Source organism: Xyrauchen texanus, chromosome 22, assembly GCF_025860055.1.
Source record: "Xyrauchen texanus isolate HMW12.3.18 chromosome 22, RBS_HiC_50CHRs, whole genome shotgun sequence".
Taxonomy (NCBI): domain Eukaryota; kingdom Metazoa; phylum Chordata; class Actinopteri; order Cypriniformes; family Catostomidae; genus Xyrauchen; species Xyrauchen texanus.
In genome coordinates, this window is record NC_068297.1 from 41834770 (window position 1) to 41906858 (window position 72089).

Genomic DNA, 72089 nt, shown 5'->3' on the forward strand with positions numbered 1-72089 from the left:
TTCTCTGCAGCATCAACACTTTTAGTAACCTCATATGCTCTCTCCTGGCTCGCACAAAGGCCTAGAACTCATATAAGTATTTTGATATCTAAGAATGATTATTATACCATCTAAAAATGATTATTCTACAATATATTCCCCCCTCTGGGACTAAAAGTCCCACATACTAAGTCCCTCAAACCACAGTATAGCCACATAAGCCAGCCAATTTAATACAACCGTAGCCAAAATAGGCTACGCACTAAGTTATCAATACCGTGCTGATGGGGCCACACTCTGCAGGATTGTGAACCAAACCTCTCCCTCCACAATCAGCTAGAAGGAAGTAAAAGATTCCAATCCTCTTATCTATTGTCAATAATGGGGAGCAGAAACAAATCATATTATATGTAATAAGCATGTGCATGCAACTTGAAAGCCTTGCGTTGTGTAGAGTACAATTGATTATTCATAAAGAAAAACATATAAAAGATATATAAGATAAGATATATAAGATACAATATATTCCTCCCTCAACACGAGCTACATCCTTCGTTGCCAGAGGAACTCACAGACAATTCCGGTAGCCTGGAGCGCTATCTGGTGGTGTGTTGGAGCAGACAGCGGGTTTTTAAACCACCAGTTGAGTCTATTTGCTCTTGCAGCCAAGCACTGAGGTGCTCGTCGCTCCTTTCTTCACATGTTGCTGTTGTATGTCTTCTCTTGGCAATTACTTCACAACTATATTTTCTTGAACATAATCATCACCAATACTACTTCTACTTGATTAAATATATCGTAATATAAACTTTGTTAATTATTATAAGTAATGGGTTATATTGAAAGTAATAGGGGAACATGTCAAAAATAACAAACAAAACACCCTCTAACTCCTTTCTTGAGTTGCTACCTATTTCGTTATGTAAAATGAAAGTACAATAGTCATGCTATCTCCCTTACTATCAAAAACATGAGAAAAGTGTAAAATAAAATTTCCCTTAAAAATAAAATTCCCCCAGTGTTGTTTCTTGATTGCTTCTCAGTAAATCTCATCAAGTTCATCCAATCCTGGCCCAATGGTACAGTATCTAGGTTCTATCCCCGTTTGTGTTGAAATCATTGATACAGTCACCATTTGCTTAGCCACTGTTCTAGCCATTATTGATCTTAGAACTGGTATGACACAGCAAAACAACAATGCAAATAGGGTCAGTCCTATAACGATCATTATACCTAGTTTCATTAAGCCCAACTTCCATGATCCAAAAAGATCATCGAACCATTGGCCAAACATCTGATCTCTTCCTGCATTAGATTTAACTTCCTTTCTGAGGTCATGCAGTTTTTTCATTGCCTGTGTAAAAGCTCCTTCTGGGGATGTATTATTTGGTATGTATGTACAGCAATCTGCTCGAACATAACACATACTCCTCCTTTATCTGCCAATAACCAATTTAGTGCTTGACGATTTTGCCATGCCATTTTACTAGTTGCCGCTAATTGGGTTCCTAATGCCTCCAATGCCTCATCAGTATGATTTATAAACCTCTGTTGGTTATAGTAAATATAATTAATCCACTCTACATTTTTGCTGGCTGTTACCCATACAAATATTGACTCAAAGCCTGATTTAATTTCATTCCGAGCTTTAAATTGTTGTGGTATTCCCCTTGGTTGACCAATTGCATCCAAATAAACATCCGGATCTGGGGAGTACGCTCTTTTCACCCTTGCTTGTTGTTTTACAAAAGGATTTGGTGCAGTTTGGATTTCAGAGAGATCCCACTCTACCATAGTTACCTCTTGTAGTAACCTTACTCTAGTGCACAGCCCTTTCCAGTTTTTAGGTAGAGAGGTTTTCAATTGACCTCCCCCACATAACCAAAAGTAGTCCGCTATGGTTTCTGTTTGTTCCTGATGAATCTTTACCGAAGGAGATACTAAGGTTTGATTTTCACATCCTGTAAGGCAATGACCCGCTACTACACCTAAACATCCTGGGGTTATATTTGCAGTAAAGTTCTGTCCTAATGTTGCTGTTGCATAACGTGGTCCCCCAAATCTGATTACATTATTGTTGGAAAACATTTCTTCGTCTAAATGCCATATTACTGCGCAATTGCCCTTAAACTGTCCTACATTATTTATTCCCTTGGTCCTGTTAAAGCATTCATATTCCAGTTGTTGATTAATCGTAAATGAGGATGGACTTTCTTTATTCTTATTATCCACGCGTACATCTAATTTCCTACATTCATCTCCCCACCTTATCAGCTTACTATACTTTTCATATTCTGGGTGACCTAGGAAAGCCAAACATTCCGCTGGGCAGAACACTGTTCTTCCTTTAGTTCCACAATTTCTGGCATAATACTTGGCGCAGTGTCTGTAATCATACTGATTCGGAACTACTGTCAACTTCTTCAATGGTGAGGGTGAGCACATTACACAATTTGTCATGTCTGCCTGCTTAACTGTATATTTTGCCCATCTATACCAGTCGTTTTGATTTGCATGCTGTAATAGTTCTTCTACTCCTGCTGTCTCTATAGGCTCCCAATCATACATCAAATCTAATGGTTTTGTCTTATTTTGGTTAACTATGCTTCTGTCCTTTTTTGGTTCACCTTCGTTCAATGCTCCAGATGCTCTCTTCTGTCTAATTTTTTGTTCTATAACATCTTGTCCTTGCTTATTCTGGGAAGAAAGACATAAGTTCTGAGGTGTCAATTGTAGGGAAGTCATCATACCATGGTCGCTCTGACGGTCCTTCACCGGGTGAGTCTGGGTCTTCTTGCCCTGCTTCCCTAGGCCCTGTATCGGGGGAAATACCTGTCCCAAATACATCATCAATATCATTATCCACAGTACCTCCTTCATCCCCCAACCTGTCCTCTGCCTCCGACAATATGTCCTCCCACGGATGCCTCTGTTGGTCTGCTTCATATCCTTCAGCTGTTTCCGTATTTGGTGCAGCAAGGTAATCACTTTCCTCTTGTCTTTCTCTTTCACCTTCTTGTTCCTGTCCTTCTGCGACATGTACTTCCGTTTCTCTTTCTGTGCTGTCCCGCTCCACTGTGGCACGTTCTTCAGATTCTTCCTCTGCCTCAGTGTGCTCTTCCCCTACGTTCGTTTGTTGTCCTTCTTCCTCTTCTTCGTTGTCTCTATCTGGTACTTGTAGGTCTTCAACCTCGTGAGCTTGATCCTCTCTTTGTTGCTCCTCTTCTTCTTCGGTTTCCGGTTCCTGATTTTGTGGTAGGTTTCTCCTACGTACTTTAGTGCAGTGATTTAAATGATACCATGTGTTACTTCCTCTCACCTTTACTGCTGTTGGGGTTGCCTGCACCACTTCATAAGGTCCTTCCCGTCTTGGCTCATTCCACCTTCTTCTAAACACTCTCAGGTACACAAGATCTCCGGGGGCAATTGAACAAGGTGCATTCTCTTCCTGCCTAGGATTTCTTCTCTGTTCCTGCAAACAGATTTTTCCATGTATTGTCGTCAATTGTCTCATATATGCTTTCAATTCCATTTCTAGTTGTTCCAATGATGGACCCTCATAAGGTCCTCTCAGATAAGGCACTGGCATAGGCCTTCCCATCAGCATTTCATGCGGGGTTAGATTAGTAATCCTATTTGTTTGCATGCGATATTTCATTAATGCCAACGGAAGTGCATCAACCCAATTAAGTCTTGTTTCTTGACAGATTTTCACAATCTTTGCCTTGAGATTCCCATTTACCCTCTCTACCATCCCCTGAGACTGCGGATGGTAGACACACCCTAGTCGTTGTTTTATTCTCAGCTGCTGTATGACTGTTTTTACTGCCCTCTGAATGAATGCCGAGCCATTATCTGAGCTAATTTGCGACGGTATTCCAAACCTTGGGATAACTTCTCTTGTTAGGAATTTAATCACTGTTTGTGCTCCCTGGTCGGCCGAGGGAACTGCTTCTACCCATCTACTGAATCTGTCTATTATTACTAACATATATCTTTTGCCTCTGACTGGTTTTATCATATCTACATAGTCCATCACTAGATGTTTGAACGGGCCCTCCGGTGCTGGAATATGACCTAATGGAGCGGTTGTGCCTTTCCTGACATTGTGTTTTTCACAAATTTCACAGCCTGCCAAAAACTCATCTACTGAGGCCTGCAAGTATGGTGACCAGTAGCCCTGCTGTTTTATCTTCCTCACTACCTCGCCTCTTGCACAGTGGTCAAATCCGTGCGCATCAGAAATTAACATATTTAGAAGTGCTACTGGAGCCAATATCTGCCCCTCATGTGACCTCCATATTCCATTAACGTCCCTTGTCGCCCCCCTCTGCTGCCATTGTGCTAATTCAGGTGGGCCAGCTTGAAGCTGCATCCGTGCTATATCTGCCAAACTTGGCTGGACCTGTAATATCACTTGTGGTGCCATTATTGCTACTTTGCATCCTGAAGCTTCTCGGGCATGTTCGTCCGCAGCATTATTTCCTCTAATAACAAAGTCATTGCCTTTTTTGTGTGCCTGGCATTTGACTATAGCCAGCCTTTTGGACTCATCATTGCTGAAATTAATCTGATTATCTGGTCTTTATGCTGAATTGGTGTTCCATCACTCTTTTGAACCCTCTCTGTTTCCACACTGCACCAAACAAATGACACACTCCATGCGCATATGCAGAGTCTGTATATATATTTACTTTTTGATCTTTTGCGAGTAGACAGGCTTTGGTCAATGCTTTTAATTCTGCCAATTGTGCTGAGCATGGCTGTTCACAATGCTGAACCACAATTGGCACAAAAGAATCTCCCTGCTTTTTTACCACAGCAAACCCAGCATGATTTCCCAAATGGTCCTTAAAACAAGATCCATCAACAAAATATTCTATTTCTGCCTCAACCATTGGTATTGATTCCAGGTCAGGCCTTAACCGTGTGAATGCTAACGAATTTATCACACAATCGTGTGGTATTCCTTCATCCTCCAAGGGAATATAGTTTGCTGGATTCACAGTGGTACATCTCTTTATAGTTACATCTGGGTATGTCAGCATTATGCTAAACATCTTGCCTGTGTTAGTACAAATTTCCCATTCTCTATTAGCTCTATTATCTTATGGTGAGTGTAGATCACCACTGGATATCCCATAGTTATTGTGGAGGCTTTGTCATACGCAAAATAAACTGCCGCTAATCCCTGATAGCATGGCGGGTATCCTTGTGCTACACTGTCCAATTTTGTGCTATAATACGCTATGGGTTGTTTTTTCCTTCCACTACACAGTTCCTGCATCAGCACTGCTGATGCATAACCACTTTTCTATTTGCCACATACAAATGAAACGGCTTAGTGTAGTCTGGGCTTGCTAGTGCAGGTGCTGTTTGCAGTTCCTTTTTCAGTGATTCAAAAGCTACCAGTGCATCTGCACCCCAGGTTAGCTTACTTCTAAGATTTTGCTGTCCTGTTTGCTTCATTAGCTCTCGCAGGGGGTTTGTTTTCATAGCATAGTCTTCTATCCAATCTGAACTAAATCCTGTCATCCCTAAAAAGGTCATCATTTGCCCCACTGTTTGTGGTTGCGGCGCTTTACTTATACCCTCCAACTGATTTGGCGATATTGCTTTAGTCTGATGTGCAATAATTCGTCCTAGATACTCCACTTGGGGTAAACAGTACTGTAACTTCTCTTTTGATACCTTATGACCCCCCTCAGCCAATTTAGTAAGGACCTTAATAGTATCCTGATGACATTGCTCTAGTGTTGGTGAGCAGATCAGTAAGTCATCCACATACTGGATCAATGTGCTGTCTATTCTTAGATCCTCTAAGTCTGTTTTTAATACTTGATTAAACACATGAGGTGAGTGCTTGAATCCTTGTGGTAGTCGTGTGTACGTGAATTGTTTACCTTGATAGGTGAATGCAAAGAGCTGTCTGCTTTCCTCTGCTAAAGGAATACTGAAAAAGGCAGAACACAAGTCAATCACAGTGAAATAATTAGCAGCAGGGGGAACATTAGTCAGCAGAGTGTGCGGATTGGGTACTTCCGCAGGCCAATCCTCTACTACTTCATTAACTGCCCTTAAATCATGTACTAATCGCCACTTTGCTTTATTCGCCTTTGCTACTGGAAGTATAGGTGTATTACAACAACTTGATGTTTCTATTAGTACTCCTGCTTTAAGTAGCCCTTCAATAGTATTTTTAATCCCCAATATTGCCTCTGGTTTAAGTTGATACTGCTGTTTTCGTGGAGGTCGGGTTCCTGGTTTTACTTTTATCTGGATTGGATTTGCTGATAGTACTAACCCCACATCTGTGTCATGGCGTGACCATAGTTTTACTGGCACTACTTTTTCCATTTCTGCCATTAGCTCTACCATTTTTGAGTCTAATTTTTCAGTAGGTGAAATAACTACTACCTTAGGTGTTCCTATCATTTGGGTAGCACATATGATCTTTAGAAATGTTCTGTCTGGTGATTCCATGATTAGAGGATTCTCTGTCCCTTTCCATTGTACCTTCTCTGCCCTTTTCATCATTTGTCCTAAGTCTTTTGTTCCCTTCCTTTGCTCACATAGATTGTCACATGTGGAACAGATTCTGGTATCTGAAACCATTTGTTTATAAAGTCATTATTCTCTATCTTTAGTGCTGCTCCCTCCTGTCCAACTACTATGTATTCTGATATCAAGGCGATTTCTTGTTGTTTTGTTCCATTCAGCCACTTTTCCTCCAATTCTGGGTTTCTTGTTTCATCATACATTAATGTACAATGATGCTCTGCTCCAGGCACATTTGGATCTCCTAACTGTGCCTTAATATATTTTCCCCATTTGTCTATTGTGTTGTTCACTTCTTTTCCTAGATCTCCTAGCCAATATACGTTTGCTTGTGGACGTTCAGGGTCAGGCTGTTTTGTCATTGTCATTTGTTTCACTCCTCTGTCATCAATGTAGATTCCTTCTGGAGTGCACCATATCTGCAAGTTCATTTTACATATAGCGTCTCTTCCCAATAAGTTCACTGGTGTATTTTCTGATATCAAGATTGGAATGTTTACTGCTTTTCCTTTTACTTCTATGTTTACTGGAGCCGTCATTGGAATTAACTGCGTTTGTCCCGAGAATCCTACTGTCTTAACATATTTTCCAGACCGGGGGAGGTGAGAGGCATAACTTGGACTTATACACGTAAAAGTGGCTCCAGTATCTAACATAACCGGTGTTACTTTGCCCTCTATCTTAACTTTCATTATTGGTTCTTGATCAGCATCAGTTGATATCATTGGAAGCTGACCCCTCCCCGTAGGATTCTCTGGGCATCCCTAGTAACCTTGTGGTGGTCCGCGCCATGGATTGACGGGACCTGGGGCCTGCTGCTGCTGCTGCTGCTGCTGCTGTGGGTCTTGTTGCCAGTTGTTGGTGTCTGCCTGGTGCGTTTGTGGCCAGGGGTTCAAAGGACATTCGCTTTTCGGTGTCCCACTTGGTTACACCCCAACATGCATTTGTTGGGCCATTATTATAATTCTGTCTTCCTCGTCCTCTTCCTCTTCCCCTTGATACTGTCGATTCCATCGTCTATTCATTTGATCGGGAAATGATATATCACAGTCGGCATGGGCTGTTGCATCACCTGATTCTGCATGGGTATCTGGTTTGGTACCACAGTCGGCATGGGCTGTTGTATCACCTGACTTTGCATGGGTATCTGGTTTTGAGCACCTGGTACAGGAGCCATTGGTGCTACCTGGATTGTTGATACGGGTTGATACATGAGCGCAGGTGGTACGCCGGGTACCATAGGTGTGACTGTTTCACTTGAGGCCATCTGAGCCTGTGCACCGATCGGAGTTTGCAATACTGTATTTACTGGCGCCATTACAGAGGTTGGTGCATCTTTTCCTTTACTGCTGCTTGAATTCTTTTCTTGTTTCCTGTTAGTTCCTCCAGTTGCAACTGTTCCAGCTTCTTACGTATGTCCCTCTCTTGTTGCTTTAGCTTTTCTTCATTTCGTCTGTGTTGTTCCACTGCATGTACCACATGGGCACAGAACTCTTTCTGTGTCTTGGTAGTTAACCCCACCACGTCTTCCAGCTTTTCCTTTACTGGTGTAGGCATAGCCTCTATTATGGCCGTTCGGAACACAGCTGTCATCCAGGGATCCTTTTCTGGATCTTTTTTCATTTCCAGCTTCCATCTCTTTAGCTCTCGTTCGATATAGGCTTTCGGGTTTTCAGTTGTTCCTAGTGGCTCTCCTTTTATTGATTTTGGGTCTAGGTTGGTGGGAAATTCTTCTCTTAGGGCTTTCCAGATGGTATTTCGGCATCTGCTGAATGGTATCTCATCATACTCTGTGGTATCTGCTGCATTTCCCACTTTGGCTTTTTCGAGTATTTCCGCCATTTTGCCTCCTCCAATGCATCTTGCAAGAAGTGCTTTAATGTCTCCCAGGGCCAGTTGAGTTCCTACTGCTCGCTCCTCAACATCTCTAATCCACCTTCCTGCTCCTTCATATATGTCAGGGAGGGCTGCCAGTAATCCTTCAAGATCATGGTTGGCCCATGGCACATAGCAGTCATACTGTCCCTTCATCATAATAGGACACTGTGATGATATCGTCCTATTATGTCGTCTGACTGGTCTTTTCACTTCCTCTTCATCTGGCCATTCTTCATCATCCTCTCCATCAGACTCCACATCAGTTCTGACCATTCTTCCTGTCATTCTCTGCCATGTTTGCTTAGTCTTTTCTGGCATGTCTTCAAGATAGAGTTGTCCTGTAACCTGTTTCATCTTTCCTTTTGTCCGGTGTCCCAGGGTGTTTATGTCTGGGCGACATGCTCTCTTCTTCTTGTTGACCTTCTCATGTTTTCCAACATCTCTTTTTCCTTTCTCATGGAGTCCGATAGTTCCTGTGACCTGGCTCTGATGCTGGTCACATCTTTTCTCATTTTCTGCTGCTTTTTCACACTTTCTTTCACTCTTGATGATATTGTCATGCCGTCATCTGTCTCTGTTAGATCGTCATCTTCAGATGTGCTTTCTTGCTCTTGTTGTTTTCTTTGTTCTTTGTTCTGTTGCTCCGCATACCCTTTTATTCCTTCTATTATTGCTTCCTGGCATTGTTTGTTTAATTCTTCCTTTATTCTTTGTTGACTTAACAGCTCTTGGCGCATTTCTTGATCTGATCCTTCTGGCCCTTCCCACCTTTGACTTGGACTCCATAGACCCTTTGTGCTGTTTTGTTCTGATCCCACTGCTTCCCCATAATCGTGGCTCATAGTTCTTCTCAGTTTAATATCTGGGTATAGATTTGCTGGCTTTTCTTCTTGCTCTATTGACACTTTCTCAGTGACTTCTATTTCTCCAGCCATGTGTACTTCCCCCTTAAACTCCATCATAGGCATTTGCAAATTCCCTTTCGTTTCCATTGTTGGTGCATAGGGTGGGGGTCTTTCTCCTTTTTCTTCATTCACCTTTTTTCCTTCCCTTTCTTGTTTTATTATTTCTATCCCCCTGGTCTTGAACATATGGAGCATTGTTAGTTCCCTATCTCGTTTCATTATCCTCTTCTGGCTCTTATCTTTTGGTTTATGATTTTTTATCAATGCTTCCATTTCTCTACATATCCCTACATCAAATGTTCCCTCTGCTGGCCACTTTGTGTTCAGCCCCTTTGTTCTTCCTTCCCATTTCCTAGACATCTCTTTTATCACCTCTCTATATGTTGGGAACTCCATGCATATCTGATCTATTGGTGTCAGTGCCATTTTACTATCCCTCTATGTTTTCAATAATTCAGTACCTCTTTAACCCCAGAGTGTTCTATTCTGCTATGCTAATCTTCACCAGGCTGGTCAGACGAGGACCACTAAAAGTATCCGACCCCTGACTTCCCCTGGGCTTTTTCTGGGTTGAGGAATTTCCTTCTTCCTAGATATTTTAATACTGCTACTTTTTGTTTGTGTTCTGCTTGGTTGCTTTGTTGGTTTCTCTTCTGGTCCCAGTCCACACAGACTATTATGTATCCAAACAATGTCACTCCTCAGGGTTATCAAATCACTGCTCCAGGTTTTTTCCACAACACTCTTGACCTGTTGCAATTACTTCTCCTGCCCAGTGCATGAAAGTAAAACATGAGGTTAATTTATTTGACTTTTTATCTATTATCATTTTGGCTCTTTTTCCTTCTTTCCTTTTTACACCCTTTCTAATCCACTGCCAGCCCTCCGTACTGTTATTATCAGGCGGGAGGAGACCCAAGAAATCTTATCCTATTTCTCTTAAGCGTGTTCAAAAGCCCTCCCTTTACTACTCTTCTTGTTTTTGTTCTAGCAGCCCCTCCCCTCACTGCTCTCTTGTTCTTGCTCTAGCAGCCCCTCCCCTCTCTCCCCTCCAACACTCAGTCCCCAGCATGCTGTGAGAGAGAGAGAGAGAGAGACAATCAACCATTATACTCATTTATCTTAGTCTTACCTGCTACTCTATTGATTTTATTTATACTATTTATATATTCCCCTTTTGCTTATCATCTCTTCTTCTTATAGTTATTTATTATCTCTTATTTCTTTACTTTACACTCTTTTATCATTCTCTTTATTTTTATTTCTATTAATTCATATTTTTTTTTTTTTTTCTTATTATTTGCTTATGTTCCTTCTTTTATTATTTGTATGGTTTTACTTTATTTCTTTTCAAAACCAACTATTTGTTTGTTTATGCTTTATTTTCTCATTACAATCTCTTTGCACATTACAAGATTTTAGAGATGATTACACATTACTTATTTTATGCATGCACTTGGATACAAGTTTGATCTGGTTAACATACTTATACATTGCTTCATTCTTATACACATAGCATAGTTATAAGTGTCTAAACTAATACATTAATTCTTCTAACTATTTAATCTTTCTCATGCATTATACTTTCGTGTGTGGTTACATATTTATCTAAACATAAACATTACATCATTAAGGATTACATTACTGTAAATGTCTTTATTAATGATACACTCTAAGTTTTGCATTCTATCTTATTTCAGGCATATCTATATTTTTCTATCCAAGCCTGCCCCTATTGGTTATCTTGCTGTCTCTCATATATGTCCAGCCAAGTCTGCTTTATTTCTGCTGGGGATCCAGGCAAACTCTTACCTCAAACATTCCTATTGTACCTTCAATTACAGTTGCTGGTACAATCTCCCCTTCATTATTTTCCTTGAATATTACTTTACTTTCCCTGTATACATTTCTGACTCTGTTGAATATCTCTAAGCTTACATTTTTCAAAATTGTGACACCTTGTCCCACTGGCCTCTCTAGCGTTTCCCAATAATGAGCCACTTCAGTGCTGAGATAAGGGATTTGCACTTGTTTAACTGACCTTCTTACTTCTAGCCCAAAGGTGTCCAGCTGTTCCCCATATCCTGCCTGGCAAAGTCTTTCTATGCCTGTTAAAAAGGTTCCAAGGTACAAGTTCTCCATTGTGACTTCCAACCAATCTACAAAAGGCCATTCTTGTTCTAATTCTGGTAAATTTACTATCCTAATCAAACCTCTCAACAGTGCCTTCTTTTTATCTAGTGTCAATTGTCTTTTCTGTCCCATGTAATCTACATACTCTGTTTCCCTCCAAAAATGATCACGTATGCCCTTTGACTCTATCAATGTCTTTTCCAATTTTCGTTCCCACTCTTCAGGTCCCCGTCGGTCCTCGCATCTCACAAATTTCATGGGTCTCTGCATTTTCTCTTTAGTTTTGTTCACTGTAAATGGAAAACATTTTCCTTCTTTTTATTCCCCAATTAATCTATTTCTTTTTCTATCCCAATCTCCCCCTCCCCTCACTCACAGTGCCGGCCATTCAGCCACCCAGTGAGTGAAGGCAGGTCCGGGAGACAGAGGATCAGGTGTTTTCACATCTTTTTCTACAATTATTTTCTTCATTTTAGTTTCCCAATTTACCCTTACTTTTAATTCATGTTACTTGCTTGGTGCACCTGATTCTCTGCATTATTCTGCGCTTGCACACAACACATCATCAGCACTGTGACCATGCATTTGAAAAAACACATAGACAATGCGGTTAGTAGTATGAAAGCACATGCACCAACAACATAGTTAGTCATGCACATTATTCATTATCTCAAACATGCACATAATTCAACAATTCCCCGTTTTCTGCACAGTCCGGGTTCCACCAAACACTGCAATAAATAACTTAATCTAACACCTGGAGGAATTTTGCGCGAATTTTCACTTCTCCACCCGTGTTAGGATTTTCACCTGTACAGGATTTTCAGCCACTCTTCTGGCAAAACCTTGAATAAATGCACCTAACCGGGAATTTTCACGCGCCGTCGCTTCTCGACTCACCCCCAGGCTTTTTCTACCTTCTTTAATATACTAACTTAAACAACCCCACCCCCATTTTTGAAATCTGGAACTCTCTCTTTTTAGCCAATTAGTTCGAATTATCCTATGTTCGGACTGGCAAAAGTCTTAGGGAAGCCACTTACTGGGACCCGCTACCACAGATCACACAAAAACACCTTAAGCAAAGATGCTTACCTCAGTTTCTGGCGCCGGTGTTTCTGTGCGATCCGTGCAAGCCGTCCCACCAGCGACCTCTGCCCCCTTGACCTCAATGCCAGCCCCACAAGTTGGGCGCCAAAGATATGTCGTGGAATATTGCGACGAGTTTCTCTAAGTTGAAGAAAACTTTCAGAGTCTTGAGTTCCAGATGCCAAAGTTGTAGTTTATTGATCACCAACAAACAAGAGACCAATCAGCTGAATGTTCTGACTCTATCCTCCTGAGTTCTCAGTTATATACCTTTTGTTATCTTCTTGCCCATTATCTCTGACCAATAGAATAATTGCTCTTGTCTCTTTCCTTCGCCACCAATATGTTCTATTTTCCTTACTAATTAAATATTGGTGGAAAATCCCTCATCTAATTATTTTTTAAAAACATACATCAACTGGTAACTCCACTTATTTTTGACATAAGTCATAGTTCATGATAAAAGTTCATCAATTTTAGAAACACCTGTGTATGATACAAACAGCCATGTCCCCATCACATACCTTTTACCTTTGCCCTACATTTCAGTGTACCCTCATAATGAGGCGGCCTTGTTTGTTCATACACAGTATCATTTGATTAATGGAAGAAAATACAAGCTCCAAAGATATTTAACTCATCAAGGTAAAACACCATGCCAGAAACATATCATATAAGAGATATCTAACTTATTAAAAGTGTTTTTGTAAGAAGTGCATCCTGTATTTTAATGAGATACACCATATATTTTAGAGATACATGTCAGCATAAAGGAAATACACCAAAGATATATGTCAGAATACTACTAATTAACAGAAACAGCAAAACACCAGCTGCAAGAATACAAGACACCATTCATATAATAACTGATTAAAGAAGTACATCCTGTATTTCAAGGTTGTATACCATTCTGTGTGTTCTCTGCAGCATCAACACTTTTAGTAACCTCATATGCTCTCTCCTGGCTCGCACAAAGGCCTAGAACTCATATAAGTATTTTGATATCTAAGAATGATTATTATACCATCTAAAAATGATTATTCTACAATAGTCACAAGTCCTGAAAATTGTGACTTGAGTCAGACTCGAGTCAAGTCATGTGACTCGAGTCCCCCACCTCTGGTAAATAGTATTAGGCTATAGGTAATGGACTTCTTAGAATTAAGGGAAAAAAATATCAGCTGACAATCGCAGCCAATGAGCATTAAGTTGTGTCGTCAGCAAGTCGTTTTCCATCATGCTTTTGATCAGCGCAGTCGGTGGAGAGCAACTGCGCGCGACTGCAGAATCCGACACGTGCGCCTTGCGCTCGTGAGTGTTTTTTGACATACGTCAGCATGACATCAGAGCAAGGCGGACTGCTCTCAGACACATTTCTAACCGGCATGCATTACGCGCTGATCACCGGTGATCGGTTCTGCGCAGATTTTGCTCATCTCAAACAAGCCTTTTGAATTTGGCGGGGATTAGGCATGGCTACGCTAGCTGTGGTGTAATGACGTTAGCTACGCAAATGTCCAGGAATATCTCGATTTTAATTTGGTCCATGTCTGATACGTAACGGAGATGATTACGGGCATAACATATTTACGTCAAAAGGCACAGCAGATTTGTGCTTTTTGCCGTACGTGTTAAAGAATACAGGATCGAAGTGCGCATGCGCAACATGGGTTTTCCGCTTGTCGTCTGCAATGAATGGACCGTAAAAGCACTGCTTATTCTACCATTTGTTTTTAGTTGATTATGCGTAACTGCTACATTTGTCATCATAACGTCTAAACAATTGGAATAACATACATATTGCATATATAAATCACAAGAATAAAAAGTAAAAATATAAATACAAGTTTATTATTTAATAAACATTTTATTTTTGAATTTTGGCAGGGTAGGCAGTGCCTAGTTTGCCTACCCAGACCGCACGTCAGTGATTGCCTGTGTGCCAATAATTACCCCTCTGCGTGCCAATGGTTGCATGCATGCCATAGGTGTCTGTTTCTGACCCCTGCAGCCTTTTAAACTACTCCTGACTGTCCATGCAGTCTGTTACACAACACACACCCCATGTTAATGGTACAGCCCACAGTGCAAATTGCAAGATGCAAAAACTGACAAATAGAAAATTGGTGATAAGTCATATATTTGTAGCCGGTGGGTTGAAAATAATCATCACAGGATGCAAAAATATCATTTGGGGTTTTATTGTGATGGCTGTTTGTTTTAAAATAAATAAATAAAAACAGTGGTCGATGTATTGTATTAAAAAAAAAAAGAATAAAGGAAATACAGAAAATTAAATACGGGAAAGAAATAAGGCAGAGGCCAGTCCTCGCATGTATGCAAAATGTGGTAGAAATCCACACATGCAATCCAAATTGTCCCAGATGACTTAATACATATTTTTACTTCTTTAACAGCTTCTCTAAAGAACGCAATACCTGGGCTTGTTAATTCCTGAGAGCAGTCTTCAGGACTGATTGAATCAGCATTGCATGCTGATTTTGGCTCATAAAATGGGTTTGAGTGTATGCCAGCATTGGCTCTTTTAGTTCCTCTTGGTGCTGGTACAGGTTTTTTTCATCTCTGGTTCAGAAACTCTAAAAGTCATGTCAGTGTCAGGTTCAACCCTCTCTGGACCAGACACTCTAGGAGCTGTGTCATTGCTAGACTCAACTCTCTCTGGTACCAAACCTTGTTATTCAATGGTCCCTGAAATTAGTATCACATATCACAGTTTTCACACAGGTTCACATATAAGGGCTTCAATGGCTGACACAGGGTTTTCAGGGTTCACATTCTCTGTCTGTTCAGACTAGGACAAATCAGGATGCACAACCTCAACCTGCTCAGATTCTCCCATTGATTGTGGTGTTGTGGGAGAATGGGTTTCAGTCACCTTTGGCTCAGGAACAGAGTTAACACAAGGACACAAGTCAGCTCTATTGACTCTCTGTATAGGACCACCCTCAAGGGGCTCCATTGTATGTGTGGTACCCTGCACATCCATGACCCTGTATACTGTAGAACTCCATGAATCCTATATTTAGTTTCTACCTAAATATCTGTGATGCAAATATTCCTGCTGAGACACATCAATAACAGGACAATACACCTTGTCATTCAAAGGGGCAAGTCTCTCAGCAGCCATGTGTTCAGCATATTCCCATTCAGTTTTTCATGAGCGTCTCTCAATCTGTCTTGGTGAATCACTAACAAGTGGTGTTTCTATGGTCAGTGTATATTCAGGGGTCAGCCCAGACCACTACATAAGGCCATCTTTGATGAAATACAGAAATATAAACACTTTATAGTAAAAGTTTAAAATGTTACATCCGTGAGGAGTCATTTATATATAATTAATATTTAAATATTACTGAAACTAAAAATAAAATGTCCTACCAATTCTCAGCCTCAGATATGCTGCTTAATGTTCAGAAATGGTGTACTTTTAATACTATGTCTTTTAAAACATTGTTTAAAAAACACTGGTTTGTCCATTTTATTTTTCTGCAGTTTAACACACATTATGTACAATTGACAGCTTTATGACTTATTATTGATTTGTCTGGTGTTTTTAGATGATAACAGATTGTAAATATGCTAAAATAATTCCTTCTAGAAAAAAATCACCTGCTAGATTTGGCAAAGTTTGCGATGTACATGGCATTGTGTCTTAATAAAAGAGATTCACAAAAAAACACAAATGTCCTGGCTTGTGATTTTAAAGTTTGCATATTCTCAAAGCACACATGTATACAGTATGTTACTCTGTGTTTTAAGAGTTATATATCTGAATATTTGGAACTGACCAGAGCAATATTGATAATAACAGCTAATATTGTGCATTAAAACATTTGCTTTAACAGAAGACATAAACAACAAAATAAATACAGCTTCATTCATTCACAAGCTTCTGGGAGGTTAGCTGTAGTTCATATACTGTATATGCCTCTGGTTTACTGTCTTGAAACTAAAGCTGCTATGAATCAACATTAACCTGCCTGAGCACAAACAGTCTACATGAGTCAGATGAATCTTTGGGCTAGGGCTGCAGCTACCTGAACCATGGGGAGGATTTTACTGTTTCTTCCTGCTTTTTCTCATCAGATGAATTGTGTGATGTGTGTTCTTTTAACACAAAAATGTTGGATATAATTTCAGATCGCCTTATTTCTCCAATACACTCCACACTTAGTCTCTCACTCAAACACATGAAAGCAATGGATTCACATGGCAGTGTCCCTTTCACAGTTTGGAACAGCGTACTAGCATACTATTCTCACTAGTTCGCCTGTATATATATTGCAGAAACAGTAAGAGAAGAGGAAGAGTTGTGTGCTATTGCGAACACAGACACTGAGTTTGCGCACCGTAAATGTTCTACTTGTATTAAAAAAGGGGAGGGACGATACCACAGCTCCTAACAACCATAGGGAAAATATAGACACACGGTACAAGAAATAGTTTGTGGCTGAAGAAAATTATTTCGGGCTATGGCTGCGAAAGCCCTATCTTTGCCTCTGTCACTAACCAATCATGTTTTCTTTCCACAGTTTGCTCTTGACCTAGCAGTGCATCTACTGAAATATGCGAGTTGACTCCAGACAGCAATTACTGTGGTGAGAATCCAGTGGTTGCATGTGGTGTTACATTATTACAAATCAGGAAGGTGTTCTGGCCAACATCGTTTCTTTTCAGGTGGAAATGTATGTAATAGATCATTTAACGTTCTGTTAAAGCACTCGCTTTGAGCATTACCCTGAGGCTGATAGGGTGTGGTGCTGGTTTTCTTTACACCATACATTCTACACTGCTCAGCAATGGCATCGCTTTCAAAATTTCTGCCCTGATCAGAATGCCATCATTCAGGTACGCCATATTCCATAAACTCCTCTTTCAGAAGGGTCTTGGCAATGGTCTCAGCCCTGGTTGTGTGAACTTTTTGAACACAGGCATTTATCAGAATTAACACATTCTCACAGCCATCGGAGGCAGGTTCAAGCACAGTAAAATCTACTGCCACTACTTCAAGGCTCCTTGAAGCCAGAAATGGCTTTATAGGAGGATGTGTCCTTGGCTGTGGCATCTTGATTAAGAGGCACCCTTGACACATTTTGATCCACTGCTCCACATCATTATACATGCCAACCCAGAAACATCATTGCCTCAACAGGTGTGCACTCAATGCCCTGATGCCCCATACTGTCATGAACACTTTCAAGGACCTGTTCTTTTAGACTTAAGGGTAAGATCAGCTGTTGACATTCACCACGATGTTGTTCATGAAGCAAGCCATCAAGCTCTCTAACACACTTCCACTGCTTTATCACTGTTGTACAGATTTTGATCTCTCAAGAGTGGTGGGCTTTTTTAACATTCCCTAAAGGTTCAAAAAGAACTGAGAGTGGGATATTTCAAGTGAAAATCCTTCAGTTCAGCTGTTGTATAACCTGGCACAGTTTGTCATACTTCCTTGAGGGTTACTACCTTTCTCTACTTCACACTCTAAAGCACAAATCTTTCTAACCCTACAGAACTTTTCAGCAGCCACCACTGAGTTAGGCTCTAAGGATGTTCCTTTTGTTGTTCACTGTCCTTTTCTGCATATCGCGGTGCCGGTTCCTAAAGCATCTGTCATCCCAGAGCTAGTGCCAGAAGACACGTCCATCACAGAGCCAGTACCTGAAACCTCGTCCATCCCAGAGCCAGTGTTTGAGTCCTGGGCCACCTTGACCTCTGAGCCCTGTGAGTCCCCAGCCACCTTGACCTCTGAGCCTCAAGTAGCTGTGCCCATTGAGCCTCCAGCAGCACCACACCCAGAGTCTCCTGCGAATCTGCTCCCTGAGTCTCCTCCTCCAGCAGCTCTGCCCTGGTCGCGTGGTCCATCCTGGTCTAGATCCTCCGCCAGCTCTACCCTGGTCTCCTGATTCACACCAGTCACCGGTCCCTCTGCCCTGGTTGCCTCTTCATCCCTGGTCTCCGGGCATTCAGCCTGCTCCACCTTGGTCTCTGGCCCCCCGTGGTCTGCAGTCCCATCTGGACCCCCTGAACTGCAATCCCATCTGGTCCTCCGTGGTCTGCAGCCCCAACTGGTTCCCAAAGCCCCCCCCCCCCAACAAAGCTCCCTATTAACTCTTGTTTTGTTGTTGTTTGTTCATTGTTGGGCGTCGGGAGCCGGCCGTGGGGGCCATGTATTTTATTTTGAAATAAGTTTACTTGCTGGTCGGGTCATGTGTTTTGTCATGTGATTTCCTGGTCTTGTCATGTGTGTCATTGGTTGTCTTGTTATCATGTTACCCCATGTCTGTATATTTAAACCCTCATGTTTGCAATTGTCCTTGGTTAGATATTGTTTGTGTAATGTTCATTGTAAAGTTGAAGTCACGTCAAGTCTAGTCCAGTTTAGTCTTGTCGTAGTTTATGTTTATTTAGGATATTTACCGTTTTGGATATTTTCATGTCACTTCATGTAAATAAACTGCTCTTGGGTTCTCTTAAAATCACCGTCTTTGTCTACTGCCTGTCTCCAGCTTTTCTGCATCATTACAACTACTTCCAGTCTCTGCAAGTGCTCAGGAACAGCAGGCGAGTACACAAGTATGTCATCAAGGTACACTAGCATGATCTGAAATTAGTTCACTGTAAAGGGATCAGTGGAAAGGAGGTGGCGAAAACCGGCTTGACGATATAAATAATGGTTTAATGATTAACTTAAAAGACAACATAAACACACACATGGCGGACTTGTCCGTTAACGATCTCTGCAGTCGACCTTTATCCCTCACGGAGGCTTAATTAGCCTAATACGGGACCGGGTGTGTAGGATCACGACCTGGCCCCGCCCTCCGCCTTGCCACATTCACCTATGGAAGCCTGCATAAGACATTGAAACATTGAAGGTCTATTGCAAACCCCAAAGGGCAACCGACAATACTCAATGATCCCAAATGGAGTCGTAAATGCAGTCTTATGCATTATAAATCAATGAAATAAAATAACTGCTCCTTGTAGTGCATAAAAGCTTTTATCTATCCTAGGCATGGGAAGCGCTTCTTGCATGGTCTTTGAGTTCAGCTGCCTGTAATCGACACAAGGCCTGAGACTGCCATCAGTTTTCCTAACTAGCATGACAGGTGATGTATAAGCACTGGTGCTTTCTTGGATCACTCCTTTTTTAATGAGCTTGGTGATATGTTCTCTTAGTTCCCTATACTGAGAAGGTGGGATAAGGCTTGGCCATGATACATCATCCACCACATGAATCTCATGTGTTATTTTGATAGTAAAACCGAGGTCTTCATCCTCTAGAGCAAAAACTTCAGACTTCAACAAATCACCCAGCTCTGCCTGCTGTTTAGGACTATCACCAATGTGACAACTCAAAACACTTGGTTGACATTCTGTAAACCATCATAAACATACTCTTTGCTCCCTTCACTATTACTATTATAACTGATGAAGCAGGCATGTGTACCATGAATTTTCCAGCTACTCTGACTACACTTTGCTTCTATAGACTGCTGGAACTCTGCATCTGCTGAAATGCCTCCCTCCAATGAGACTGCACATCTCCACCTAGGGTTGTATCAAACTCTGCATGAAGCAGTTGTCTACATCTGATAATTATGTTTATGCCAATGAGGGCTGATACAGAAGAAGAGGTTTGTGAGTCTCTGACTACTAGAAACCCACACTCTGGTAGGGTAATACCCGTAGTTTCAACCTCCAACTCAAGAAAACCTAGGTAAGGTATGTCTAAACCATTGGCAGCTGTAATCTTCAGCCAACATGCTGTGGACAGCATATCTTAATCCTCCCCAGACAAGAGTTCTCTGAAGAAACTCTCATAAATATTACTGTCTTCACTTCCTTTGTCAAGTAATTAACAGGCCATTACTAATCTTAAGATTAGCGACAGGATATTTTCAGTAGGCGGTCATGACAAGTAGTGATATTGGCTGAGCCAATGGACTGTCTTTGCACTGCCTGGCTCACAGCAAGCAATGATGCAAGGTTTCCCTGCTGCCCTGATGATGTAGCATTCTCTGTGACAGCCTGTTTGTTTTATTTCACACACCTGTTAGCTATGTATTCTACACCAGTACACCGGAAACATATTGGCTGGCCATCAAATGCATCTTGGCTTTACTATGAGCCGTAGGTTCTGAATTAGTGCACTGTAAAGTGAGTTTCTCGACAGCTTCAAGACTAACAGGTTTTTCCCTTTGCTGAAATCACCACTGGATGGTTGAATGTGATGCTCTCTTGGCACAAATACGTAACACCTGGTTGGGTCGCTACTCAAATTGGCAATAGTCTTGTTATGCTTTCGGTTGAGTTCTTGAATCTGTACCTGAACATCATGAATGTTCAGGTACACATCACAATGTTCATCGTCAGTGTTTTGTAATACTAAACTATCAACACCAGATTGTGACATTTTGAAATGTTCAAAATGCCTCAAATTAGTTCAGTTCAGCTTGTGGGCAAAACAAAAAGTCTTATGTTGCCGTATGAATTGTTGTATAATATACTTTTTTTCTTGCTTGTAAAAATCAAACAGTACCATCGTGGAATCAGGTGCACTCTCTCTCATCCAAAAAAATTAACTGTAAAGCATTACAATCAAACAGTACCATCGTGGAATCAGGTGCACTCTCTCTCATCCAAAAAAATTAACTGTAAAGCATTACACTGACCTGTATATGCAATTTTTGCATTTGTTTGAACTTTTTTCAAAACCACTCCTCCACCCTCTAACGGATGACAGCCGTGCCTCCCCAGGCAGATCGGAGGCAGTCTTCCAGTCCCTGGCAGACGGAACTCCCTGCCGCATTCTCGGGGAACCCCTGGCAGCGGTTCTCCCGCTCCAGGCGGTCGGCAGCAAGCCCCTCCCCACTCGCGGTTGGTGGTCTCAGACCCCGCAGCATTTCAGCAGCTGGTAGGGGACTCCTCCGCACCTAGCTGCAGCCCTGACAGGCGATCGGTTAGGAGCCCCTTATCCCCTCGCGATCGGCAGCCGTTCCTCTACTTCCAGGCATCCAGGCTCCTCCGTCACCCGGCAGACGGCCGCAACTGCTCTGTTGGGGTGGATGGTAGTGGCGAGAACTCTACTATGACGCATCCCTCCTCCCTCCCGGGTTCTGGAACCAGTGTAAAGGGATATAAGGGAAAGGAGGAGGCGAGAACCGGCTTGACAACATAAATAATATTTTAATGAAAAACGTACACACACATGATGGTCAGCTGCCCGTAAACAATCTCTCTCCATTGCACTACCATCTGCAGTCGGCCTTTATCCCTCTCAGAGGCTTAATTAGCCTGATAAGGGACCGGGTGTGTATAATCACAACCCGGCCCCGCCCTCCGCCCTGTTACAATCTTCATTTGTGTCTGTAGAAGAAAAAGTCATACACATCTGGGATAGCATAAAGGTAAGTAAATTATGAGAACATTTCTGGGTGAACCATACATTTAATTCCTTTCTAAATAAATACATAATTAATCTGAGACTGTCTGCTCTTAGCTCATGCTGTGCACCAACAAGTTTTTTTTTCATTATCAATACGAAGCTCCAGGACCTATCCATGTCATGCAATGGATGTGTTGAAGTGCATTTATGAAGGTATCTATGTCTAGTGAAGATGCCACTTCAATGTGTATAGCTTGTATGGCCAGACAGGTGAAAATCATGCCAAACCTCTTTACTACACTCCAAGGTCTGCCATCTGCACCCTGGAAGTGTATTCAACCGTCGTCAGGTGACACACTTGGACAGCTCTCTCCTTATAGCTGTACTTGCACCAATGATCCAATATTTCTGGTGCAATTTGGACAATATATGATTGCAACTACTATGTCCCACTTTTTGGTGTCGTAGGAGGATGTCTGAGATGTGGAAGTTCTTGGCCAAAATGAGTGGATGTTTGGATTCTTCAGGCATAGATGCCTTACGTAGTCGACCACCAACTTTTAAGACACCACCATCAAGAATTGGACAAAGCCCATAAATGTGGCTACTCCCCTTAACACTTTCACCCTTTTTCAACTTAGAGAGCTCATCTGGAAACATCTTTCATTGACACAATCTGATTTTTCCAGCTCAGTCTTCTCTAGCTCTTCCACTGAGAGATAACTGTGGTAGGTTTGACCTTTGAAAATCCTAATTTCTTTTCCCAATGAATTTATTTGCTGTTGTTCATTCAAGTCAGAGTGAGCAAGAGCTATGCTCAACTGTTTCCTCTTCAGACTACGAGACAGGAGCAGGATTTTGAACCTCAAGATCCAAGCCACAGCTCTTTTAAAATTAATCCAAGAAGAGAAAGTTGAATCATGCTTGTAACTACATTAACCTCTTCTTTGGGCTGCACAAGATTCACCGCAATAATATTTTTGACCTCAGGGTCATCTGATGTAAGTTCTTCAGTTCCATGGGGATTGACAGGCCACTCACTTTCAGAGTGTAGAAGAAAGGGAGGACCTGGCACACCTGGTCACATGCCCCCCCAGATTTCCAGACTCTTGCCAGGTTTTATATATATATATATATATATATATATATATATATATATATATATATATATATATATATATATATATATATATATATATACATACACACACACATTTTGTTTTTTTTTTTATGTTTTTCGTAAGTGGGTAGCAAATATGTACTTTATTTTAAAATGTCAAAGATATTAGCATAAACACAACTTTATATTTGTTCTCGCGAGAACGACTGTTCACTTAATGAGACAACTGTCCAGTCTGCACGAGGCATTCAAAAATATTTTAAAATGGCAAAAAGACAGCTAAGTTTGGAGTTTTTCTACAACAAAAAATCTAAACCACCAACGCCAGAGACATCAACAGACACAGAGCCTGACTCTTCTGTAGTTTTGAATGTTAGAAGCAACGAGAGTGACGATACCATTTCAAATGCTCAGGTTAGTTCGGGTGCAACTGTCGAGTCTGTGGATAAAAGAGACCCTTGCCTTGGACTGGATGCAGCTTTGGAATATATTGAAGAAGGCCCGTATCAGCCAGTAATTAATTTTTCAGCCAGTGCCTGCGGGATCAAAAACAGAAAATTCAGGCAAATGTGGTACAATGAGTATAAATGGCTTGAATACAGCGTACGTGATGACAGAGCTTTCTGCTTTTGCTGTCGAGCATTTGGCAATGGGCCAAACAGTGAACTGGCATTTCGAGTTACTGGTTTTAAAACATGGAAGAAAGCAAATGAAAGATTTCGGGAGCATTCAAAGTGTGAAGCTCATCTAGAGGCCGTAGCTAAATGGAAGGGTAGGCTGCAGTCCTGTAAAACAGGGAGAGTTGCGTCCCAGCTTGATAGTCAAAAGAAAAAATCAGTGGCGGACAACAGAGCATATTTAGGAACTGTAATAGAGAGTACTTTATTTTGCGCTCGCCAGGGTATACCTTTGAGGGGACACGAAGAGGGAATGGATTCCACAAATCAAGGCAATTTGCGGGAATTGATGAAACTGCGTAGTACAGACAATGAACTGATTCAACGATTTATGGTTAACCGAGAGAAATACTTCACCTACCTACACAGCTCGTGTCAGAATGAAATAATCAAAATCATGGCTTCACAAGTAATAGATTCTATTGTAAATGAAGTAAAAAAAGCTGAAGTGTTTTCCATCATTGCAGATGAAACAATGGATCTGTCAAGACACGAGCAAGTTGCTCTCATAGTGTGCTACGTAAACCAGTCATTTGAAATACAGGAGCGGTTTATTGGCTTCTACAGGACGCTGCAGACGGACGGGGCTTCACTTGCCACACTGATCAAGAGTACATTATCAGCCTTGGGACTTGATATTTCAGCTCTAAGAGGTCAATGTTATGATGGAGCCGCCAACATGAGAGGACCCTACAAAGGTGTGGCCACACGGATACTTAACGAAAATCCTCTAGCTCACTATGTTCACTGTTATGCTCATATATTAAATCTCTGCGTGGTGGACATGGCTTCCTGCATTCCAGTTGTCCGAAATGCTTTCGGAATTCTCCAGGCTCTACGAAATTGAATTGAAGTAAGCTCAAAGAGACATGCTGTGTTTGAAAAATTTACGTCACAAAAAACGTATTCTGCGGGGCCAACTACACTTAAGTCACTCAGCAACACTCGTTGGAACTGCCGAGTCGAGGCTATCAGAGCTGTGTTGGAAAATTTTTATGAAATGGTTCAAGCTCTGACCGAAATTTCACATGGGGGTTCAAAAGCTGGAACTGAAGCTTATGCACTTCTCAGAAATGTGCAAGACTTCAACTTACTGTACTGCATGTTTTTTATGCGGAGAGTGCTAATGCAAACAAACCACCTGTTTCTTCAATCACAACACTTTACATATCAAACAGCAATGGCGATGGTTAAATCCATAGTGTCAGTACTAAAGGAAATGAGAAGTGATGATTTTGCATCCCAAACCTTTAATCACGTCAATGAACTGTGCCAGAAAAACGTTTTTGTTTTTCTGGCCCTTGTGTGCCATGCAAACGGGTTATTCCCACAAAACTGGGAGGAGGGGTAAAGTCCTCTTTTGAAAAGCCCGAGGACTACTACAGAGTTGAAATACTGTACAGCACTCTGAATACCCTTATTGAGGAAGTAGAGGACCGCTTTTCCGAGAATGACCTGTCCATTTTCAAGTCCCTTGCAGACGTTCTCTCTTCTGAGAGCCCATCAGATGAAAGTGTTGGCGCTGTTTCCACCACATATAGTATTGATCAAGAAGATCTGAACTCTGAAATCAACTTGTTTTCCCAAATGTTCAGAGATGGCATTGCTGAGAAGAGTAATGAGGAAGAGGAGTGCACCCAGCTGGAAAAAAGACAGCGATTCTTTCTTGAAATGGCACTGCGTGACACTCTTCCAAATCTGTCCAAACTCTACGTGCTTTACTTAACTATCCCAGTGACTACAGCATCGGCTGAGAGAAGCTTTTCTTCTTTGCGGCAACTGAAAACTTACCTGAGGACAACAATGACAGATGCTCGTGTTTCTAACCTGGCAATATTACAGATTGAAAAAGGACACACCGTTAACATACTGGACGTTGTAACAAGGTTTGCAAGCAGAAAGGACCGACGCCTACAATTCTTTTGACAAGTTAAGGTTTTTAAAGCATGTACATTTGTTATTTTTTAGCTAATGGTAAGCTGTCACAAAAATAGGATTAGGTCATAAGTTTGTTAAAGCATTTTGCAAGGTGGCGTGGGTATATTTATTATGAATGGAAAGTTAGCATGCCACAACCCAGGAAGTAGCTCTTGTTTTCTTTCTGATTAAGAACACCTGCTAGTTGTCTCATTACTGTGGTGCAGACGTCACTGTGTTTTTTATGAAAACTTGCTATGTGGTTTACAAATACCCCAGAGATTTGGGTTAATTAAAACAAATTTTTCTACTGACCCTGAACAATGCATACCACCATGAACTTTAAATTGTGCCCCCCCACTAACAGTTACGCGTCGCCACTGTCTGCTGGGTTGTTTGCTGTATCTGCGTACCTGCATTGTGATGCTTGTGAAGCCTTAAGAATTTCTGAAACACTGTTGGCCACAAAGGTTCAGAATCTGGAGGTCTGGTTCTTGATGTACTTAAGCACAGAAACACAATGCACCTCTTTCTTCCACAGTCAAACTTGCCATGGTGGCAGCAATGAACTCTATTTGAGGGATGGTAAAAGACTTCAAAAGAGCCACCCTCAATTTTCCCATAACAACACCACTGTGTTCTTTAGAGTGTGTATTGCATAAGAGCAAGTATGTCATGGCTCCATAGCCATCTTCACTCATGTCTGAAACGTTTTCCAACTGTGTCATAAAATCTCCAAAGTCCAAAGGTTTCAAACATCTTGTAAGCTCAAATCTTCCCAGAAGGCAAAGTTCTTGCAGCCAGCTGGTCCATTCATGAACAAATTATTCTGGTATGATGTCATCCAGAATCATTCAGATGTCATCAGCCTAGATCTCTCCTGCACAGATCTTGTAGGATTTTATTGGTAGACGTCATAGATGGAACTTCAGTACTGCACATCCATCTCGTTGATGAGACAACACCTTGGAACATATATCATTGACAATTTTGACAATGTCATACATAACTTCAGCAAGCCCTGTAAATTTGGCACATAGCTGTTCATGATTTAAATGTAGTGGTATCTTAGCACTTTCCCCCCACAATCACTGACTTTCTGAGACACCTATGTAGCAATGCCAGTTTTCCTCCCCACAATTGTTGGGGCTCCAGCAGTTGTAATGGCAAAATAAACAGCCAATTTTGTCCTCTCCTTTCATAGTACCAGAACTGCCAGCCAGTACTTGTTAACTTAAATTTTCACTTTCTCCACGTAAAAATACCAACAGTTCACTATCAAAAGCTACACTTTGATGTTGCGATGATATAGCGCTTGGGAACGTCTTTAGGAGTGACCAGCTGTGAATATGTGTGCAACCTTCGGTTCATGAGGGGGACGTTGAATCTCTCTGAGCATTCCTCACATGATAATTAAGCAGTTGAGGAATTACTCAAGGTGGTTACTCGTGCGGTTGCCAGACTACAGTTAGACTGGCCACACAAAAAAGAGACCCCCAAATGCTCTAAACTAGAGGACATATTTCTGTCTGGTGGCCAAGGGAAGGGAACGCAAAGTCAGTCCCTTTCCTTCTTTGAAGACCTCCATGATGAGCTTTCTCGTTCATGGAGGAAACCTTATACTTCCGTACCTTTCCGCCTTCAAGATACACCTATACAGGTGCTGGTCATATAATTAGAATATCATCAAAAAGTTGATTTATTTCAGTAATTCCATTCAAAAACTGGGTGAAACTTGGATATTATATTCATTCATTACACACAGACTGATATATTTCAAATGTTTATTTCATTTAATTGTGATGATTAAAACTGACAACTAATGAAAATCCCAAATTCAGTATCTCAGAAAATTAGAATATTACTTAAGGCCAATACAAAAAAAGGATTTTTAGAAATGTTGGCCAACTGAAAAGTATGAACATGAAAAGTATGAGCATGTACTGCACTCAATACTTAGTTGGGGCTCCTTTTGCCTGAATTACTGCAGCAATGCGGCGTGGCATGGAGTCGATCAGTCTGTGGCACTGCTCGGGTGTTATGAGAGCCCAGGTTGCTCTGATAGTTGCCTTCAGCTCTTCTGCATTGTTGGGTCTGGCGTATCGCATCTTCCTCTTCACAATACCCCATAGATTTTCTATAGGGTTAAGGTCAGGCGAGTTTGCTGGCCAATTACGAACAGGGATACCATGGTCCTTAAACCAGGTACTGGTAGCTTTGGCACTGTGTGCAGGTGCCAAGTCCTGTTGGAAAATGAAATCTGCATCTCCATAAAGTTGGTCAGCAGCAGGAAGCATGAAGTGCTCTAAAACGTCCTGGTAGACGGCTGCGTTGACCTTGGACCTCAGAAAACACAGTGAACCAACACCAGCAGATGACATGGCACCCCAAACCATCACTGACTGTGGAAACTTCACACTGGACTTCAAACAACGTGGATTCTGTGCCTCTCGTCTCTTCCTCCAGACTGTGGGACCTTGATTTCCAAAGGAAATGCAAAATGTACTTTCATCAGAGAACATAACTTTGGACCACTCAGCAGCAGTCCAGTCCTTTTTGTCTTTAGACCAGGCGAGACGCTTCTGACGCTGTGTCTTGTTCAAGAGTGGCTTGACACATGGTGTCAAGCCACAAGTGCGTGGTGGTTCTTGAAGCACTGACTCCAGCTGCAGTCCACTCTTTGTGAATCTCCCTCACATTTTTTAATGGGTTTTGTTTCACAATCCTCTCCAGGGTGCGGTTATCCCTATTGCTTGTACACTTTTTTCTACCACATCTTTTCCTTCCCTTCGCCTCTATTAATGTGCTTGGACACAGAGCTCTGTGAACAGCCAGCCTCATTAGCAATGACATTTTGTGTCTGTGGCAGCGGGGGCGTGGTCAAGCGCCCGTCCGGGAGAGGAAAGCGGTAAGGGCGCTTACACCTGAGCTAAATTATGCCTAACACCTGTCTCTAATTCCAGTGAGCACGAGGAGAGCGGCATAAAAGCAGACACCGAGCCTTCAGTCAGGGAGAGACGACAAGCCAACTCAGTGCGCTTGCATGATATTGTGTATTGTAAAGAGAATTAAAAGCTTACCTTGTGCTGAACACCTGTTCCCTGTCCTCCTTCTTGTGGGAAGCATTACAGTGTCTTACCCTCCTTGTCAGCAGTCTTCCCCATGATTGTGTAGCCTACAGAACTAGACTGAGAGACCATTTAAAGGCCTTTGCAGGTGTTTTGAGTTAATTAGCTGATTAGAGTGTGTGATCTGTGTGGAATGAATGTATACATTATCCAAGTTTCACTTCTTGAATGGAATTACTGAAATAAATCAACTTTTTGATGATATTCTAATTATATGACCAGCACCTGTATTTGACCATCGTGGGTGCTGAGGCATTGGGGTATTCGATGAGCATCGTCTTTAAAAAGACCAACTCTCCCCACAAAGCCGTGCAGGACCACCTCTATGCTTGTTGGGAAAGCTTATCAGGCAGCAGGTCAGGCTGGTGCTGCCCTACACAACAGGGCAGTGTTAAAGATGTACCAGGCTGTCCTGTTGAAGGACATGAGTGCAGGTAGTACGGTCGACGAAGAGGCATTTTCAGAGTTTAGTCGAGCCATGGATCTGTCTCTCCGTGCGACCAAACAGATGGCTCGCGCCATTGGTTGGTCGATGGCTACTTGGTCAGCACAGAGAGACATTTATGGTTGAACCTTTCGGTCATCAGAGATAAGGACAAAGTGTTCCTTCTTGATGCCCCAGTTTCACCTTCTGGCCTGTACAGTGACTTAATGAACACAGTCATTACCAGGTTTCAGGAGGTGAAGAGTCATGAGCCCCAGTCCTTCCAGAAGGGAGGCTCAGAAACAAAGTGTGACGGATCACGCACCCCCTCGTAAGGACTGGGGACCGGCTCGTCGCCCTCAGCAGCCTCAAAAGCCAGACCTCAGGACCATTATCTCCAGAAAGAGAAAGTCCTGACGGCCTTGTGCCCAGCCTTGTGGGGTAGCCCCCCTCGGGTCGTGGTGTGTGAAATACCCACCTGCACCTTCCCGATACCCCACGAAACCTCTCCATTTTTGCCACCTCTGGTGTTTTGGGAGTTAGCGGTTTCCAGCTAAATGTTGGGTGTTCCGTTGCTTCCTGCTGTAGTCCAGGACGCGGAACACTCGACATCCCCTCAACAGGAAGTGTCAAAATTGATACCCATCTCAGAGAACCTGGCTACAGAATTCAATTAATTCACTGTCCTCTGCGTTTCAACGGTGTTGTCCCCACTACCGTGAAACCGGAACAAGCACATCTACCATTGAAAGAACTGCAAAGTCTCTTGGTCAAAGGGGCCATAGAACATGTTCCCCTTTCAGAGAGAGAGTCAGGTTACTACAGCAGATACTTCCTGGTTCCCAAGAAGGATGGGGGATTGCGTCCGATTTAAACCTTTGAGGCTTGAATCGCTCAGTCAAGGTGCTCAAGTTCAAGATGTTAACCGTCAAGACGATCGTGTCTCAAATCCAACATCATGATTGGTTAGTCACGATCGATCTCATGGACACATATTTTCAAATAGATATACTGCCACAACACAGGAAGTTCCTGAGGTTCGCTTTCGGGGGCAAAGCGTTCCAATATCGGGTTCTTCCATTCGGCCTAGCCTTATCAACCTGCACATTCACAAAGTGCATTCACGAAATGCATGGAGGCAGCACTGGCTCCTCTGCGACTTCAGGGCATCCACATTTTGATTTATATAGACGACTGACTGATACTAGCACAGTCACAATAACTGGCATTACAGCACAGGAATATCTGGTTTCCTGGATTTGAGACTCAATGACAAGAAAAGCGTTCTCTCTCCCACTCAGAGAAATACGTATCTGCCGATCGTATGGTATTCGATCATGATGCGGGCACAAATGTCTCCTGCTCGAATCAAGACCCTTCAGAATACCCTGAGCAAAGTCAGGCTAGGCCAAGGTTGCACTGTTCATCAGTATCAACGAATACTAGGTCTCATGGCATCTGCGTCCTCTGTGATTCCTTTGGGCCTTCTGCACATGAGACCTTTCAGTTGTGGCTCAAAGCCAGGGGATTTCATCCAAGGGCCAGTCCCCTAAGGCAGATAAGGGTGTGGTTCTATGTGGTTCAGACTCCGGTTCCTCACCTTGGGTCCCACTCTAGGTGCATCTTGCCGTCACAATTTTCTAACGACAGACGCCTCCCTGTCGGGCTGGGGAGTGGTCTTAAGTGGTCGTCCAGCTCAAGGGGAATGGGAGGGTCATCAGCTCGATTGGCATATCAACTGCCTCGAGTTGATGGCTGTATTTCTGGCCCTGCAGTACTTCCTCCAGTATCTGAGAGGCTGCCATGTCCTGGTGCGGGTGGACAACACAGTGGCAGTCTCTTGTATAAACCATCAAGGAGGTTTACGGTCATGCCAGCTAAACAGACTGGCATGGCATATTCTCCTTTGGGCCCAGGGCAAGCTCCTGTCAATCAGAGCAGTTTATATCCCTAGATGCCTGAATGTGGGAGCGGATTTTCTGTCCAGACAGAAAATACAGACGGGGGAGTGGAAACTCCACCCCAAGGTAGTGAGACAAATCTGGTTGAGATTTTACAGAGCAGAAGTGGACCTCTTCACCTCCCAACAGACAGCGCAATGTCCCCTCTACTTCTCTCTGAGTCACCCAGCCCCCCCTGGGTCTGGACGCGATGGCGCATACATGGCCCAAAATGTGCCTGTATGCGTTTCCTCCAGTTTCTCTACTCCCGGTAGTTTCGGCCAGAGTTCGACAGCAAGGGTCCTGCCTCTTACCGATAGCGGCGTGTTGGCCAAACAGGGTATGGTTCTTGGAGATAATGTCTCTCCTCGATGGCTCACCTTGTGTGATTCCGGAGAGGAGGGACCTTCTGTCTCAGGTGCAGGGGATGATATTTCATGCCCGGCCCGAGCTGTGGATCCTTCATGTTTGGCCCCTGAAGGGTACCAACTGAGGGACACTGGTCTTTCACCTGAAGTTATCGAGACCATTCTAAATGCTAGGGCTCCCTCTACTAGAAGTTATGCCAATAAATGGGTGTCTTTGAAAGATGGTGCACTGCACATAATGCAGATCCAGTTAACTGCCAGATTGCTTCAGTTCTGGACTTTCTGCAAGAAAAATTAGGCACTGATATTCTCAGGGTTTATGTGGCCGCTCTTACGGCTTGCCACACCCTGATTGATGGGATACCATTGGAGAAACATCTTCTGCTCGCTCGCTTTGTTTGTGGGGCCATGTGGTCAAGACCTCCTGTTAGGACCAGGATCCCTTCATGGGACTTAGCAATAGTCCTTGAGGGTCTGGTTGAGACCCCCTTTGAACTTCTAGAGTAAGCATCTGATAAGATTCTGACTCTCAAGATGGTTTTCTCAAGGCGATTACTTCTTTAAAAAGAAGTGGGGATTTGCAGGCTCTGTATGTCTTGCCATCCTGCTTATATTTTGCCCCAGGAATGGCTAAAGCAATATTGCATCCTCATCCTGACTACCTCCCTACGGTTCCTTTCTCGGCCATACATCCGGTCACTCTTGAAACCTTCTGTTCCCTGCCGTTTACAACGCTGGATCAGGAGAAATTTCACAGACTGTGTCCAGTACGTGCCCTTCAGGCTTATGTCCACCGCAGTAGCTAGTGGTGTAAGTCAGGGCAACTATTCATTTGCCATGGGGGCCGCAACAGGGGGGCGGCCACCACCAAGCAGACAATGTCGCATTGGCTGAGGGACGCTAATGCCCTGGCCTACAAGGCACTAGGTCAAGCTTAGCCAGTAGGTATCAGGGCTCACTCTACCAGAGGGATCACCTCCTCTAAAGCCTTGGCTAGAGGTGTCCCTCTGCAGCATGTTTGTGATGCGGCAGGCTGGTCCTCTCCGCACACATGCATAAGATTTTATAGTTTGGATGTTCACGCCACTCTGGGCTCCTTGAGTCAACATCACAAGCTCATGTCTGAGACCTCTCGCGCTCTTGTGAGCACAACTACACAACCGTCATCAGACCAGCATCAAAGTGTAGCTTTTTGATAGGGAACATCTCGGGTTACTTAAATGTAACCCCTGTTCCCAGATAAAAGCAGAACGAGATGCTGCGCTTCATTGCAGCACTGGGATGCCCCCTGTGACGTATCTATTTATAGCCCTGCTACAGGTGTATCCAATGATGTCATCAGCAGAGGCTATAAATTCTAGTCAATTTCATTGACGTGTTGCAGACATATTCACAGGTGGTCACTCCTAAAGACGTTCCCAAATCGCTAAATCAGCGCAGAATATCGTTCCACTTTTATCAGGGAACAGGGGTTACAGTTAAGTAACCCGAGACATTATGTATTTATATTTTGTCAGCCACTATAAAGCCTTCAGTAAAGGGGTGACATAAATGGAGATAGAAAAATTATTAAAATGATGTAACTTGCATGTAACATTTGCATGTATATGCATTAAGTAAATAAATAAAATATAGTTATATAAAACTTAACAACTAACTAACAACTAATAACAACTTAAAATAACTCAAATTTTTGTTGTTGAAGGGGTACCCAGTTAATTCACTGCACACCACTTATGCTCATTTATTCATACATGTCTGTTCTCTGTGCAGGTCAATTATTATAACATAATCAATTTGGATACAATTAAACTTTAAATGCACATGCATGACAACAGATATAAAACACAATAGTGTGTGTTCACCTTGGTTGCTTTGACAGAATCAGAATATTTGTGTATTCTTCATAAGTTAAAAGCAGCTCTTACATTCATACAGCGAGATATCATGGATATTTTGTAATATTATGACCAAATCAGACTAGAAAACAACACAAAAGCATTTGTAACTTCTGAATGAGATGTTTATGGTTATGTACCGGTGGGCGTGTGTGTACTCACCGGTCACACATCAGACTCGCCGGCAATACGGAGAAGAATCGTGAATAAAATATATTTAAATGTCAGCAACAGTCAAATTTAGTGATATGTCCAGCCAGGTCTCCTAAGCAACCAAACTGGCCCGGTTGCTAGGGAGGGTAAAGTCACATGGGGTAACCTCCTCTTGGTCGTGATTAGTGGTTCTCGCTCTCAATGGGGCGTGAGGTGAGTTGTGTGTGGATCGTGGAGAGTAGCATGAGCCTCCACATGCTGTGAGTCTCTGCGGTGTCATGCACAACGAGTCACATGCTAAATGTGCGGATTGACAGTCTCAGAAGAGGAGACAACTGAGACTTGTTCTCCACCACCCGGATTGAGGTGAGTAACCGCACCACTGTGAGGACCCAACAAGTATTGGGAATTGACATTCCAAATTGGGGAAAAAAGGACTTGGCATGATGGATCTAAAGCGATTTTTTAACTTTTTCTTGATATCGTTTCACGGGTGTTTTTCCATTCACCGTCAATGCTTCCTCCTGGTGATGGTCAAAAATATGGCTGCGTCAAAGAAAAATGTATGTCAATGAAACAGGTCAATATGCCTGATTGTACAATGCATTTGTCTATTTCTACTGTTAATGCCTATTTTATTGAGACAACTTAGTTGCTGCTGTTGTGGATGTGTTGTGTGTTGGTCATCCTGTTGTGTCATCTGGTGATGTTTGGTATGGCAGGCACACTTTGTACTAAAAACCAACCGACAGTCCTCTTTCAGCTTAATTATATGACTCTGTTGCACTTACTGCTCTCATCTGGCATTGGGAAACATTTTTCTTACCATCGTTCAGGAGAAAACAGCGCACAATATCTAATGAATCTATACTAGTTCTCATGACATCTTTATTTTCATCTTTATGGTTTATCATAAATCACAGGTTAAGTGCTATTTTCAAAACCGTATCCCTTTTTGTTCTTCTTTTTTTTTTTTACAAAGTAAAGTCTGTCTTAATAAAATCATGCCATGTGATAATTTGGGACTCGTTCTGCATCTTTTTAAGTCACTAAAATATTTATCTGAACATAATGTGACTTCATTTCCATGTGCTCATTACTTTTAAATGATATTGTCCATGTTATACTACTAGATAATTGTTTACAAATTCACATTATTACAGTAATAAAATATTTAAAAAACAAATATTTGAACAATAAAATCTTTCATTCAACAATCTTGTAAACCTAGTGTTTCAGATGTATTGATGCTCAACTTGATGGAGATTAATGAATGTGTCCAATAAAATGCATATAATGTAATTTCACGTAATATGAATCATTATCATTGACTCTCACTTTCAGCTCATGATTTTGCTTCTGTTTGAAAATTTAACAGATTAAAATGACAGACTGTATGCGCAGACTGTGGAGTAGCCTATCATTTTAAATGTGATACTTACACACACTGAGAAATGGCTTTTTGATTATCAAAATACATGCTTTAATTTATGAAATGTGCATTTGTCTCAGAAGTGACATGATAGGTGTCCCTCTGATAACCTGTGAAAGCCGAATTTAAATGTAACTTTGTAATAGGCATTTGGAATTGAGAACTGTGTCGTTTTGGAAAGGTCAAGTATTTACAATTGTATTGTGTATTTTGACCAATTTATCCATCTTACCCATTAAACGTATCCTTAATATAGAAAGTATTGTAATTTTTAAGTACATATTTACACACAAACGTGCACTACATACACATATGTAGTCATGTTACTATTTTGTTTTAATTATATAGTTGTTATTGTTTCTTATTTGTTGTTTTGTTTGTGCTCAAAATGAATTGCCCCCTTGAGGAATAATAAAGTTGTATGGAATTAAATTAAATGAAATTAAGCTATGGCCAATTGTGCAGTCCACCAATAAAGTTAGAGGGACATCATTAGGAACGTCTAGGTTACGTATGTACGGGAACGAGACATTGTGTCGAAGAAGCGACACTAGGGGTCTCTCTTGAGCGCCGAATATGCCTCTGATCTATGAAAAAAGGCCAATGAGAATAGGCAGACAGTATTTGTATACCCCACCCCCAAACATACGGGTATAAAAGTGGAGAAATACATCAAGTTCGTTCTGGAGTTTTCTGAGGAGCCGGAAATGGTCCAGCCACCACAGTGGCTCGGCTCAGCGACTTGGCCAGGAGGACACAATGTCTCGTTCTCTCCATCAGGGAATGGAGGTTACATATGTAACCTAGAAGATCCCCGTCTTCCACTCACTTCGAAGTTGTGTCGAACAAGCGACACTAGGGGACCAATTCAAATCACGCCATGCGCTGAGCCGTGTACGTGTACTGCTGACACAAGAGAGGACAAGTATTTCAAGTGCAAAGGTGACCAGTTGTGTCAGACTGCAAGTACCCTACCCCAATGCCCCATAAAAGTCTTCGGAATCCTTCTGGTTACTCTAAACCGGGGAACAAGGCGACGCTTGCCAACCTGGGAACGGGCCGAACCTAGCCAGGCCTCTTTTCTCTCTTGAGCGCGATCTATCACTATTGTTAATTGCATTTCAGGGGCCAGAGCATCTGACATCAAATCAAATTTACAAGTGCTGGCTAATGCTAAACGTAGATTTTCTAAAATTGTTATCCATGTCGGCACTAATGATGTCCGGCTTCGCCAGTCGGAGATCACTAAAGATAATGTTAAAGAGGTGTGCAAATTTGCAAAAACGATGTCAGACACTGTAATATGCTCTGGTCGCCTCCCTGCTCGTCGTGGTGACGAGGTTTATAGTAGATTAGTGTCACTGAGTGGCTGGATGTCTGAGTGGTGTCTGCAGAATAAAATAGGATATATAGACAATTGGAAAAGTTTTTGGGGTAGACCTGACCTGCTAAAGAGAGACGGACTCCATCCCTCCAGGGAAGGTGCCGCTCTCCTCTCTAGTAATTTGGCTCATAGACTTAATAATGATATTAATTGACTAAATGGGGCCCAGGTCAGGAAGCAGACAAACTGGTTAATCCGAACGTCTGCTAGCTGCCTTGAGACGTCACACAGGTCACATAAACTACAACACATAGAGACTGTATCACCTAGATATCTCATAGAGACTGTGTCTGTTCCACGAACTACAAAACACAATACCCTCACTAAATCATTTAGAAAAAATTTGATTAAGGTCAAACTTGAACAAAACAAACAAATTAAAAATGTACATCATATAAAAATAGGGCTACTAAACATTAGATCTCTTTCTACCAAAGCACTAATTGTCAATGAAATGATTACAGATCATAGATTGGATGCGCTCTGTTTGACTGAAACCTGGCTTAAACCGGATGCATATATTAGTTTAAATGAATCTACTCCCCCAGGTTATTGTTATAAACATGAGCCTCGTCTGAAGGGTCGAGGAGGAGGTGTTGCTACAATTTACAGTGAAGTTTTTGGTGTTACTCAGAGGACAGGATATAAATGTAAGTCTTTTGAACTAATAATGCTTAAGGTGACACCGTCAAATATAAATAAAAATTCTCTGTCGTCCTTTACCCTTGCTACAGTGTATAGATCACCCGGGCCTTATTCAGATTTCCTTAGTGAATTTGCAATTTTTTTATCAGATCTTGTAGTTACTGTAGATAGAGCCTTAATTGTTGGTGACTTCAACATTCACATAGATAATGAAAATGATACATTGGGATTAGCATTTATCGATATTCTCAACTCTCTTGGAGTCAGACAAAATGTAACAGGACCAACTCATTGCCATAATCATACGCTAGATATAATTCTTTCATATGGAGTTGATGTTGATAATATAGAAATTCTGCAGCAGAGCGATGACATCTCGGATCATTACCTCGTCTCTTGCATGCTGCAATCAGCTAATGTTACTCAATCTACACCACGCTATCATTCAGGTAGAACTATTCTTTCGACCACTAAAGATAGCTTCACTAATACTCTTCCAGATCTATCTCATATACTCAATAAACCCCAAAGCCCAGAAGAACTTGATGAAATAACAAAAAATTTAAATGCAGTCTTCTCTAGCACCCTTGATGTTGTCGCCCCACTTCTATTAAAGAAAATTAAAGAAATAAGCCCTGCACCATGGTACAATAATCACACTCATGCTCTCAAGAGAGCAGCTCGGAAAATGGAGCACATGTGGAAAAATACAAAATTAGAAGCTGCCAGGTCAGCATATTTTAGTAAACTCATAGAAAATAACCACAACAATCCTAGATGTTTATTCAGTACTGTGGCTTAATTGGTTAGGAATAAAGCCTCAACCGAACCAGATATTACGTCACAGCTCAAGAGTAATGACTTCATGAATTTCTTCACAGATAAAATTGAAATAATCAGAAATAAAATTGGAATTATGCAATCATCTGTCATAGCACCTCAGAAAACAGTGTCGAATAATTTCCCTCATGTGCAACTTCAATCTTTCGCTATCATAGGTCATGAAGAGCTAACAAAACTTATCGAAACATCAAAAGCCACAACTTGTTTGTTAGATCCTATACCAACTAAGCTCTTAAAAGAGGTATCTCCTTTAATATCAGAACCTCTTCTTAATATCATTAACTCCTGGCTATGCTTAGGACATGTCCCAAGAAACTTTAAAATGGCAATTATCAAACCACTAATTAAGAAGCCACAACTTAATCCTGGAGAACTTGCTAATTATAGACCGATTTCAAATCTCCTGTTTATGTCAGAAATACTAGAAAAGGTAGTATCCTCCCAAATATGTTCATTTCTACAGAGAAATAGTATATATGAAGAATTTCAATCAGGATTTAGGCCTCATCACAGTACAGAGACTGCACTTATCAGAGTTACAAATGACTTGCTCTTATCATCTGATCGCGGCTGCATTTCTCTTCTAGTGCTTTTAGATCTTAGTGCTGCATTCGACATGATAGATCACAACATTCTCTTGAATAGGCTAGAGAATTATGTTGGAATTTGTGGAGTGGCATTAGCATGGTTTAGGTCATATTTAGCAGACCGCTACCACTTTGTCTATGTAAATGAGGAATTGTCAAACCAAACAAAAGTAAAATATGGAGTGCCACAGGGATCAGTTTTAGGGCCTCTGCTTTTCTCCATGTATATGCTTCCCCTGCGAGATATTATCAGAAATCGTGGAATAAGTTTCCACTGCTATGCTGACGATACACAACTTTATATTTCTTCAAAACCTGATGAGATTTCACAATTCTCAAAATTAGCAGAGTGTATTAATGAAATAAAAGATTGGATTGCCAGAAATTTCCTTCTACTCAATTCTGACAAAACAGAGGTTCTAATTATTGGACCAAAAAACTCTAAAAATAAGCCACTAAAATATCATTTAACTCTAGATGGATGTACTGTTACATCATCTTCAACAGCGAAGAACTTAGGTGTTATATTTGATACCAACCTGTCCTTTGAAAATCAAATTACAAATGTTTGTAGAACAGCATTCTTCCACCTAAGAAATATTGCTAAATTAAGGCATATGCTCTCGGTTGCTGATGCCGAAAAACGAATTCATGCGTTCATGACCTCAAGACTAGATTACTGGGAGGATGTCCAGCAAGATCAATAAATAAACTTCAATTGGTTCAAAATGCAGCAGCCAGAGTGCTGACGAGAACCAAGAAATATGATCATATTAGCCCCATTTTATCATCGTTACATTGGCTACCTGTTCAATTCCATATTGATTTTAAAATTCCGTTAACTACGTACAAAGCTTTGAATGGTCTAGCTCCGCAGTACTTAAGTGATCTTCTACCACGCTATATTCCAACACGTTCATTAAGATCGCAAAATTCTGGCCTATTAATAGTTCCTAGAATATCAAAATCCACTAAAGGAGGAAGATCCATTTCATATTTGGCTCCTAAACTATGGAATAGTCTCCCAAACACTGTTCGAGATGCAGACACACTCTCTCAGTTTAAGTCTAGACTAAAGACTCATCTATTTAGCCAGGCATACACCTAATTTATCCTCCAACCCACAATTAGGCTGCTTTAGTTGGGTCTGCCAGAACCAGAAACCAGAAACATTGAGCATGATCTCTAACTCTGCAATAAATTAAATGGCATCTACGCTTACATCTTTTTATTTGTTTCCCTGTCTCAACCTCGGGACTCCTATCCTGAGGTCACCAGAACAGGCTGGATCCAGCACCATTCCTGCTTCATGTTGGACTCCACTGCTACATGTCGCAGAATGATGATGACTAAATGCAGCCGGTGCCAGCCAAACATCACTTCAATCTATTATGACGGACTTCAGAGGATGAAATGATGCCAACTCCAACGTGCATCACCTCAGTCTATTTATGGACTACGATCTTGAAATGAAATGCTTAGACTAACTATTGCCAACAAAAGCCTTCATCAGCCAATTAACAAGGACAACTGCATCTATGTGAACTTCTGCAATTAATCAAGATGGACTTCAAAGACTTTGGTCATTAATCTTACAGTTCAAACACAATCGATGTTTAATCACTGACCCTTAACACTTAGTTTAATAATTTTAAACCATGATTTTACCTATACATAATTAATATTTACATTACATTCATAATGTTAGCCAGAGGGAACTGGCCCCCACAGTGAGTCTGGTTTCTCCCAAGGTTATTTTTCTCCATTAATCTACATCTTATGGAGTTTTGTGTTCCTTGCCACAGTCGCCTACAGCTTGCTCACTGGGGTTATTAATACAATTATCGTTTAATTATTTTTAAACACTATTAAAAATCGTATTTTATCTAAATTACACAATGATGATTAATTGACTTTATAGACATTACAGTTTTATCGTCTGTTAATGCTGATATTCTGTAAAGCTGCTTTGAAACGATGTGTGTTGTGAAAGGCGCTATACAAATAAAATTGAATTGAATTGAATTGAATTTTCTCTCTATGTTTCTCGCATAGAGCCAAACGGCTGGGGCCCTTACACGCATTGTAGGAAGGGGGTCTTACCCAGTTTCCTATTCTTTCAGGGGGAAAAGACCATGCGGAGACCACACCTGCCCGGGGATTCTCTACATATGTCTGCCAGGGAGGTGCCTCTGGCCAAAGCCCATGAGGACGCAACACTCCTTGTTGTGTGCTCGGATCCGCGGGGGGGGTGGGGGGGGCACGGCCTGGGTGTGATAGGCCAATGAAATGGCGTCCACCACCCAGTGGGAAAGCCTCTGTTTGGAGACAGCGTTCCCTTTCCGCTACGTCTAAAGCTCTGCATGCAGTCCAAGTAGGTACACAAAGCAAGTACCGGACACAGCAATGAAGGGGCTGGGTCTGCCTCCTCCTGGGGCAGCGCTTGCAGTATCACTACTGAAGGGCATGGTAGGAACCTTGGGCATATAGCCTGGTCGCGGTCTTAGGATCACATGTGTGTCTGCCAGACCGAACTCCAGGCAAATGTCGCTGACAGAGAACGCTTGCAGGTCCCCGACCCTCTTGAAGGAGGTGAGCGCAATCAGCAGGGCAGTCTTTAGAGAGAGGGCCCTGAGTCCAACTGATTCTAGCGGCTCAAAGGGGGGTCTCTGAAAGCCCGTAAGGACCACTGAGAGATCCCAGGAGGGGATCAGACTTGGCCGGGAAGGATTAAACCTCCGGGCGCATCTTAGGATCCTGATGATTAAGTTATGCTTGCCCAAAGACTTGCCGTGAACTGCGTTGTGGTGGGCCGCGATAGCGGCAACATACACCTTCAAGGGGACAGCCTCCCCTCCAACCTCTCCTGCAGGAATAAGAGCACTGACCTAACTGCGCACCTCTGTGGGTCTTCAGCCCAGGAAGAACACCAATTCGTGAACAAGCACCACTTCAGGGCATAAAGTTACCTGGTAGAGGGGGCTCTGGTTTGGCTGATCGTGTCTACGATGGCAGGTGATAGACCAGCTAGATCTTCAGGAGGTTCCAGAGGTCTGGGTGCGGGTGCCAGAGTGTGCCCCGTCCCTGGGAAAGAAGGTCTTTCCTGAGGGGAATTCTCCAGGGAGGGCCTTCGCGAGGAGTACGAGGTCCAAGAACCAGGCCCTGGTGGGCCAGTAGGGAGCCACTAGGGTGACTTGTTGCTCGTCCTCTGTGACCGCACGTCCGCTACCACATTGAGGTCGCCGGGGATGCCATTGGCCTTTTTTCATAGATCAGAGGCATATTTGGCACTCAAAAGAGACCCCTGGTGTCGCTTCTTTGACACAACGTCGAAGTGAGCGACAGACGGGGAACGCCCATTACCGTCTTCACAGTACTGGGACTAGCGACATCAAGTGAAAATGTCCCTGGTGGTGTGAATGGGCTTTAGAGTATCACGTCATTCCTCTCGTGTCTCCTGTAGTGAAATCAGTTGTGAGTCGAATCTCAGGTGTGCTGTGTGTGAGGGGCATTATTTCAATAATGTGTAAATGTCTTTTAAAGTTTCATATCTGTAATTATACAGGTAACTATAGGCTTATTTAATTCATCATTTTATGTTTCTATATTCATAATTTCACATTTTAAAACTTTCATTTAATACATTTATTTATACTTAAGTAATTTCTGTGTAAATGCATTTCAGTATCCTCAGTGGGACCATGTGTGTAAATTCACCACTCCATCGAATTTATCATCACTGCCCGAAGAAAAACTATTTTCTTTTTACCACAGATGGAGTGTGCCAAATGACCTCATCATACTGTTTGAATTGTGTATTAAAATTACCAAAGAAAAGATGTTTAATCAGGCTATGTGTTTAACAAGTATCTCCATTGGCCTTGACAAGTGTTCTTCAAAACTGTGTATGTCCCGCCCTTATGTTTTGAAGAGCATTACCTAATTTACCTCAGTTGTCCGGCTGAAATGTAGAGAAGAGATTGGCAACATCATGCTGGCACTGTGATTTCCCTGACAACCCAAGTCATTCATGCATGCACAAAGTTATGTGGCTTTAAAAAGTAGCTTATACCAGCCATATTCACTTGCCAGATTTGCATCTTTGAGAAACCAAGAGTGAAAGCTAATTATCACGTTGGACTCAGAAAATGGGCAGTCCCACTTTGTTGGGACAATCTGGCACTTCAGGATCACAACCTGTAAGTATGCTTGATTATTTGTGTATTTATTTGCTACAGAGAGTTCAAATGCAGAGTTTTGTGTTGTAGCTATTGTGTACACCCAGTGTACAGCTGTAGGCTTCTGCTAACCTGCTAGCTAATGTTATTGTGTTGAAATAGTTTGTTAATCAGCTGCGGGCCCACTTTTACCTACAATTGTGTAGAATTATGCAGATTTGTTTGTCATTCTTTCTATCATGAATTGTGATCCAATGTGGAGATGGATTTATTTTTACAAACGGTAATTTTACATCTGCAATCCACGGAAGTGCTCAGCTAACTTGCTATGTAATGTTATTGTTTTGGTAAGGGTTTACTATTAGCTGTGGGCCGGCTTTTACCTAAAACTGTGTAACAAAATGGTCGATCTCGAGTCTTATATAGTTATATAATTACAAGCGTTAATGTTACGGCCACTATCCACGGTAGTCCATGGCTAACTTGCTCACTAACTCTCTAATACACCTGGTAACGTACAACCGGGAGTAAGCCTCTGATCTCTGATAATAACTCAGGAGGACCACGATGTCGAGGGAGTGGTTGATCAGGTGGTGCTGGAGCAGCTGACCTAATGGCTACCAAATGGGATGGCAGAGTGGGTCCATTGCCACCATCCTACATCGCTGGAGGAAGCAGTCCAACTGGTGGAGGACCATTTGTTGGCGTACAGAAGGTGGAAGAGCTCTCCCACTGTCTCTCCCCTCCCCCTATGTTTTCTACTCTCTCTTCTCCTACCCCCTCTCTTCTCACTCTACTCTCTCTCAACAGCTCATCCCAGTACCCCGGAGGCATGGAGTCCCACCGCCGAAGCTGTTTCCATGTTCGTGGGCATTTGTTCCCCCCCAGGGACTTCTTTGCCTCATCGCTGTCCCTCTCAGATGGATGTACCCGCCAACACAGGTACAGACATAGCGCCAGCCTACCTGCTGGAGTTGTGAGGATCCGGGACACTTCCAGGATCATTGCCCCATGATGGAGCTGGGAACTGTTGTCCGGATCCCCGACATTCCACAGTCTTTCCCCAATCAAGCCGGAGCATACAGATTACCGGTAAATATCAAGGGGAGTACTCATCAGGCCTTGGTGGATACAGGCTAGACCACTATCCACCAATGCTTGGTTGAACACAAGGCTTTGGGAACAAACAAAAGTGTGAGTGTGTGCATGGGGATATTCACGACTATCCTGTAGTGACCCTCTTTAATACATTTTGGGGACAAATGCATAGAGTGGAGGTGGTGGTTAGTTCCCACCACCTCCACAGCGCACCACGATGCAGTTGAAGGTAAGTCACTTGGTAAGCACGACCTGATCATCAGGTTCCTGAGAGGCGCCAGGAGGCTGAACCCTCCTTTGCCATGCCTCTTTCCCTCATGGATCCCCGTTTGAGCCCCTAGAGACAGTCGTGTTAAAGGCAGCCTCATTAAAGACAGCCCTCCTGATCGCGCTCACTTCCATCAAGAATGCAAGCGTTCCCTTAGGAGGGAATGATACATTGTGTCCTTCTTGCCACAACGCTGTACTAGCTGCTGAAATGGGAAATCGATCACTTAAAAATGTTCTAAAGACACCTTTACACAGCTGAGTTAAGCCTCTGCGCATCTTCATAATTCTGTGTGAAATGCACTTTCAGACCTGTAGATTGTTTGATTTGTTCTGAAACAGGGGCTAAAATTGTTACATTATTGCATTTTCTTCTTGGTCTGTTCGCTTTCACAAGGCAACATTTCAAATCTAACCTAAACTTTATCAATAAAAGTCACATGTGAGCAAGCTGTCCCCTTATTGGTCACAATGTTTGTGCACTGTTCCAGGATATAGTGCATCCATTGATATACCTGTTAAAATGAAATATCTGAAAAAATGTGACAACAGGAAAACATTTTTACAAAATGCATGTTCCAGTCAGAGGTTGTGCTGCAAATAAACGTTTTCCAACACAGGGATAATATGAGTTGTAAAAGTCATGGTTATTTTTTTCCATCATTGGTTGCTTTAGCATTATTTATTTATTGAAAAGGGCCTGTTCAAAAGGTCACAGAGATCTGTCAAAAAGTTGCTGATGCCATATTACCTCTGTAGGCTATCCGAAAGAGGGAAGCGATTGTAATAAAATGACCTCTTATATGCAATGATGTTTAAAATAGTTGGCAAAAGGCTTTGATGATTAATAACAGTGATGAGCTGACCTACAGATGTCTTCACCAAATATCCATCAGGTATGTTCATGGTTTTTATAGGGATATTGTTTGGTTCGTTGGTCTACTGGTTCAATCTCAACACAGGTGAACCACTCCAGGGTTCATTTGCAATCAGTCCGTGACCACCTTGTTCATATATGCCTAAACGAACCAAACTAAAGGAGAAAAACGCACCAGGCTTTGAAACAAATGCTCCAAACGAGCCAGGTGTGAAAATGCCCTAAATTAAGCCTGCTTTACCCACCTCAGCCTCTAGTATAATAGTGATTCTGATGTTGGTTTAGTTATGTTTAAATGAAATGCAGCATCAGAGCAGCCTCAAACTTGTTGTTGACATTTCTTAATTTTGTTTCATATTTGAAAGTTTAACTTCATATTCTGTAATCATAATTTTAATATAACATTTTAGCATTTTAAAGTCAATAAAACCAAATGCCACTTCAGATGCAGCTCCTGTGTCATCTTTGTAGTATAAAGATGGTTTAAAACAGATGTATCCCCTCCACTCCAAATTCTAAGATTAGACTTTAGAAAGCCTGGTCTCACACTCTTTAAGATAGACAGAAACATTACCACAATCCACTCTGTGCCTGTCAGTATATCTAGATTATACTAGCTGGGCCTCGGGGCCCAATGCAATCTGTATACGTGCTGCAGTTACCAGCCTAGTGGACTAAAGAGGTTGTCAGCTGTTTAGTCTTTTCAACATCACAATAACTTATTTTATGTACAAACATTCAAATAATTACAAAAATATTGAAAACCGCTTCTGTCAGAGCGAATTGTTTTATGCAGCAGTGCAGCGATGTTTTCTGACGTGAAACCTTTTATCTTTTTCTTTTTCATATAACAAAATGAGACATAATAATTGGTACACTTAATCCGCTTCCTATTCTATCCGTCACTCATAGCTAGCAACTAGGTTTTTAGAGCTTCTGCTTTCGCTTGACGAAACCAGAATCCCATGCTCCATTGCAATGTAAACAAACATGGTGGTGCGGCAACACGTTGTGATTGCAGCTTATCTATCGTAATCAATCCTTGTAAACATCTAAAATCATATTAGTGTTTGATTGTATATTTTTAAAAACTGTCCTCAGTGCATCTGCTGTGACTGTAAGGTGACATATAATAATTACAGTGCGCATTAAAGAACTCATGCTGGGGATTAGTAAGTACAGGAAAACTCATGAGTGAAGGGTAAATTGATGCCGTTAAATTACTGCAGAATCGGCTGACAGACGGGATGCTGAAGCCAGAATAAAATGCTGAGTGGAGTCTTTGTGACATTGTGGGGATCCGATGAGGAAGCTCGGCAGCAATATGGCCAGCAGAAGAAAGCTGCATGTGGTGATTTTCGAGTGCTACAACCTATGGGTTCATTCATTGCCATCTTGCTGCAACTACTGGATCGTAATTTCAAGTTATATGTGGAAGAATAGATGGTACCGATACAGCATTGTGTGTTGTTGTCTTGCATTGGCTTGGGTATGGCCACGAGTTGTCTGCAGTGAAGTCTGAGCTTGAGTTCGGCTGGCGGAGATATATTCCTGGCAAAAAAATCCTCCAGGATTCTAGAAATTGCCAATCTGTGATGGAAACACACTTTTGTGCTAGACAGTGAAAGTCAGCATGTGACTGCTGTGCAAGCAGGACAGCTGCCAGGATGATGCAACTGGGAGGGGGTATATTAATTCCAGGGTGGGGGCAAGGATACCTCTGCATAAATCTGTGATGCATAAAGACAAGAAACGAATAAAGCCACTTCTCAGTCCTTCAATTAAAATGCCTATAAATATGCAACACACACACAAGAATAGGCTTAATTATAATTTTGCGCACATGACAGAAAGCCTCCCGTTATTAAACGGTAAAATACTGGCACGATGACCAGGTTTTTCCATGAAACCGCATAATACTGACATGACGGCCAGTGCCATAAACATTTAGCTTACCATTAGAAGAGTTGCAGCCACCTAGATGCTGTGTAGAACGTCCTGTGAAACGTCTAATTCTTTCAAATTCTAATTCCTTTCTTCAGGAACTTAGTTGTCAGGTGCTTCTAAAATGCTACTTGGACAAGCTGAGGTTTTCACTGGTGCAACATACTGCATCGCTGCTCACTGAAAACTTTATTCAGTGTGGAAAAGGAATTTTAACACATTGCAGTTGATGCCCCAAATGTTAATCGGAGTTACATTTGATCAACAGTGCTGTTGGCATTGCAGACAACACCCTGCAGTATTTTTCCAGTGTGTGGGGTCCATGTCTTTTCGCTCTCTTTGTTTGAAAGTGCATTTAGTAAAACATTGCGAGCTACAGTGAACTCTGATTCTATTGGCTAGTTTTTGGTTAATCGCAACAATGGTTTAATTTTGAGTATTTCTTTCACAAAATCGCAATGAGATTTCCCCCAGCACGACATCCAAAGTGCAAAAAAATGGCTGTTTGCTCTCACTATTATCTCCATCGTGTTGACATTGTGCTTTCAACCACATAATCTTGCATGGTTTGGAGTCACTGCCGTTTATTTGTAGATGTTGTAGCAATAGTGCTTGATACTTGGTGTCATTCACTCCACAACTGAATACAGTAGTTGTACAGCGGTGTACAGATCAGCAGCTTCAGATTGCATTAACTTGTTATCCAGGATCCAGCAGGCCCAGGGTTTTATGGTTCATATAAGCTATGAACCTGAAGCTCGGCTCTGTTAATGCTTTCAGTAAGCCTGTAGCCTCAAGTCTCACATCTGTGCAATATGGGTAGATTAAATTTCACTGAGCATCTCGGCGATGCTGTCACCAGATTTCACAATGACTGACATTGTAGCAAGGTCGACAGTCCATCACTGTTCAAGCTGTGTCTTCAATTTTTCACCAGTGTATTGTACAGCCAGAAACAATGTGTAAAGAGAACTACACACATTGAGAAGTCCTCTATCGCACCCTCAGACACAGCTGGTGCATTAAAGCAATGCACATATGGCACTTCGTGATTTAATTTTTCTTGCAATATTTATTTCCGGACATGACATGAGCCCTATCGTAGCACTGACTTAAAATCTGGTCAGGGCTAAGTCCAACATTAGTCAGCTCTGAGATAACAAGATCTGAATCAAAGCATCACATTGCTTGCTTGTGGCAATTTTCAGCAATCTCTCTCGCACACGGTGGCTGTCATCAACATATCTCACTACAACAGAAATGTTTTTGAATCCAGTTTGGTCTTTACTTCCATCAAGTTTCATGGTTTGCCACGGATCACCAATCTCATTCACAATTTCCTGTGTGACAATCTCACTCATTAAAAATATAATTTGGTTCTGTATGTCATAGGACGTATATGTGGCATTATGTGGAATTGTGTTGAATGCTTTTGAAAATTCTTTTGTCTTTTTTCAGCGTGTACTCCAGCATGGCTAAAAGAAATACCACCACTTTTCTCTCCCATTAAGCCCACAGCATCTAAACTCCCTTGCAAAGGAAGCTTGTTCACAGCAATAAACAACAATATGTCCACTATCCTTTGACACATACATGTGATTTCTTCCAAGTTGCTCCGTATTCACTAGTGTGGAAATTTCTTTTCCCACTGTGCTTTGAGTGTTTTTGGTCTTCCACAAAATCATGGATTTGAAATGCTCCTTACAAGATTTGTGTTTACCAAATCCTTTAGTGTTGTCCTTTTCATGTTTGAATAGCCGGTATGAGTGAAGGCTCGGTCAAAGTTTGCATTTGAACATGAGTGCTGGTGGAAAGCAGCCGCCAACAAGACTGATGTGTGTCTGTATTATACTATAGAAAGAGCAGTAGAATTAACTTATGTAATTATTTCTTGAAATATATTTGTATTTACTACCAATCTGATTTCAATGCACTGGCACTTTTGGAATTATTACAAGATGATTAAAGCAATAGTGGCTTTTCTGAAAGCATTCAGCCAACCCCTAGTGCCGCCCATGATTATTTATCAACATATCATTCTTGATTGGCAGCATTATGTGAAATGCACTGCAGAAAAAAAGACAATCCTTCTTTCAAGCACACAATGTAAGTGGAGTTTATGTCAGTGACCGAGTCTTCATTAAGACATGCTTATTAAGATCAAATGCTGGTGTTACTGGGGGAGGACCATCATGCATCAGTTGCAGCTAAATTCACACCCTGCGAAATTGTTATGTTTGCGAGGTAATAGTTTGATCAGTTTTTTAATAGATATGTAGACACACAAATTTGAATACATGAAAACGTACAGATGTTACTGAAACTCATAATAATTATTATTAGTCTTCTATTGTTATGTCATGCTCAGCAGTTCACAAACTGAAGGGGAATTATAGATTTGCTTTCTTCTCACAATGCGTAAACCTCTTGTTATATCCGAGTAAGATTTAAAGGAAGGATTTGTTTCTTTCATTCGTTGATTCAGTGATTCACTCATTTCACATGTGGTTCTCAGGAGTTGCACAACTTTAATGCAAATGTATTTATTTACTAATTTTATAAACTTTGACTTAATCTGTCTTGAAGTTGTAGTTGATCTTGTTAACCTAAAGACAATATTTTCTTCCTCAAGCAAATGTTAGATTGTTAGAAAATACATTTTCAGTTGTCCAATAAATGAATTAATCAACTTAAAATATGTGTCTGTCTATGTGTCTGAAGTTGTTCTTTTGTCACTTTTTGAAGACAATTTAATCATGATGCTCATTGATTTGGATTTCTTCATTCAATCTAGTTTTGTGTTTATTTCTGGATATTGACTGAATTGTATAATAAAATGTCCACTCTCATTAGAGCTTGTGTTGATGTGTGTTGACTGCATATAAAATACTGTCTATTTACATTAGAGTCTCTCTGATGAACAACATTCATTTATAAATTATGGACACATCTTAATTCAAGTTCCCCAAACACACTGCAACATGAAGCCTTTAATACCCAAGAGCTGAAGCCTAAAACCAGAAAACTCACAAACCCACTAACAACTAACAAACACCAGTTTCAGTCCAGCACTGCTGAACTAAACCAGATCACAATAAACCAAATCATAAAAGAAAGCAACAATTCATATTTGGACTACTGGGAAAATTAAAGTAATTACCAAAGCAAACTGGAATGTTATCGGATGTTATTAAAATATCTGCACACTGTAAGAGATCCAAAACAGAGACGGATCTTCACCAAATACAGACTCAGTGATCACAGTCTGAACATACAGGCCGACACAGACAAACATGTGACAGAGACACACTCTCAAACCTCATGCCACAGTTTTCCAGTTCATCAGAAACAGATCAAATGCTGGTGTTACTGGGGGAGGACCATCATGCATCAGTTGCAGCTAAATTCACACCCTGCGAAACTAATTAGGCTACTGCCATAATGTACTTCAGTCACAGTATTTTATTTTATATTGTATAGTGTATATTGTTATTATAGTGTTATTTTATATTGTATAGTGTGTATTGTTATTATCTGTTTTGTGTATTAATGCTTTGCTATTATTGTATGTAAACACAATCATGCTAATAAAGTAACTTAAATTTAAATTGAAAGAGAGGGATAGAGAGAGAGAGAGTGTGTGTGTGTGTGTGTGTGTGTGTGTGTGTGTGTGTGTTTGAGAGAGAGAGAGAGAGAGAGAGAGAGAGAGAGAGAGAGCGAGAGTGAGTCATGATCTACATGAGCTCTTAAACTTTCTTTTTGTTTGATATTTTAAGATAAGAGTTTGACCGGACCATCAGCAAAATCAATGAGAATATAACATACAGAAGAGGACTTTGATGGAAAATTATCAGAAAATGTATTTGATAAAAAAAAAAAGATTCAGCAGAGAGAGGCTGATTCAAACCACACAGCAGCAGAGACTTGAAGAAAATTGGAGGGAAATCTGCAAACAGGACAAAACTATACAAAATTCACACTGGGTAAAGCAGTGAGTACAACATAATCCTTATTGGATGTTATTTTTCCTAAAAAAGGAACAACTAATTGTAGAACTTGGATGCTAAATTATATCTTAAAGCTTAAAGTTTACATTTAGCCAAATGTAAAGCTAAAATGCTAATAAACTGAAGCCATGACTAGCAAAGAATCTGGAGCACCTCAGTGTAGCAATTCAAATGAGCCTGGGAAAATGAACCAATCAGAGGAGCAGCTGCAATCTCCTCACTGCAAATGAACTCCCCAGTCCTCACAGACTGTGTGCACATTCAGTATCCCCCACAAATAAATAGTGACACTGCAATAAATCTGTTTAAACAGAAGCTGCTTAAAGACAGTCCAGAGACACTTTTTGCAGACCTCTTTAAAAATGGAGAAATAAGCCATCTCATTTTCTTTTCTGAAAACCCCAGCTTCTGGCACAAAGATATAATCAGCCACTACCCGTCAGTAAAGAAAGAGGGCATCTGTAATGGCTGGAAAGTCAAAATCAGAGAGACAGATGATCCTAACAGCACAATGATCACTGTCAATATATATAAAAATGGCACAGTTATGGTCCAGGGAAACCTAAAAGCTTTTCAGGCTGACTACAGTGCAATAAATGAAATTATCAAGCAAGAGAAAGTTTTATTAAATGAGAATCCGTCATGTGAGCAGAATGCACAGAGAACACCAGAGCCCAGGTCAGACCACAGCATGGCCCCTCCCACACAGACTGAGGAAAAGGAGAGACCCAGCCAGGGCCTGGACCTTCTAGCGCTCAAATCTGTTCCTCTGCAACAGGAACACTTCACAAGGCTGCAGTTGGAGCTTGTGCAGCTGAGAGAAACTGTGTTAAAACAGCAGCCTGTGCACACAGACAGATGTGCCTGTCTCACCAAACTGCAGCAGCATAAAGAGCAGGTCACACAACAACTAACAGCCCTCTCACAGCAAATGAGAGAGTTGCAGCGAGAAAAGGACAATTGCCACCATGAGCTGATTGCATTAAGACAGCAGTTACAGGATAGAGAGCAGTGCACATTAAATCTAGAGCAACAGGTGAGAGATCGACAGGAAGAGAAAGAGCAGCAGTGCAGTGAGCTCACAGCAATGAGAGAGCAGATAAGAGAGCTGCTGGAGACCAGAGAGGGACAGGAGCAGACCCCTACAGCACCACTGCTGCCCCCCACCACTGAGGAGCCCGACTCAGACAACCCACTGATGCACAGCACCCCCTGCCAGATAACACACTACAGAGCCAGCACTCACAAGACAGCAGTCCAAAGCCATTCAACACAGAGAAACCGGAAATAGTGCTATCGATTCAAATTGAAAATGTAATGAGGTAAATAAACTTTTCCCCCATCACTCGGCTGCCCCAGCCACATCATTATACACACAGGCACAAATGACCTGAGGAGCCAGCAGGACGGGGTGGCTGATTCCTATGAGAGCTGTTCTGGAGAAAGCAAGACATTCCTTCCCCAGTTCAAAAATTATCTTCTCCACTCTGCTCCCAAGAAAAGATTTTTATCCTCACACAATCACCAAAAAAAATAAACTGCGCCCTACTGCCTAATGTCCACCTGGCACACCACACAGACCTGGACACAAGCTGTCTGTATCATCATGTTCATTTATACAGGAATGTTGTACATGTGCTGGCAAAAAGAATGAAAGATGTTGCTCTAAATCAGAACAATCAGACAAGCCCCCGTTGGAGCAGAACAAACTCAAGCCCAGGAAATCCAACAAGACGCAGGTTAGAGAACAATGACCCATCCAACAAGACATCCAGAGCCACACCCAGAGCTACAGCACCCAGAGAGGAGCCACGTGGTCAGAGACTGCCCTACGAAATCCCCAAACACCCAGCACCTGCAGGGTACCCCACAGCACTGAACCACCCTCTGCAGCATGCCACACCCCAGCCAGGTAAACTGATCTACGCCCAGACTCTCAGTGGAGAAGCAAACCAAGCCAACACTGAACTTCAGGACATCCAGCACATGCTGAGCATCATCTGCTCACACTTACTGTCCCACACTGGGCAGTGGTAAGAAATGAGGAGAGGGAAAAAAATACTTACATCTTACATAATTATATTTTCACTCTTCATTGTTTTTGGTCTTTTATGTCTTTCTCTTTCCTATAAATAACAAACAAATCCAACAGACTATATTTAGATGAAATAATTTTGCATTTCCATGTGGAATATACAAGGTCTGAGCTCCTCAGCTTTTGGCCTAAAGAGTCAAAACTCTGATTTCATCAGAGAATTTCAAGAACATGATGTCATTATTTTACAAGAAACATGGAGTAGAGGTGATGAGCACTCTGGTTGTCCCGCAGGGTACAAAGAAATAGTGTTACCATCAGTAAAACTCACATCAGTTAAACAGGGTAGAGACTCAGGAGGGATGTTAATCTGGATTAAATCTGAACTATCCTGTGCCATAGAATTAATAAAAACTGAACAGTACCATCTATGGCTGAAAATAAAAAAAGGCATAATGTCAACATCAAAATCTGTCTTTCTTTGTGCAATCTATATCCCCCCTCTTGAGTCACCCTATTTCCAGGAAGAAACCTTTCCCATCATAGAGAGAGAAATCAGTCATTTCCAGGCCCAGGGAAATGTGCTGATTCTGGGTGATCTGAACTGTAGAACTGGTGTAGAACTAGCTTTCACAGACACATACGGTGACCGATTCATTACTGGAAATAATGTTATTTTCCCCTCTCATGCCCCCAGACAGAACAATGACAAGGCAACAAATGCCCATGGAAAGCAGCTGCTACAGCTCTGTCGGAGTCTGGGTCTGTACATCATCAATGGAAGACTAAGGGGAGACTCTTTTGGATGGTACACCTACAGCTCAGCTCTTGGTAGCAGCACGGTCGACTATGCAATAACAGATTTGGACCTTTCTTCTTTGAGAGCATTCACAGTCAAACCATTAACAGCTTTCTCAGATCACAGCCAAATTACCCTGTATGTCAAACAGTCTGAATCAACAACCAAAACAACAATCACAACACCACACACAATGAGCAGAGTACTCTCATTTAAATGGACAGATAACAGCATCAATGATTACACTAATGCAATTACACTTACAGAAATACAATCTCTCATATTTTCTTTCCAAATAAAGTGTCACGAACCCCTTTCCTCTGCCCCATCTCCGCTTCCTCGAGCACGCACACATACACTCCGCGAGCGTGCTCGCTTCCCGCTCCCTCGCTCCGCCCCCTTGAGCTCGTACGCTCTTTTTCCTCCCTCGGGCTTCCACGCCCGGTTTTGCTATTACGAGCTCTCGCCCGTAAACTATCTCCCCCCTCTGACTCATGCTCGCTTCTCACGCGCTTCAGCCTGAACATTATGACCACCTGCGCTCACGCGCTTCCTATCCCCACACATTAGTTTCACCTGCACTCGTCTCGTCACCTGTCATTGTTTACACCTGCACTCGCCCCTATAAATACACTATCCTTCCGTTTGTATCTTGTTGGTTATTGTATTTAGATTCCCGTGTTTTGCCCCTCACTAGTCTCGCCTAGTTTTGTACTCCTCTTTGATTCCCTCTTAGCTTGCCAGCCCCCTATTCCTCTTGTTCCCCTGTCTTTTGCTCCCTCTAGTCCCCTCTTGTATACATCCTGTTTACCCCGGCTTTGACCCTCGCTCCCCTCGACTACTCTCCTGGATTTGCCCCCCTTTACTCTCTTTGATTCCCCGGCTTTGACCCTACGCATTCCTCGACCATTCTCCCTCTGGATTTTCCCTACTGTACCTTCGCCTGCTTTTTAACTAATAAAAGCAGTATTTTGACTTACATTGTGACTGTCTCGTCTTATGTGTGTGTGTCCTGGTTACAGAATAACCAACCGCATACTGTTGACAGTCACAATGCCCTGCGCTAAGGATTCGCACAGCTCACTAGAGCGGAGATACTCATCACATTCAGCGCGAGGAGCTACTATTTGGAAACTCGACCAAGCGCTCGCGGCCCAGGGGCAGCAGGTATGTACTATGTCTGGTTTATTTCACCCTGTCTCACCTGTGTCTGCCCCTGAGCCCGTCGATGCTCTCCACGCATCCGCGGGCGCCGTATGCTCTTCATCCCGGAGAGGTTTTATGGCTCTTCGGACGCTGACCAAGGGTTTTCTATGCAGGGCAGCGGTTGTGTGGCGTATAACCCGCCCTTGACATTGTGGAGCCAGCGGCCCAACTATTGGTGTTAGCGTCAGGGGAGTCAACCCTTGGAGGTTTTTGTGACTGACTTTTGTGCCCTGGCTAACCAGGTGAATTTTGATGAGGTGGCTCTGAAAGACATTTTTCGATGTGGACTGAATGTGCCGACCTCATCATTCATGCCAGGTGGTCGTTGCTCCCTCAACCTGGCTCAGTTTATTGACCTCGCCCTACTGTACGCTGGTTCCTCGTTTACCGTGGGGGAGGCAGAAACTGAACGAGCGTTCCATACCACGGCCCCCGTCTTGAAGCCTACCACAGCCCCCGTCTTGAAGCCTACCATGGCCCCCGTCTTGAAGCCTTACATGGCCCCCGTCTTGAAGCCTTACACGGCCCCCGTCTTGAAGCCTTACACGGCCCCCGTCTTGAAGCCTTACACGGCCCTAGCCCCGAAGCCTGTAATGGCCCCAGTCTCGAAGCCTGGCACGGCCAGCGAGTCAACGCCCATGCCTGCCACGGCCAGAGAGCCAGCGCCCATGTCCGCCCACGGCCAACGAGCCAGCGCCCATGCCCGCCACGACCAGCGAGCCAGCGCCCATGTCCAGCCAGCGCGAGCTCGACGCCCAGAGCCAGCACCTGTAGCCTCGACCGTCCCCATGGCCACATCCCTGTTGGCCGAAGACGTCAGAGAAGGAAGAGGGCCCTTCTCCCCAGTCTCGTCTTGTGCTCAAGACCGCAGAGGTTCCCCAGAGTCTTCCACGGCTCTGCCGGGTTCTGCTCCGCCCCAGAGTCTTCCACGTCTCTGTTGGGTTCTGCTCCGCCCCAGAGTCTTCCACGGCTCTGCCGGGTTCTGCTCCGCCCCCAGAGTCTTCCACGGCTCTGCCGGGTTCTGCTCCGCCCCCAGAGTCTTCCACGGCTCTGCCAGGTTCTGCTCCGCCCCCAGAGTCTTCCACGGCTCTGCCGGGTTCTGCTCCGCCCCCAGAGTCTTCCACAGCTCTGCCGGGTTTTGCTCCGCCCCCAGAGTCTTCCACGGCTCTACAGACCTCTGCTCCGCCCTCAGAGTCCACCACGGCTCTGTCAGCCTCTGCTCGCCCCTCAGAGCCCTCCCGGGCTCCGCCTCACGAGCCTCACAGGGCTCCTCCTCTCGAGCCTCCCAGGGCCCCTCCTCTCGAGCCTCCAAGGGCCCCTCCTCACGAGCCTCCCAGGGCTCCTCCTCATGAGCCTCCCAGAGCTCTACCCTTCAAGTCCCTCAGGGCCCCCCCTCCTTCCAAGCCTCTCACGGCTTCGCCCCTCGAGTCTCTCAGGGCTCCATCCCTCGAGACTTTCATGGCTCGACCCCTCAAGCCTCTCACGGCTTCGCCTCTCGAGTCTTTCAGGGCTCCATCCCTCGAGTCTTTCATGGCTCCACCCCTCAAGCCTCTCACGGCTTCGCCTCTCGAGTCTCTCAGGGCTCCTCTGCCTCTCAGGGCTTCCCCTCTTGAGCCTTCCACGGCTCCACCTCCCGAGCCTCCTACGGCTCCCCCTCCAGAGCCTCCTATGGCTCCACCTCCCAAGCCTCTCATGGCTCTGCTCCCAAAGACTCCAGAGCTTCCTAGGGCTCCGCCTCTTGAGCCTTCCACGGCTCCACCTCCCGAGCCTCCTACGGCTCCCCCTCCAGAGCCTCCTAGGGCTCCGCCTCTCGAGCCTTCCACGGCTCCACCACCTGAGCCTCCTACGGCTCTGCTCCCTAAGACTCCAGAGCCTTCTAGAGATTCGCCTCCCGAGCCTCCTGCGGCTTCGCCCCTAAAGCCTCCTTCGGCTCCACCTCCAGAGCCTTCCAAGCCTTCGCCCCTAAAGCCTCCTTCGGCTCCACCTCCAGAGCCTTCCAAGCCTTCGCCCCTAAAGCCTCCTTCGGCTCCACCTCCAGAGCCTTCCAAGCCTTCGCCCCTAAAGCCTCCTTCGGCTCCACCTCCGGAGCCTTCCAGGCCTTCGCCCCTAAAGCCTCCTTCAGCTCCACCTCCGGAGCCTTCCAGAACCCCACCTCCAGAGCCACCTACGTTGCCGCCTCTGATGGCTCCGCCTTTCACGGCTCAGCCCGGACTTCCTGACCCTCTCCCTGTCCTGTGGCCTCTTCCCTGGCCTCCGGACCCTATTCCTGTCCAGTGGTCACCTTCCAGACCCCCGGACCCAGTCCCTGTTCTCCAGTTGCCTTCCAGACCCCCTGACCCAGTCTCTGCCCTAAGGCTGCCCCCTAGATCTACCGACCACCCGCCTGTCCGCTATGTTCCCCTTGACCTTGCCTTTAACTGCCCATTGACCCCCATGGACTGTTTCATTTCCCTTTTGTGCCTTCTGCCCCCCGCGAGCTTACACACTTGTTCTGCCCCCCGCGAGCTCACACGCTCGTTCTGTCCCCCCGAGCTCACACGCTCATTCTGTTCCCTCGCGCTCCTCACAGCCGAGCGCGGCCGTCAGGAGCCATCCTATTCAGAGGGGGGAGTACTGTCACGAACCCCTTTCCTCTGCCCCATCTCCGCTTCCTCGAGCACGCACACATACACTCCGTGAGCGTGCTCGCTTCCCGCTCCCTCGCTCCGCCCCTTGAGCTCGTACGCTCTTTTTCCTCCCTCGGGCTTCCACGCCCGGTTTTGCTATTATGAGCTCTCGCTCATAAACTATCTCCCCCCTCTGACTCATGCTCGCTTCTCACGTGCTTCAGCCTGAACATTATGACCACCTGCACTCACGCGCTTCCTATCCCCACACATTAGTTTCACCTGCACTCGCCTCGTCACCTGTCATTGTTTACACCTGCACTCGCCCCTATAAATACACTATCCTTCTGTTTGTATCTTGTTGGTTATTGTATTTAGATTCCCGTGTTTTGCCCCTCGCTAGTCTTGCCTAGTTTTGTACTCCTCTTTGATTCCCTCTTAGCTTGCCAGCCCCCTATTCCTCTTGTTCCCCTGTCTTTTGCTCCCTCTAGTCCCCTCTTGTATGCATCCTGTTTACCCCGGCTTTGACCCTCGCTCCCCTCGACTACTCTCCCGGATTTGCCCCCCTTTACTCTCTTTGATTCCCCGGCTTTGACCCTATGCATTCCTCGACCATTCTCCCTCTGGATTTTCCCTACTGTACCTTCGCCTGCTTTTTAACTAATAAAAGCAGTATTTTGACTTACATTGTGACTGTCTCGTCTTATGTGTGTGTGTCCTGGTTACATACAGAAATACACTAAAAATGACGATGGTGTAAATCAGGCAGTAAAAGATCTAAATACTATTTTCTACAAAATTGCACAAAGGAGCAATTTGGCACAAATCAAACCTAAGAAAAAGAAATTAGACACAAACAAATGGTTTGATTCAGACTGTAAGACTCTGAGGACGAACCTCCGAAAATTATCCAACCAAAAACACAGACAACCAGACAATCAAGGCCTACGCCTCCGTTACTGCGAGGCACTAAAACAATATAAACACACACTCAGAAGAAAAAAGAACAGTTTTTACAGAGCCAGCTTCAAGAAATTGAAGAATTAGTAAACTCAAATAAATTCTGGGATAAATGGAAATCACTATATAAATCAAATGAAGAATTGGCAATACAAGATGGAGAGTTGTGGAAAAATCCTTTCCAAGATCTATATAGCACAACCAAAAATCATGGTCTAAGTGACTTTATTAAAAAATTAAAAGCGTTTGAACAATCCATTAACGACTACCAAAACCCATTAGATCATCCAATCACAATGAAAGAACTGGAAGACAAAATCAGTGTCCTAGAGTCCAAAAAAGCATGTGGTGTAGACGGCATACTCAACGAGATGCTGAAACACATGGATCACAACTTTAAACTGGCAATCCTAAATCTAAATCAATGAGGGTCTTTTTGTGGGTTATTTCCCTGAGATCTGGAATCAAGGCCTCATCAGCCCCATTTATAAGAGTGGAGATAAATGAGACCCTAATAACTACCAAGGCATCTGTGTGAACAGTAATCTGGGGAAGGTGTTCTGCGGTATTTTAAACACCAGACTTTTAGACTTCCTTATGAAGCACAATGCCTTGAGTAAATGTCAAATTCATTCATGCCAAAATGTCGCACATCTGATCACATTTTCACCCTACAGACACTCATTGATAAATATGTACATCAAAATAAAAGACACATTTTCACTTGTTTTGTAGATTTTAAGAAAGAATTTGATTCAATCTGGCAAGAAGGATTATATCTCAAACTTATTGACAGTGGTGTAGGGGGAAAAGCTTATGATGTGATCAAATCAATGTACACAGCCAGTCAATGTGCTGTTAAAATTGTCAACAAAAGAACCACATTTTTCCTTCAGCGGCGAGGAGTGAGACAGGACTGCAGTTTAAGCCCCACCCTCTTCAACATATATATATCAATCAGTTGGCACAAACTATTGAACAATCTCCCGTTCGAGGTCTCACTTTACATGACACAGAAATAAAGTGTCTCCTCTATGCAGATGACCTGGTTCTCCTGTCGCCCACTAAAGAGGGGCTGCAAGACAGCCTGAATCTGCTGGCGGGTTACTGTCAGACCTGGGCCCTGTCAGTCAACCACCAAAAAACTAAAGTCATGATCTTCCAAAAGCGATCCAGATCTCAGGGATTAACAAACATATTTTCGTTATCAAACAGGAGCATTGAAATCACAAAGACTTACACTTACCTCGGCCTAAAAATCAGTTCTACAGGTCATTTTGCTCTGGCTGTGAATGAACTCAAAGAGAAAGCACAAAGGGCTTTTTATGCCATTAAACAGTCCATTAAAATTGATATTCCAATTAGGATCTGGCTCAAAATATTCAAATCAGTCATCGAAGCAATTGCATTATATGGCAGTGAAGTGTGGGGTCCACCTGTAAAATTTGACTATTTCAATTGGGGAAAAAATCCCATTGAAACTCTGCATCTGGAATTTTGTAAAAGAATCATTTATGTCCCAAGAATAGCCCCAAATAATGGATGCAGGGCAGAATTAGGCCAATACTTTCTGAACATTCAAAAAAGAGCCATTAAGTTCTGGAAGCACATAAAAACAAGTGACCCCACCACACACAATTATAAAGCCCTTAAGTACCAAGAGCTGAGCTCAGTGAAGAGTCCCCTATGCCAGCTTGTCCTGAAACTGACTGAGGTCACATCTGAGGAGATCGGACAGTCTCAGGATAACGGCACACTCACAAACATTCGGCCTAACCAAATTATACACAACGAAAAGGACAAATACCTCATGCATTGGACAAACACAAACTGGAATGTTATTCGGCACTAAATCGAGAGTACACCGTGGCAAACTATCTGACCACAGTGACTGACAGAAAATGAAGAAAAGCACTGACGATGTACAGACTCAGCGAGCACAGTCTGGCTATAGAGACGTCCCACCGCAGAGATGACATGGCCTCCCCGCGAGGACAGACTGTGCTCCCAATGCATTCTGGGAGTGATTGAGACAGAACTGCACTTCCTCACAGAATGCCCAAAATACCAACCAATTAGAAACAAATATTACCACAAAATTAACAACATATGCCCAGAGTTCAATGAATGTACACCGACACAAAAAATGTGTTTTATTCTGGGTGAAAAAGAAGAATGTGCAAATATAGCTGCAAGATTTGTAGTATCCTGTAGAAACCTGAGGGACAACCAGAACTAAAATAAAATAATTAAATAATAAAAATAATAATACATGAATGTATTGATGACCCCTGACCCCCAATCCCCTACCCCTGTTTCCAACCCTGTATAATGTTGCATTAATTCTGAATGTTATCTCTTTATAGTTAGATTCCTCCGTAGGAGGGAATCTATTGTATTTGTCAGTATTATTATTAGATTCCTCCGTAAGGAGGTAATCTATTGTATTTGACGGTTTTTATTATTATTATTATTATTATTATTATTAGATTCCTCCGTAAGGAGGTAATCTATTGTATTTGACGGTTTATTATTATTATTATTATTATTATTATTATTATTAGATTCCTCCGTAGGAGGGAATCTATTGTATTTGATGGTTTATTATTATTATTAGATTCCTCCGTAAGGAGGAATCTATTGTATTTGACGGTTTTATTATTATTATTAGATTCCTCCGTAGGAGGAATCTATTGTAATTGATGGTTTTATTATTATTATTAGATTCCTCCGTAGGGAGGAATCTATTGTATTTGATGGTTTTATTATTATTAGATTCCTCCGTAAGGAGGAATCTATTGTATTTGATCGGTTTTATTATTATTATTATTATTAGTAGTATTATTATTATTATTATTATTAGATTCCTCCGTAGGAGGAATCTATTGTATTTGATGGTTTTATTATTAGATTCCTCCGTAAGGAGGAATCTATTGTATTTGTCGGTTTTATTATTATTATTATTATTAGATTCCTCCGTAGGAGGGAATCTATTGTAATTGATGGTTTTATTATTATTATTATTATTATTATTATTATTATTATTAGATTCCTCCGTAGGAGGAATCTATTGTAATTGATGGTTTTATTATTAGATTCCTCCGTAGGAGGGAATCTATTGTAATTGATGGTTTTATTATTATTATTATTATTAGATTCCTCCGTAAGGAGGAATCTATTAGTATTTGTCGGTTTTTATTATTATTATTATTATTATTATTATTATTATTATTATTCTTCTCCTTGAGCCCCAATAGCTCAAAAGTCACTGGTCAAAAATTTTCTAAATTGGCACATTGATACTCCATGCCAACGGGTACCCCCAAACCAAGAATGGTCAACATTCAGCCCATAGGTGGCGCTACAGGCCACGCCCAAAAACAAAAATTCAAAGTGATATAATTTCCACCCCATTTGTCCAAATCTTCTGAAACTTTGTAAACATGCCTCATTTCTCATGGGGAACAAAAAAGCCTCAAGGACCCATACTTCTGCCATTATGGATTTTCCTGTACAGTGAAAATTTTGGAAAACCTACAAAACTCTTCTTCTCCTGAACCTCAGCTCCAATTGACTTGGAATTTGGCACACGTGTGTAGTATGTATGTCTTTCCAAACGTTACTTAGCAAAAATGAATACAATACAAAATGGCTGAAATGGGCGTGTTTATGTAAATGTACACACAAAAGATGATCAAAAATTTTTAAAATCCCATTGATTTACAATGGCTGAGCAAAAGTGCTCCCTCTACTGGACAAATATGGTCCACATGTAAAATCCCATTCACTTACATTGGCTGAGCAAAGAGGCTCCCTCTACTGGAGTAACTCTGTCTACCACATGCAGCTCTTCTGTAGCAATCTCTCTAATGAAGCATTTAGGTCTCCTAGTGGGTGGAGCTCAGACTTAGACTACAGAAGACATTTTGCGTCTGCATGGAGGTATGTCAAATCAATTGTGTGTCTTAATGCTTTCCAGTTTGAACATTCAAGCGATTTTACACTATTCAACTCAACAAAGGCAAAACAACTCAAATAAATGTTTTCGAGCAGTTTGTGTGACACAGCGGCGAGCAGCGTCGCGTCTAGCGTTCATGCGCCGATGAGAGTTAAGCTTTCCCTTCTTGCGTTTCAGCGGACAATTTCATACACCAAAATACATGATATATTGGGGTGTCTGCTATATCTCAAGTGAACAAACAGTTGATAAAGAAATCGGGTATCAATATATTGAATTATGAATTATTGAAGGGGTCTAGTGATGCAGCTGTGATGTCCTGTTAGATTTTTCTCTATCGAGACAGCGTTAGCGTATCAAAACTTCCGAGTATGATGTTGTTTAATTGTCTCTGACAACCGCGCAATCCTCGGTGAGATCATTTTTGCTCGCATCTTCCACGAAGGTTTGTTGGTTGTGTACAATGGTTGCCTGCTTGAACATTCAAGCGATTTTACACTATTCAACTCAACAAAGGCAAAACAACTCAAATAAATGTTTTCGAGCAGTTTGTGTGACACAGCGGCGAGCAGCGTCGCGACTAGCGCTTCGCTGCGCCGATGAGAGTTAAGCTTTCACAGCTTCATGCGTTTGAGCGGACAATTTCATACACCAAAATACATGATATATTGGGGTGTCTGTTATGTATCAAGTGAACAAACAGTTGATAAAGAAATTGGGTATCAATATATTTAATTATGAATTATTGTGAACAACACGGATGCGCTGTGGTGTCCTGTTAAGATTTTTCTCTCGAAACAGCGTTAACAGCTTAAACAAAATACTGCGTTATTTTTGCACATACAGATACATTTAATACATCAGTCACAAACTATGAAAGTTGTACTTTTATTTGTTGTAAAATAAAGAAAATAAACCGTGTGCTCTTTGTCTAAGCGAATATCTTTCTGAAACACGTCACAAAAACTTACACAAACATGAAACATATGTCTAAAGAAAGTAGGGATGGGCTGATCAATCCTAGCGTATCAAAACTTCCGAGAATGATGTTGTTTAATTGTCTCTGACAACACGCATAAACCCTGGCGAGATCATTTTTGCTCGCATCATCATGAAGGTTTGTCGGTTGTATACAATGTTTGCCTGTTTGAACATTCAAGCGATTTTACACTATTCAACTCAACAAATGTCAAAACAACTCAAATACATGTTTTGCGAGCTGTTTGTGTGACACAGCGAGCAGCGTCGGCGTCTAACTCACGCACTCCGATGTCTTTACGCTGCTGCTTAGCGTCTGAGCGGACAATTTCATACAACAGAGTGTCAAAATACATGATATATTGAGGAGTCTGTTATGTCTCAAGTGAACAAACAGTTGAGAAAGAAATCTGGAATAATTATATTTTATTCTGGCATTATTCCAGATGGCGTCCTGCTATATTTTTCTCTCGAAACAGCGGAAACAACTTAAACAAAATACTGCGTCATTTTTGCCCATACAGAAACATGCAAGACATCATTACGAACTATGAAATGTGTACTTTTATTTGTGTACACTTACAATAACAACAAAACCTTGTGCTTTTGTAAAATAAATAAACAGGGTGCTCAGTCTCTGTCTTAGCGATTATTTTTCTGAAACACGTCACAAAATTCAAGTGAACAAAATCAACCATTCCACGCAGTCTGTATTTTATCATCTCACAATGAATACAAATGCAACAAGCATGGCACAAAAGCGAAAATAATGATACTTCTCAGTTCTCAAAAGATTAAACTGAACTGTGCCTTAAGTATCGTATCATGCGATAAAAGCCTCTTAAAGAGACAGTAACAATTTAGCCTTAGGTCCTGAACATAGACATTCCCAAGTAATTGAGAAGTACAAATGGTATTATTTTAAGTTTTTTATTTCTCTCTTACCTTGTAAAATGCCACGTTTTTGAATGGCATGTAAACACAATCACTCCATTTTTTTCACTGGATCTGTTGCTATTTTAATGATTTAAAAATCAAAGCACTGACCATTTAAAGTGTGAGCTTGTAGGCTACATTTTGAAATAGTTATAAACAGTCACAGCTATACAGTGTTATTATGTGCCTAGATAGTCTTTCAAATAAAATTGCTTGTGATATGCTTATGTAAATCACACAAAAAAACAGAAAAAAATCTTAAGAGAAGTGAAAGTGAAAGTAGAGATTTTCAAAGTGATTTTTCATTCAAAGTGATACAATTTCCACGCCATTTGTCTAAATCTTCTGAAACTTGGTGTACATGCCTCATTCCTCATGGGGAACAAAAAGCCTTAAGGACCCATAACTTTCACCATGATGGATTTTCCCGTACGTTGAAAATTTCTGAAAACCTAAAAATACTCTTCTTCTCCTGAACCGTAGCTCCAATTGACTTGAAATTTGGTACACATTTGTAGAATGGACATCCTTGAAAACATTACTTAGGAAAAATGAATGTGATACAAAATGTCTGAAAGGACGTGTTTATGTAAATGTCCAAATTTTAACAATATATACCTGTCAATAAATCAAATGTAATTTTGACTGATGGTTTTCAAACCTAACATGCTTCAAGATGACATCACTCTGAAGTACTCGCAAAGAATGGCCGACATTAAGCCCCTAGGGAGCTACAGGCCATGTCGAAATTCCCATTTTCTGGTCTAAAATGTTCTAATTTGGTACAATGGTACTACAGGCCAACAGGAACCCACAAACCAAGAATGGCCGACATTAAGCCACTAGGAAGCTAAAGGCCACGCCAAAATTCCGTTTTCTGGTCAAATTTTTTTTAATTTGGTACATTGATACTACAGGCAGACAGGAACCCACAAACCAAGAATGGACAACATTCACCCCTAGGGAGCTACAGGCCATGCCAAAATTCCCATTTTCTGGTCAAAAATGTTCTAATTTGGTACACTGATACTACATGCCAACAGGAACCCACAAACCACGAATGGCCAACATTAAGCCATTAGAGAGCTACAGGTAATTCCAAAAATCCCATTTTCTGGTCAAACATTTTCTAATTTGGTGTATTGATTCTACAGGCCGACAGGAACCCACAAACCAAGAAAGGCCCACATTAAGCCCCTAGGGAGCTACAGAGCCACTCCAAAATTCCCATTTTCTGGTCAAATATTTTCTAATTTTGTACATTTATACTACAGGCCAACAGGAACCCACAAACCAAGAATGACCAACATTTGCCCATAGGTGGGCTACAGGCCACGCCCCAAATTTTTTTTCAAAATGATATAATATCCACCCCATTTGTCCAATTCTTCTGAAACTTGGTGTACATGCGCATTTCTCATTGGGAACAAAAAAGCCTCAAGGATCCATAAGGTCGGTATGGATTTTCCTGTACATTGAAAATGTTTTGTTTAGGAATCAGGCGAAGACATGTTTTTTGAATTCCTTAATTGGGAGGGTTTATCCCCAACCATCTACTGATCAATTTTAAATGATTTGCCATTTTGAGGAGGAATCCGCATTGCTGCTTGCAGCTATATTTATTATTATTATTATTATTATTATTATTCTTCTCCTTGAGCCCAAATAGCTCAAAAAGTCATTGGTCAAAAGTTTTCTAAATTGGCACATTGATAGTCCATGCCAGCTGGTACCCCCAAACCAAGAATGGTCAACATTACGCCCATAGGTGGCGCTACAGGCCACGCCCAAAAAAATAATTTCAAAGTGATACCATTTCCACGCCATTTGTCCAAATCTTCTGAAATTTGGTGTACATGCCTCATTCCTCATGGGGAACAAAAAGCCTCAAGAACCCATAACTTCCGCCATGATGGATTTTCCCGTACGTTGAAAATTTGCGAAAACCTACAAAACTCTTCTTCTCCTGAACCGTAGCTCCAATTGACTTGAAATTTGGTACACATGTGTAGAATGGACAGTCCTTGAAAGCGTTACTTAGGAAAAATGAATCACGATACAAAATGGCTGAAAGGAGTGTTTATGTAAATGTCCAAATTTTAACAATATATACGTGTCAATAAATCAAATGTAATTTTGACTGATGGTTTTCAAACCTAACATGCTTCAAGATGACATCACTCTGAAGTACTGCTAAAGAATGGCCAACATTAAGCCCTAGGGAGCTACAGGCCATGCAGAAATTCCCATTTTCTGGTCTAAAATGTTCTAATTTGGTACAATGGTACTACAGGCCAACAGGAACCCACAAACCAAGAATGGCCGACATTAAGCCACTAGGGAGCTAAAGGCCACGCCAAAATTCCGTTTTCTGGTCAAAAATGTTCTAATTTGGTACATTGATACTACAGGCCAACAGGAACCCACAAACCAAGAATGGCCAACATTCACCCCTAGGGAGCTACAGGCCATGCCGAAATTCCCATTTTCTGGTCTAAAATGTTCTAATTTGGTACAATGGTACTACAGGCCAACAGGAACCCACAAACCAAGAATGGCCAACATTAAGCCATTAGGGAGCTACAGGTAATTCCCAAAAGTCCCATTTTCTGGTCAAACATTTTCTAATTTGGTACATTGATTCTACAGGCCAAAAGGAACCCACAAACCAAGAATGGCCCACATTAAGCCCTAGGAGCGCTACAGGCCACTCCAAAATTCCCATTTTCTGGTCAAATATTTTCTAATTTTGTACATTGATACTACAGGCCAACAGGAACCCACAAACCAAGAATGGCCCACATTCGACCATAGGTGGTGCTACAGGCCACGCCCCAAAAAATATTTTCAAAGTGATACCATTTCCACGCCATTTGTCCAATTCTTCTGAAACTTGGTGTACATGCCTCATTTCTCATTGGGAACAAAAAAGCCTCAAGGATCCATAAGGTCGGTATGGATTTTCCTGTACATTGAAAATGTTTAGTTTAGGATTCAGACAGAAGACATGTTTTTGAATTCCTTAATTGGGAGGGTTTATCCCCAACCATCTACTGATCAATTTTAAATGATTTGCCATTTTGAGGAGGAATCCGCATTGCTGCTTTGCAGCTATATTTATTATTATTATTATTATTATTCTTCTCCTTGAGCCCCAATAGCTCAAAAAGTCACTGGTCAAAAATTTTCTAAATTGGCACATTGATACTCCATGCCAGCGGGTACCCCCAAACCAAGAATGGCCCACATTAGCCCATAGGTGGCGCTACAGGCCACGCCCAAAAAAACAAAATTCAAAAGTGATACAATTTCCACGCCATTTGTCCAAATCTTCTGAAATTTGGTGTACATGCCTCATTCCTCATGGGGAACAAAAAAGCCTCAAGAACCCATAACTTCGCCATGATGGATTTTCCCGTACGTTGAAAATTTGCGAAAACCTACAAAACTCTTCTTCTCCTGAACCGTAGCTCAATTGACTTGAAATTTGGTACACATGTGTAGAATGGACATCCTTGAAAGCGTTACTTAGGAAAAATGAATCACGATACAAAATGGCTGAAAGAGCGTGTTTATGTAAATGTCCAAATTTTAACAATATATACGTGTCAATAAATCAAATGTAATTTTGACTGATGGTTTTCAAACCTAACATGCTTAAAGATGACATCACTCTGAAGTACTGTGCAAAGAATGGCCATGCCAAAATTCCCATTTTCTGGTCAAAAATGTTCTAATTTGGTAAATTAATAGTACAGGCCAACAGGAATCCACAAACCAAGAATGACCGACATAGCCACTAGGGGCACTACAGGACAAGCCAAAATTCCCATTTTCTGGTCAAAAATGTTCTAATTTGGTACAAGAATAGTACAGGCCAACAGGAATCCACAAACCAAGAATGACCGACATTAAGCCACTAGGGGCACTACAGGACAAGCCAAAATTCCCATTTTCTGGTCAAAAATTTTCTAATTTGGTACTTTGATACTACAGGCCAACAGGAACCCACATACCAAGTGTGGCCCACATTAAGCCCTTAGGGAGCTACAGGCTACTCAAAATTTCGTTTTCTGGTCAAAAGCGTTCTAATTTGGTACATTGATACTGCAGGTCAACAGGAACCCTCAAACCAAGAATGGCCAACATTAAGCCCTAGGGAGCACTACAGGCCATGCCGAAATTCCCATTTTCTGGTCAAAAATGTTCTAATTTGGTACATTAATAGTACAGGCCAAAAGGAATCCACAAACCAAGAATGACCGACATTCACCACTAGGTGAGCTAGAGGCCAAGCCGAAATTCCCATTTTCTGGTCAAAAAGTTATAATTTGGTACATTGATACTACAGGCCAACAGGAACCCACAAACCAAGTATGGCCCACATTAAGCCATTAGGGAGCTACAGGCCACTCCCAAAATTTCAGTTTTCTGGTCAAAAATTTTCTAATATGGTACATTGATACTACTGGCCAACAGGAACCCACAAACAAAGAATGGCCAACATTAAGCCCCTAGGGGCACTAGAGGCCACCTGAAATTCCCATTTTATGGTCAAAAATGTTCTAATTTGGTACATTGATACTACAGGTCAACAGGAACCCTCAAACCAAGAATGGCCAACATTCACCCTAGGGAGCTACAGGTAATTCCCAAAGTCCCATTTTCTGGTCAAATATTTTCTAATTATGTACATTGATACTACAGGCCAACAGGAACCCACAAACCAAGAATGACCCACATTTGCCCATAGGGGTGCTACAGGCCACGCCCCAAAAAATATTTTCAAAGTGATACCATTTCCACGCCATTTAACCAATTCTTTTGAATCTTGGTGTACATGCCTCATTTCTCATTGGGAACAAAAAAGCCTCAAGGATCCATAAGGTATGATGGATTTTCCTGTAGACTGAAAATGTTTAGTTTAGGATTCAGACAGAAATACATGTTTTTGGATTCATCCATTGAGAGGTTTAACCCCAACCCTCTACTGATCAATTTGAAATGATTTGCCATTTTGAGGAGGAATCCGCATTGCTGCTTGCAGCTATATTTATTATTATTATTATTATTATTATTATTATTCTTCTCCTTGAGCCCCAATAGCTCAAAAGTCACTGGTCAAAAATTTTCTAAATTGGCACATTGATACTCCATGCCAGCTGGTACCCCCAAACCAAGAATGGCCCACATTCAGCCCATAGGTGGCGCTACAGGCCACGCCCAAAAAACAAAATTCAAAGTGATACAATTTCCACGCCATTTGTCCAAATCTTCTGAAATTTGGTGTACATGCCTCATTCCTCATGGGGAACAAAAAGCCTCAAGAACCCATAACTTCCGCCATGATGGATTTTCCGTGCGTTGAAAATTTGCGAAAACCTACAAAACTCTTCTTCTCCTGAACCGTAGCTCAATTGACTTGAAATTTGGTACACATGTGTAGAATGGACATCCTTGAAAGCGTTACTTAGGAAAAATGAATCACGATACAAAATGGCTGAAAGGGCGTGTTTATGTAAATGTCCAAATTTTAACAATATATACGTGTCAATAAATCAAATGTAATTTTGACTGATGGTTTTCAAACCTAACATGCTTAAAGATGACATCACTCTGAAGTACTGTGCAAAGAATGGCCATGCCAAAATTCCCATTTTCTGGTCAAAAATGTTCTAATTTGGTAAATTAATAGTACAGGCCAACAGGAATCCACAAACCAAGAATGACCGACATACGCCACTAGGGGCACTACAGGACAAGCCAAAATTCCCATTTTCTGGTCAAAAATGTTCTAATTAGGTACAAGAATAGTACAGGCCAACAGGAATCCACAAACCAAGAATGACCGACATTAAGCCACTAGGGAGCACTACAGGACAAGCCAAAATTCCCATTTTCTGGTCAAAAATTTTCTAATTTGGTACTTTGATACTACAGGCCAACAGGAACCCACATACCAAGTGTGGCCCACATTAAGCCCTTAGAGAGCTACAGGCTACTCCAAAATTTAGTTTTCTGGTCAAAAGCGTTCTAATTTGGTACATTGATACTGCAGGTCAACAGGAACCCTCAAACCAAGAATGGCCAACATTAAGCCCTAGGGAGCACTACAGGCCATGCCGAAATTCCCATTTTCTGGTCAAAAATGTTCTAATTTGGTACATTAATAGTACAGGCCAAAGGAATCCACAAACCAAGAATGACCGACATTCACCACTAGGTGAGCTAGAGGCCAAGCCGAAATTCCCATTTTCTGGTCAAAAAGTTATAATTTGGTACATTGATACTACAGGCCAACAGGAACCCACAAACCAAGTATGGCCCACATTAAGCCATTAGAGAGCTACAGGCCACTCCCAAAATTTCGTTTTCTGGTCAAAAATTTTCTAATATGGTACATTGATACTACTGGCCAACAGGAACCCACAAACAAAGAATGGCCAACATTAAGCCCTAGGGAGCACTAGAGCCACCTTGAAATTCCCATTTTATGGTCAAAAATGTTCTAATTTGGTACATTGATACTACAGGTCAACAGGAACCCTCAAACCAAGAATGGCCAACATTCACCCCTAGAGAGCTACAGGTAATTCCCAAAAGTCCCATTTTCTGGTCAAATATTTTCTAATTATGTACATTGATACTACAGGCCAACAGGAACCCACAAACCAAGAATGACCCACATTTGCCCATAGGAGTGCTACAGGCCACGCCCCAAAAAATATTTTCAAAGTGATACCATTTCCAGCCATTTAACCAATTCTTTTGAATCTTGGTGTACATGCCTCATTTCTCATTGGGAACAAAAAGCCTCAAGGATCCATAAGGTCATGATGGATTTTCCTGTAGACTGAAAATGTTTAGTTTAGGATTCAGACAGAAATACATGTTTTTGGATTCATCCATTGAGAGGTTTAACCCCAACCCTCTACTGATCAATTTGAAATGATTTGCCATTTTGAGGAGGAATCCGCATTGCTGCTTTGCAGCTATATTTATTATTATTATTATTATTATTATTATTATTATTCTTCTCCTTGAGCCCCAATAGCTCAAAAGTCACTGGTCAAAAATTTTCTAAATTGGCACATTGATACTCCATGCCAGCGGTACCCCCAAACCAAGAATGGTCAACATTAGCCCATAGGTGGCGCTACAGGCCACGCCCAAAAACAAAAATTCAAAGTGATATAATTTCCACCCCATTTGTCCAAATCTTCTGAAACTTTGTAAACATGCCTCATTTCTCATGGGGAACAAAAAAGCCTCAAGGACCCATACTTCTGCCATTATGGATTTTCCTGTACAGTGAAAATTTTGGAAAACCTACAAAACTCTTCTTCTCCTGAACCTCAGCTCCAATTGACTTGGAATTTGGCTACGTGTGTAGTATGTATGTCTTTCCAAGCGTTACTTAGCAAAAATGAATACAATACAAAATGGCTGAAATGGGCGTGTTTATGTAAATGTACACACAAAAGATGATCAAAAATTTTTAAAATCCCATTGATTTACAATGGCTGAGCAAAAGTGCTCCCTCTACTGGACAAATATGGTCCACATGTAAAATCCCATTCACTTACATTGGCTGAGCAAAGAGGCTCCCTCTACTGGAGTAACTCTGTCTACCACATGCAGCTCTTCTGTAGCAATCTCTCTAATGAAGCATTTAGGTCTCCTAGTGGGTGGAGCTCAGACTTAGACTACAGAAGACATTTTGCGTCTGCATGGAGGTATGTCAAATCAATTGTGTGTCTTAATGCTTTC